We start from the raw sequence: 72,089 nt of genomic DNA, 5'->3' as shown, positions 1-72,089 counted from the left end.
ACTTCTCCAATACCTTAAACATATCACATTTCGTGCCACTTCTAAATGGGTTGGGGGTCTTTCTCGTCTTGAAGGTCATGTTTATGGTCCGCCCGCTCTGATCCGGACGCCCTTTTTATTTAGGCTTCGCGTCGAAGCGTGAAACATTTTACTCATTTGGAAGCCCTTTTGAATGGCGGCTGGCCTTTTATATATATTTTTTTTTTTTGTGTGAAAAAAAGCTGAATCTGAAGCAGAAGAAAGTTGCACAATTACAAAGGCGCATAGCAAAAGGCGCATCGTTTACATATTTCATATGCATGAGCCATCAGCCATGAACCAATCTCTTTTGAAGTCGACAAAAATGATGTGAATGTGGATGCGGATGCGAAAGCGAATGCGGTGTCTCTGCGAATCTGGGAATTGGGCGGCCTCCATTGCAAAAACCAAAAAGAAAAAAGCCAAGTGAGATGGTTATGAGTGCTCGACTAGATGTTGCCCTGTAGCCTATTCTATAGGTAGTTCAATATATATGTTGTTTTCTAGATTCTGATTCATAAGCCCAAATGGATATGATTTGCTTACGGCTTGCCTAGCCTCGAGTTCCATGATGCTGTGCACATGAATGTACGGTCCAGCTTGGCATTTGCATTGCCCGGGCAGTGACAACTGATATACTTTATAGTACTCCACGGCAGGGTATCAAATGAGAGGGGCAAAAAACCAAAAAAAAAAAAAAAGTGTGGAAGAAGCGGCGCTCGAGTGGCGTTGAACAAACAGTTGCCATGATGGCGAACGTTTTTATTTTAATTTGAATTTGAGTTTCTCAAATTGGGAGTTTGGATTTGCATTTCAAAGGGCCCCTTGAAGACCGCCAACAAGAGCAGCAACAATGGCCGCGCCTTTGGGCCCGGCCAAGAAATGCACAAAACTCGCTGACGCCCTTCTTTTTCTTTTTTTTTTGCCGTCAAATCAAACAATAAACTGCACTCGAGCACGGTCTGGTTGGTGGGGCATAACGTAGGGATGGGGGGCGGGCTGCTTAGGTGGCAAGTGCAGCCGGCTGTGAGGGAACGGGAAACGGCGGTCGGGTGCAAAGTTGGCCATATTTAGACGCCATGCTGTGCCTTAATTCGATCAAAAGAAGCTGCAGGCCGTGATGGCTGCATGCGTTGCCCTCCACTCGACCCCTGCCCCCCTCTCGCCCCTTGCACGCCCTTAGCCAGCATGAATGGCGCTTGGCACACGCCCCCCGTGTTGCTGCGACTTTTAACCCTTAACCCCTGAACAAAAAAAAATAAATAAAAGAAGAGCTGGCGCAATGCAAAGCTGAGCCTGGCTGCATGAAGAGTTCCGCGTTGAAATTATAAAAAAAAAAAAAATGAAATAAATAAAAATTGTTGCCTAAATGATTTCTAATGAATAGAAGAAGGGTTGCTCAGCCGAAGTGCTACCAACTCGGCTCGAGTGGCAACGCCCCAGGTGGCATCACTGCAACTGAAGTGCCCGTGACTGCCAGCTCTCATCCACCCATATGCAAATTCAATGCGATTGTAACTATTCGCACAATGCGGCAGAAATCTTTTAAGAATTCGAGTTCTTCCCGAATCTCAGCCAAACTTTTCATATACTCGAAACAGATTCGCTTTGAAGAGTTTCAAAACATAAATAGAGCAAGAGCTAGATTTGATTTCATATTTTTTTTTTTTTTTTTTTTGAGAAAAATAACATTATTCAATTTAAATTATATTTATGCTATGCCCGACTAGATCATACCCAAAAGCCAACTCCAAGCTGCTTTTGCAAACATTCTAGCTTTCTTTTCTACATACACACACACACACACACACACACATACATGCACAAGCGAGTCACACTGTGGGAAATGAGCTCCTGATTAACTTCGGTGCTTACAGTCCGATCGTTTGGAAATGTCTTACGCTCAATATGATATACAGATGTGCGTACATAGCAAAGCACAAAGCTCTAGTTTAAATGTATTTTGTGGGCGATACTCCAAAAAGTGAAATATGCATTTCCTGTGTTTACTGAGCGAGTATCTGTAAGCCAAGTATCTAGCTCTTGTCATTTTCGAGTTATGCCTAAGTAATCCTGAATCATCAATTTAGGATACTCTCATTAGTCATCCATAAGAGTTTTCACTGTTTTTAGCCTTTCCGTCAGAAGCTTTCTTCTGCCTGTTACATAAATTTGCCAGCCATCATTAGATCCTCTCTCAGGTAATAGTTCAATGACATAAATGTCTGTATCGGAACCATATTAGTTAATTTTGGAACTGGCGAAAGCATCAGTTCAATTAGCTCAATAAGAACACATTGATTCATTTGAAAGGCTTGCTGAAATAAATAAACTTGGAATCATTCAAATATCTGCTTATAAGCTCAATTAATATATGAAAAAAGAAATAAATTTCTGTATCGGAACCATATTGGTTCATTTTGGAACTAGCGAAAGCATCAATTCAATTATATCAAAAAGAACACATTGATTTATTTGATAGGCTAAATTCACATAAAAGCATACAAATATCTGCTTATGAGACCAATTAATATGTGAAAACAGAAAATAATCTCTGAACCGGAACCGTATTGAATCATTTTGGAACTACCAAACAAATTGATTCATATGAAAGTCTAAATTCCGATGAAAGCATACAAATAGCAAAGTCTGAATCCAATTAACACATGATAAAAGAAATCAATTTCTGAATCGGAACCATATTGAATCAATTTGGAACTAGCATAAAGTCAGCATTTAAATCAATAAGAGCTGTTGGCAGCCTGATTGCCACTTCCTGTGCTCGAGCGACGCCATTTTGACCTTTCCGCTTTCTATTGACGCCCGCCGCTGACAGTGTGACCAGTTGAGGGGCGCGCGTCTGGCAGCCCAATCAAACAATCGACATCAATCATAATTTTCGCTATTTTCTCGTTACATTGATTACATTTATTCTCCGTTGTCCGTTGTCTGTTTTCTGTTTCTCGGCTGGTTTCTTTATAATATTTGTTTTCTTCTTCCTTCTGTTGGCTTTTTATACATTTTTGTCATTTTCTCGAGCTGTTTTTCATGGAATTTTCTTGCCACCGCCGTTCGTTTCGTCGCTCTGATGTCCTTTAATCCTTGTCAACACGCACACACACACGCATACACGCATACAGCAGCAGCTAACAATGGGCCCCGGGTCCTGCGGCTGCTCCTTTCGCCTTGTCGCCTGTCAGATTTAGCGCTCATTTGTGGTGGGAAAATTGTCATAATCTTTTGACGTGCGCTACCCCCGATACCCCCGCTACCCCCGCTACAATTTCCCGACACCCCTATATTTTCTTTTGTATTTTTACCATCAAGCCCACGTTTTGTTGTTTTTTTTTCTTTTTTTTCTGTTCTTTCTCTTGCATTTTTTTTTCTATCTCAGCGCCCACACAACGCCTGGCGCTATTCTGTTGTTCAGAACTTCAGAGCTCCTTTGATACTTAATAAGAAATCTTGTTGTTCGCCTTTAGTTGGGTTGACAAGGCATTGGGTTCGCCTCTCATTTGCATGCCCCACCTCCGTCCCCAACACGCCCGTCCTCCGACACACCATTGCCGCATCCCGCTGTTTGCCTCACTCAAAAGGCATATCAATTTACCAGTCATTAAAATTTCATGGCTGACTTTTCGCCCAGCAGCAAAGAGCGTGTAGCTCGATTAGCGCAATTAGCGCCCAAGTCGGGCAAAGTTAAGATTAAAGACATTCGACTAGCATTATAATCCATTATATTGATAATGATATTTAGTTTCGGGCTGCACTTTCACAACTCATTCGAACATCATCTTCATGCGAAAGCAATTCCATTTTCTAGTCCATTCTCATATGAACTGCAACTCAGTTCTGCACCCTATCGTCTCCCGTCTCCCGTCGCCCCTCGACGTGCCCATCCCCACGTCCGTTCGCGCAGCTCGGAATTCAATTTGCGCCAAGTGTCTGCCAAGTGTGAAAATTGAGTGCCAAATGGAGTGTACGAGAATAAATGAGCAAATTACGAGCCCGAGCACAAATTGAGCTACAAATTGGGCAGGATGTGCTCGCCGGCAGAGTGCGTAATAGGACAGCATCCAAAGTATCCAAAAAGATGCAGCTGCTGTGCGCCCAGATGGGGCCAAAGACACAAGTAATCGAGTCCACTCGACCCAGCGGACACTGAGAGCGAGAGAGTGAGTTCAATATCTAAAACGTTTTGATTCAAAGAATGTTGCATAATAAATATATATCCCAATGTGCCCATCGATAGATATATATAGATATACCTCACTTCAAAGTTCTGTATACAAACTCCCAATCAAATCGTCTAGTATATTTGAATACCTTTACTCTCAGATACCCGTTATACTATCAACTAACACATAATTGAGAACTATAACCAGGTACCGTCTATGCGTCCGCCTCTCTCAGCCAAATGCTCCCCATTTTGGGTAGAAATTGTCATCCAGGCAACCAAAGGGATACCAGAAAAGTGATATATTCACAATATGTCTATGCTATACGAGGACCTAGATATCAATCCTCGAGCTATGCTTAAAAAACCAACTCTCATAATTGATATTTATTGAAATGATGAAACTGGAGTGTGATATCCGACAAAAATTGATCAACTCGCTTTGCGTATGAAAGTATGTATTTGTATTTTAAATTGCAGGTGCCTAGCCTTTAAAGTTATCGAGATCTACGCGATAAACAGACAGACATGCCTAGCTCGCCTCAAATCGTCAATTTGATCAGGAAAATATACCCAGTTCTCTTGGGTTCATAAAGTTCCATACGTGCTGCTACACTGACCCTCTGAACTCAAGGACTGTGCGCACTAGCCCCAGGAAATTTGGTATACCGGCACTCGTTAACCACATACACTTAATTATTATTTGTGCTAACCCATATTTCGCTGCACTCCAACAAATGCAAGCACAATTTGTGAGATATATCTTGCTGAACTTTCAAGTTGAGCGCCCGCCACTTGAGTAATTTGACATGTAATGCACTACTTTGCATAAATATAGCCTGAATTGATTCGAACTTGTGCATCATTTACTCTCGCACTCGTTGCGTATGGCCGACTGAGCATTGGAATAAATCGGATGAGCTTATGCCTGTTTTTCTATTTTTTATGTCTTCCTTTTTATGCCCTTGCAAAGGGTACATTCATTTTGTATAGAAGATGACGACTGCTCGACTGCTTACAGTATATATATATTCTTCTAGTTTCCATAGAAACAATCGTCTAAGCGTTTAGTTATTGTGCGAGAATGATATCATATATCATACAGTTGCCATATATATATATTCTTATTTATTTTCTATTTCTTAAGAATATTTTGATTTGATTAGTTAGATCAGCGTAGTTGCCATATAAGCGAACGGCTAATAGTTTAACATACAGGAAACCTGTTTGGTTTTTCAAGATATTTTGACATTATAAGCAAAATATTGTCTAAATCGGACTACAAAAACAAAAAGCTCCTTAGCAAAACTCTTTACAGCCTTTTCTCAATGAAACCTTATATGTCATATGTCTGCAAGGGTATTCATATTCGACAACTCGATATAGCCAAGTGCTGATCGTGCGACTATATAGAATCGTTATATTTAATGATTGTATGAGAAAGTTGTTTATATTTTTCAGCACATCTTGACCTTATAAGCCAAGTCGTGTCTAAATGCAACTACTCTATAAACCTCTTTGGCAAAAATCATGCAAAAATCATGTATTTTTATAGAAAACTCTTCTGTTTCTCAAATTATCTTCACCAAGCCATATGCCATATGTCTGCAAGGGTATGCAAGCTTCGGCTTAATATCCTATTTGTATTTATTTGTTTTTTTATTATTTTTTGTTGTTGTTGCACGCTTCGATGCTCAAATCACCTGCGCAAATTAATGCAAATATTCATTGGTGTATTTAACGTTAATAGGCATAAAAATATAATGATTGCATAATGCGCTCACCGACGCGAGTTGGTGGTGCGGCGGGTGCGGGTAGTGCGAACCGATTACGAAGGTTCAAGTGGCGGACGCTGTCAGGTCGCGCTGTGTGTGCTCATCTGTGGCTCAACTCGAGTGGAAAATTCAAATTCGGCTTCGAATTTGAATCCAGGTCCGAGTTTGGCTTTCTTTTGTTGTGCTCTCTGCGATATTGGGGGCGGGCAGCTGCACGGGCATGGCTTGCAGCCAAATTGTTGGAGTCCGTTGCCAAAGACGTTGGCTCCAACAGAAAAATAAAAAGTAAAAACAGCAGTAAATTACGTTGACTACCAAATACGCTTGCAAAGCATATGACAAATATTTGATGCTGACTTCATTTTCGATACCGATTCCTATTCTTACCACAGAGCTATACGATAAAGTCGTCCAATGAGGGACAAGGTTTTTGGTATATGGTAAAACTCCTGAATGCCAAGTTTTCTCAAGATTGCGTGAGACACAAATTAGTTGTTCACACAAGATCAGACGGGCATGGCTATATAGACAAGGTTGTACATCCATAACTGGGGTTTTTATACCCTGAACCCATTAAAAATGGATATAAAATATATTGTATTTGTGCGAAAGCCAAATGTATGTAACAGGTAGAAGGAAGCATCTCCGACCCCGTAAAGTATATATATTCTTGATCAGCATCAATAGCCGAGTCGATCTAGCCATGTCCGTCTGTCTGTCCGTCCGTCCGTATGTATGAACGCAAGGATCTCAGAACCTATAAGAGCGAACGACTTGAAAGATGTAGATGCTCCTAGTTCCTTCGCAGATCGAGTTTGTTTCCGATAATCGATAGCTTACTCCGTTTCCAAGCAATCAATAAAAATCGATATCGATATCCTGTTTTTTGGGCAATTTTGGTAAATAATAAGAGCTAGAGTCACCAAACTTGACATATAGCTTCTAAAATAGAATATATATATGCATTTGATGTTGGAAGAAGAGGGTTCAGGGTATCCCCTAGTCGGGAGCTCCCGACTAGAACCTCTTACTTGTTTAAATATTAATATAACATATGACATATATATGTGCATATATATATGCATGTATATTCCATTTCAAGTCCCTGCATAATCGGGACTTTCGTAGGGAATTAGCCGTAAGAAGCTTGGTTTTCCGAGCAACTCGGGCAAGCGAGGTCCGGCTGCCTTCGTGGACATTTGGTATACGAACAGATCGAGTAAATCGTCGCTTCGTATTGCTAATGATCGTGAATATATATACGCTATAGTCTCGCAGACGTCTGCTGCTAGGCGGCGTTACACAAGTCATACCGAAATTCGTATACCCTCGGCAAGTGTTTAGGAAGGAAAAAAAAAGAAGAAGCACTTAAAGGTTGATTATGCCCAGGCAAATCTAACGAGGCCGCCATTTTGTTGAGCCACCTGGCTGCTGCTGCTGCTGCTCCTGCTGCTGCTGCTGCCGCTTCTTCCTGGCATTCTGCTGAAGCTGGCGGACAGGTTCAGCTTGGGCCTCTGGCTCGGGGGTTGCCCGACTGGCTGGCTGCGCTCTCTAATTGCGCGTTGCACATCAAACGGGCTGTCAAAATACGCGAAATGTCACTTGAAATTGAGATTGGAATAGGGCCACGGCTTCAAGGGCTAAGGGGTTAGGGGTTAGGGGTTAGGGCTTGCAGCTTGGGTTGGGGCGTGGTGGGGGCAACCCTTTGCTGCTGCAATTCAAGATGGCGCATTTGATATCCATTTTGATTATTGTGGCTGGCAGGCAGCGAGTCACTTGACGTAATTAAAACCAACAACAGCAGCAATTGTCCTTTGTCCCTGCTCTGCACGAATGACATTTGCACCAGGAAGCGGCAATTGAATTGGTTTTTAAAAATTGGAATCGGAGCTGCCTTGGAGTTGGAATTGGAGTCGGAGTCGGAGGCTGTTGGCTCCACTCGCTGTGGCACTTCCTTTTGTAATTGATATACCGATTCGCATTCATGACACGGGCAATCCGCAGTCATCCCTTTGACTCGTTCATTGTCGAAAATCCTGCGCCGCGCTTGTCCCTGTTGCTCTTCACGCAATTTAATCAACTTGACGCGTTTCCTTTTTTTTTTTCATTTATACATATATATATGCCTATATATCTTTGTCCTGATTTCTACTGCGACTCGCTGGCGCGTATCAATTACCAAATGTTTTGACAGCAATTGTCTAAATAGGCAGACGCTTATCTAACCTCCGGCCCACGGCCACTTCTACCAACAAAACCCTGAGAAAAAATGTCTTAACTCCGCATTCAAATTAAAAAAACTTTAGAATAATTAATCTTATGTGGAAGATTGGGAAATTTGGATGTGTGTCTACTTGGGATATTTGAGGGTATCATTTACATGAATTTTGATACAAGTGTATAACTATACGATTCCTATTATCCGAAGTCGCATTTACCCAAAGGTTTTCGCTCATATAGTTATCGATAATTATCGATGCAGCTCAGCGCAGTTTGACAATCGGTCAAAAAATGCATGTAGATGCACCGGTAGCAAGGTAAATGATAGTCGAAAAGAATGCTTTCAGGCTTATCGTTAGATATCGATTACATTTGACTCATGTTATCAAGTTTTTGTTACCATTCACATAGTTGCATATGCTCATTTATAAGTATCGATAACATACAAGTGTAGCAATACTTGTATCGATTTCAATGTAATATATATTGATTCGATAAATATCGATGAAAAAAAGGATACGAGTCAAGTATATAAGTTATTCGATTCGTGCGCGATTTATTGATGTATCGATAGTTATCGGTTCAAGGTGACTTTTTAGCTCTTTTTGTTTAACAAATAAGTATTATTAAACAAAAACCGATAGCAAATTTAATGTTTGGACTTTAAATACATGGTTTCGATAACAGTTATCGGAATTGACTTTATTGACATGTTATCGATAACAGCAACCGGACGCACTACTAGATGGCGTGTTAGCTGTGCCCAGCACAAAGGCAACCCAAGACTCCAAGCGTGTGCCAAATGCGCCCACTTAATATCCAGTAAATGTTTCAAATAATCGAGGTAGACAAAATTATCGAAATAATGGCAAAATGTGCCGCAAGATTGAATCATTTTTCCAATCAATCAAATCAGCAAAGCCGCCGCAGGGAAACAACTGTGGATCGGGTCGGGCCAGTGCGGGGCGTTGTTGGGGCGCTGCTGATGAAGCAATCAATAGCGTTGATGTTTTGCCTGGGCAGGAAGTCATCACGACTCGTTGCTGTTGCTGTTGTGGTTGTTGTTGTTGTTGTTGTTGTTGTTGTTGTTGTGATTATTAGTAAGTAAAAATAAAAACAATTTGAGGCTCGTTAAAGCTGACACTTTCATTAAGTTGGTCAAGCGACGGCAAACAAATTGGAATAATTTCTTGTGTCTGCGCGGCTTAAAAGGCGTTAATGAGCGCAACAACACCAGCTGCTGGGGCAGGGGCAGCAGGGGTTGGACGTTTGGTGTTGATGCCGATGAAATTTGATGAGACATGAACAAATTAGTGACAAATTAAAAGTCAAAGCGCCGCGAGGGTTGCGCTCGCTCGCTCTCTCTCCCCCACTCTTTCTCTCTCCCTCTCTCTCTCTCTCTCTCTCTCTCTCTCTCTCGCTCTCTCGCTCTGTGCGTGTTTTGTTTGTGCTCACAAATCGTGTCAAATGTCAAAATAAACAACCCAACTAAACTGAAAAGCAGCCAAGCAAAATGTCACCTACTGTGCCGCTGGCATTCGGCAACATTCCAATTAAATATGGCAACAAATATGAGCGAGCGGGTGGCTGAATGTTTCTGTGTGTGTGCGTGTGCGTGTGTGTGTGTGTGGCAGCACGGCACTGGCATCATGCCACCAATTAAACTAATGATAAGTCAAAACAGCAGCAGCTCGAGAGCAGCGGCTGACCGGGGGTGGAGTGGGGCGGTATGTGTGTGAATTTGCCATTGATTTGTGAGATTGCGATTGTGACTGACAAAATTGTGTGGCATGCCATTTATACACACACACACACACGCACACACACACACACACACACACACACACACACACGGACGCGCACGCTTCCCATCGTTATCTGGCACCACACAAAATGTGATCTTTGGCAACAGTCTGGCAACTCTGGCAAACTAACGGTTATTGCTAGCCGGCACGCTTCCATGCGCCAAAGAGACGTGAGAAATTGCTTGTTAACAAGTTTATTTGGTTGGCACATGCCAAAAAGTATGCTACAAAATCCAGTTACGTGTCTCTGTGCAGCACACACACAGGCGCCCACCCATGCACACACACACACACACATGCAAAACTGTTGCACACACACACGCATACAATGCAGACTAAGTGGCATCATTTTGAAATAAAGTTGATTCAATCAGTTTCTCTGACATTCATTTGCAATGCGGCGCCAAAGGATACACTCATATGTGTGTGTCTGTGTGTGTGTGTGTGTGTGTGTGTGTGTGTGTGTGTGTGTATCAGTTGTAGCTGTCACGCATACATCCAATGATGCCATCAGCAACCATCACTCAACCATCACGAATGATTATTTTTTTTTTTATTTTGTATCATTCAAAATGTGAGATGTGAACACGTTAAGTTGGGCGCACTTTAAATAGGAATAGTTGGCAAGCTTAAGAGTCTGTGGAAACTGAGGTCTAGAGATTATATGCCTTGTAGAATGTATTATAATTTTGTCATGATATGTGTAACGCATAGAAGGAGACAACTCTCCGACCCCATCAGATATATACTTATATGCTAGATCAGCCGAGTTGATATAGCCTGCTCCGTCAGTCCATCCTAGTCTAGTTTCTCAGCTTTAAGACTATCGTCTTGATAGATCGTCTTGCCATAGGTCAGTCTTTCTGTTGCGAGCAGCACATTCGTCGGAACCGGCTGGATCTGATCTTAATATCACCTTTCATAGAAACATTCGGTCAAAAGGTAGCTTCGTGTATGGAAAACGTTTCTGTTTATCAACATATCTTAACTCAAACTCCGCATTCACTTGTCAAACTACTTATGCTGCTTATAAACGTGCCAAGTCTTGATGATGTCGCTTTTAGATATCTAAAAGGGAAATGCTTGTAATCATAAACGGATATGCCCCACTCAATCCTTAACTCTGGTAGCTTTGCGTCTTAAAGTCAGATGCTGGACATATTTTTAAGGGAGTGCATAAATAAATTAGTTTTTTACTTAATTCAAGATATTTTAATACTCTTCACCTTCACCTGTAACGCATACAGGAAAACGTCCTCTATAAAGTATATTATACCCTGAACCCATTAAAAATGAGTATAATGGTATATTGTATTTGTGCAAAACCAAATGTATGTAACATGCAGAAGGAAGCATCTCCGACCCCATAAAGTATATATATTCTTGATCAGCATCAATAGCCGAGTCGGTCTAGCCATGTCCGTCTGTCTGTCCGTCCGTCTGTCCGTATGTATGAACGCAAGGATCTCAGAACCTATAAGAGCTAGAGACTTGAAATTTTAGATGTAGATGCTCCTAGATCCCGCGCAGATCGAGTTTGCTTCCGATAATCGATTACTTACTCCGTTTCCAAGCAAATCGATATCGATATCCTGTTTTGTGGACAATTTTGGTAAATAATAAGAGCTAGAGTCACAAACTTGACATATAGCTTCTAAAATAGAATATATATATATGCATTTGATGTTGGAAGAAGAGGGTTCAGGGTATTCCCTAGTCGGGAGCTCCCGACTAGAACCTCTTACTTGTTTTGATATGTATCATCAGCTGCGTTCCTTTGGCCAAGTTCCTCTGTCCGGCTGCCTGGTTCCATACAGGCTAGTCCCTCAGCTTTAACGAGCGAACCACTTTATCATATTGCTGGCATGGATTAATCGTTTCGAAGAATAAATTCAGTCAACAACACAGTCTACTCACCAAATTTGGTGTCTCAAACTCTTGTAAGCTTCAAAGTGTGTTCAAGAAATAAGAAATCGATAACGATATCTGTCGATTTCATAGAAACACAACAGGTTATCGATGACTTAACTCAAACTTGATATGGACGGCAATTTGAAAGTCTGCAGCTATTAAACTTGATGCTGATCAAGACTATATATACCCCATGAATCGAAAGCAGAACTCCTTCTATATTCAGTCTATTTTCAATGAATATTTAAATAAATATATTGCTGGAAATTAAATTTCTTTGAATATTTCGAGTTAAGCAAATGGATCCTTTATTTTATAACGCTTTTGCCGCAAGCTACAACTCAGCTGTTATGGCAGCTTCTTGAAAGCTCAAAGCTTGGGCAGCTGCAATGTGAGAGAGCTTTCGGCGGAGCTGCTTGCCTCGCTTGCCGTGGCTGCTGTGCGAGCAGCAGGCACAGTGGCGCCATCTGGCGGCGCGCCCGTCACGTGTCTGCCATAAAAAGCGCGTGCCATAAAACAATGGGGCTTGGTCCTTGCCGCAGTATAATGAAATATGCTGCCGGGTTTGCTTGATTTGATGTGTTCTGCGCTTCTGAAACTTTCGGCATTGATTAAATTTGTTGCATTGTTTTTTGTGGCACATGTGAAAAGTTGCGACACTTTGCCAGTTTTTTGATGCCGCTCAGCTGATGTCGCAAATCCCTCGCAGGGGCCAAAACACATGCAAAAAATAATATATATATATGCATGAATCAGAACAAATTATGGGAAAGTCCGTTCAATTGACAGCCTTGCCTTGTGAGTGTGTGTGTGTGTGTGTGCGGGCGCGGGGATGTGTTTGTTTTAATTGAAAAATTCTGAAATGGCATAATTGAGACAGCGCCATCTGGCGGCCAATGCGCGCACCATCAAAAGGACAAGCTGCGCAATTAAGAGTTTCTATACAAAAAATATGAAAAAAAATAAATAAATACATTTTCTTTGACTTTTGCAATTTTTTGTCCTTTTTTAAGAAGTAAAGCAGCCGCCCACACTCTGAACTGCAGCACATTCCTGGCTTGGTCAACAAAAAAAAAAGCCACGTTAGCAGAAAGTGAAAAGACGCAAGCTTTCTCCCTGCGGGTTGAGGGGTGTGCGGGGTGTGCGGGGTGTGCCCCTCACGCAACACCCGACCCCTTGCTAGACGCTTTTGAAGTGCTGCAGCTGCTCATTTAGGCGCAATTGCTGCCTGGCCACAAAGAAGACAACCCCATAATTCTATATGGCCAACATCCACGCCCCCCGCCCCCGCACCCTGCACTCATTGAAAACACCTTAGCGGCCCCCGCCATCACCCTTGAAGCGTCTTTCATGTAGCAATTCATTTGGTTTTCGAGATTAATTTTGAATTAAGCGCGTTTTGAATTCCATTTAAATGTTTTTGCAATGTGCCGGAGATTTCAATGCGAAATAATTGGAAAAATGCGCTTAATGCGACTAATGCTTAATGAGCTCAGGCCATGTTGGCGAGGGGCTGCAGAGGAGGGGGGCGGGGCTAGTATCCAAGATTGTTAAATATGCTTTTAATCTTTATGAATATGAAGGAGTGTGTGCGAGTGTGTGTGTATGTGTGTGTGTGGCACAAAAGCAGGTATCTCTGTGAACTGAGAGCTTGGTTTTAAATGGCCCCGGCTTAAGGCTGCAAATGATATGATGGTCAGATGCGGTCTATGCGGCATTTGGGATGAAAGGGAGCATGACGATTGCCTTGATAATTGTAAAATATTCCAAGCCTAGGCATTTGCCAGTGTTGGGAGCGAATTTCGCAGATCTAGCAACAAATCAGATCCAATTTGCCGTAACGAATGCCTTTTAATTGTTTCACATATGTCATCCACGTGTTGAAGTTTATGTTAGTTGACCCAAAAGTTAAGTTTCATAGCGCTTTGACCAGCTCCAGTCGGGTGTTGAAATATGCCCCAGCATGGCAACGCCTAGAGCTCGTAAGCTCATCTGGCAACGCCACAAAGCTGTGCAGTGCTCTAAAATGCCATGTTTTAGTTTAGTTTTAACTGCAACTGAAACAGGTTCATTAGCTCCACCTTAAGCCAGACCAAAGCTTTTTAAAAATAAAGAAATATTGCTTTACAATTTGTTATATATACCATATAAAAACTTATCATAGCTTGCATTTTTAAAACTTTACAGTGTTGACAAATGAAAATATGTTAATATAATGACAAATACGAGACGAAACGAAGTTTAAACAAACGGCATAAATGCGAGCCTTGATTCGAACCATTGACTATTTATTTCTTGGCATATCATCAAATCAAATTTTGAATGGAATAGAACTAGATTTAAGTTTGTAACGAAAAGAAGAAAAAAGAAAGAATAACTAAGGAAATAATAGAAATAGATTAGAATAGAATGGAATAGAAAAGCAGACATTTCTTAGTTTTCATTTATTCTTATAAGTTTTTCCTTAGCTCTAATAACGAATTAGATAAACACATGTCTTTGGCAGTTGATCCAACGACTTTTAGTTTGCTGGTTCGACGCTCCCACAAATAAGACTCGCAGTCATGGGACGTCACATTTGCAAAGCTCATGTATTTTTTATATAATTGATATTTTCCTCCCACTTTGGGTACAACTTTCGAACCTCTCCGACGTGCTGCTCACCTTTGACCCAAAAGAAAACTTGCCTAAAAAACTGTCAGCTTCTCCGTGTTGTCCAGAGCTCAGTCAGTCAGTCGGTCGGGACAGGCGCTTTTATATTTATAGTTACAGCATCGTAGACTCATATTAAATCGTCATTTGCCTGACTTTATAGGATTTATTGGCGATGGAAGCGTTTCAACCCTTCGATGCAAGAAATGCTACCCTTAAGCAAAGGAATCACACAAATTACAAAATTACAGTATTACAAGCCATTGGGGAGGGGGAGAGAGGGGGGTCGCTGGCGGCAGGGGGTTTGACTGCAGCTGAAAAAAATCCAAGTGGAAGCAAAAGAAGAACTGGAGCTGGAATTGTGGCAGTAGCAGGAGCAGGAGCAGGAGCAACAGCAGAAGTTGACCAATTATATAAACCACTTAAGTTACAACGAAGCGGGGGCAAGTCAAGCACACACACACACACACTCGCACACACACTCGCACACACACTGGCACACACAAAGGGCACAGAATAAATAAAACTGAAAACGAAAACACGTCAATGCGATAATTATTAATAATTATCCACTCGTCCTTCTTCTGGCTGAGTCGCTTGCGGCCGGCTGCTCCTCCTCCTCCTCCTTCTCCTTCTACTCCTACTCCTCCACGTCTCGCACACCCTGTCTAACCAACCACCAACCCCCGCCCCTAGCCCTCCTCGCTCATCTCTTGTCCCGCCTCTGTCGAGGCCACTTGGGTCTCTTGGCTCCGGCTCCGGCTCTGGCTCTGGCTCTGGCTGTGGCTCTGGCTGTGGCTGGTGCTGATTTCTCGCCGAGTGGCATTGCAACAAAAGGCCGCCGTCTGCAACGTATTGTTGTTCTTGTTGTTGTCGCTCCTCTTCTTCTTCTTCTTTTTGTTGCTGTTGTTGTTGTTGTTGTTGCGGCCTGCGCTTGCTAATGGACGGGCAAAACTAAATTATGGCCAAAATGGTGTTGGCTTTCCGGCTGGCTGCCACTTATGTGCCACTCATACTCACACACACACACACACACTCGTGCACACACACACACACTCGCACAACAAGCCCGGCCTGGTGTCGCCCATTTTGGGGCCATGCTTGAAGCGTGTGCATGAAACATGTAATTATGAAATTAACGATTTCCAAGTGGCTCAAAGCAACGTCCCTCGCAAGTGGGTCGAGCGGGGGTGTCTGTTCAGCAGTGGCGCAGCAGGAGGAGGGCAGGGGGATAGCAGTGGTAGGGACACGAACAGCAAAATAAGGGAACACACAGAAACCAAGCAACGCGTTGCGTGGGCAAGTCCAGTTGCAAATGAAGAGTCCTGACCGACTGACTGATTGATTCACTATGTATATGACTGACTGATTGACTTGCTTAGTGATTGACTGTATGACAAATAGATAAGCTGATTGACTGACATGCCAACAGATGGACTGAGTCACTTACTGACTCTCTGACTGATTAAGACACCAACTATGGAACGGACTGATTGACTGAATGGCTGACTAATCGACTAGCTGATTGACTGAATCACCGACTTTGGCACTGACCAAGTGGCCAACCGACTAACTGACTCACTGATCCGCTGAACATTTGACTGACTGCCAGACTGATTCACAATGTAAAGGATTGACTGATTGACGGACATATAGACTGACTGACCCATTGACTGACTGCGTGTGTGAATGATTGACTGACTGACTAGCTAATTGCCTGAGTGACTGCCTGACTAACTCACTATGCAAATGATTGACTGATAACGGCTGGCTAACTGATTGCCTGTGCTAATGATTGACTTACTAATTGCTAACTGTGCGATTGATTGATTAACTAAATGATAGGCTTACTATCTGATTGACTGAGTGACTGACCGACTGTGTAACTAACCAACTGATTGATTAGCTGATTGACTGACCGTATGGCTGCCTATCTGGCTGACTGACTAAATGATTGACTGGCTAACTAACTAATTGATTGATTGACTGGCTGATCAATCAAAATCACTTGCACACATTTTAGCAAATATTTGGGCGATTACCTTTGAATTGCGCAATATTGTTTTTCATTTGATTGACTTTAAGATCTGTGTGAAATATTATTTGAGAAGGGGAAGCGGCAGAAATATCTAAGCTCTTAGCTATGGCTTGGCAAAGTAATAGTAATGTATCTGTAAATTGATTCCATTAAATACCTCTTCGCTGGGCATAGTTGGAAGCTATTTAACAAATCTGAGCTGTAACTTGCACGATGCCTTCTGGCAGCGCTGTTCCATTGCAATGTTCTTTTTTGTGGCAATTAGCCCGTCTCAAGGCCTCCAACACGCCCACTGCCCAGCGGAGTGTCAACCTCAATTGTTAGCTGCGACGCTTGCCATTAGCTGAATGACAGAATGCCGTGGACAAGATTGCGTCCATTAGCCAGGAATAAAAAGCCAAGGGCAAAACAAATACAACAAGAATATATATATATAAAATCCAAATACTAAAACAAAGGCAAATTTGTTGAACGCCTTTTGGCTAAGCAACAACAAAAGCCGGCAGCGCGTTGTGGGCAATAAAAGTAATCGAAATGCGACCAAGTTGAAAAGAAAGCCATGTGTCTGGCTAATATGCGAATGATGCGAGCCAGCGAACCACAAAACCAAACCACCGAGACTCCAATTGTAATTGCAATTGCAATCGCAAATCAGTTGCCGCCGCAGTTGCAGTCCCCGGGGAGCAGCGCCTGATGTGAGCAAAAACAATGTCAAAATGGACCCAAAACTGCCAGATGTCAGCGAATCAACGCTTGACGAGTAATTAGTTCACCAATGTCAGTCCAAATAGGCTTTTAGTCTAATGAGAGACACTGGCAATGCCCAACAATCGATTTCCAACGAGAGCGATGCGGAAAGTGGCGAATGGATTTAAGCGAGTGACAGTAAAAACACCTGACTGAGCATAGTAAGTGGCGAGAGAGTATGTGACGAGTGGGTGTGTGGCGTCGGACAAGAAAACAAGCAGACCTAACAAGGTTTTATCGAGTGCAAACTAGCCGGATAGAGCGCAGCAAATAAACAGCGAGTGATGAGAGAGCGCAAAGACAAAGCAAAGTAAGCAACGTAGTTAACAAAGTAGAAAGTGATAAGATAGTGAGCAGATTTGGCAGATATATGCAAAAGAAATAACAAGCAACGAGTAGCGAGAAATGAAAGAGAAAGTAGACTAACTGATCGGGGCATAGCAAAACACTAAGCAGCGAGTGACAAGTGACGAGCGATTAGCGTAGCGAATCCATAAGCAACGAGTAGCGAGTGGCGAGCGATGTGAGAGAATGTAAACTTAATAAATCGAGCCATAGTGAATTAATAAACAACGAGTAGCGAGAGATGAGAGAGAAAGTAGACTAACTAATCGGGGCATAGAAAATACTAAGCAGCGAGTGACAAGTGACGAGCGATTCGCGTAGCGAATCCATAAGCGACGAGTAGCGAGTGGCGAGTGATGTGAGAGAATGTAAACATATTAGATCGAGCCATAGTGAATTAATAAACAGCGAGTAGCGAGTGGCGACTGGTGAGAGGGTGCTATTCACTATACTAAGCGTAGCGAATCTAAAAGCGACGAGTAGCGAGTGATGTGAGAGAAAGTAGACTTAACAGTTTGATGACTAAGCGGACTAAGCGAAGCGAATCCAAAAGTGACGAGTAGCCACTGGCAAGCGTTAAAGGAGTATGAAAACGTAACAAGAGCTAACGAATAGTTCGAAGATGAAGCGATAGCAAACAGACGAAACAGTCAATTAGCAAAATATGTTGAGAGTAACGAGAGTGTGGGTAACGCATGCGATTGGTTGTGTGCGAGTGCCACGCCCAACGGCAGATCAAAGGATCAATCAAATGAGAAAGCAATGAAAATTCCAATTTGCATTGGCGCAAAATGTCTGAAGCAATGGAAACACCCACGGCCCGCCTCAAGTGTGCCAAATGCGATAAAACTTTTTAAATGCATTTCAAGTGGATGCCGAACATCAAACAAAACAACAGAACAGACCGAACAACAACAACAACAACAACCGCGAGTTAGGGGAACGAGAACGAGTACGAGAAAAAGGCAGCGAGTAGCGAAAAGGACGAGGCAAAAGGCTTTTAGACCACAGTCCTATGAAGTGGGCGCTCTGCTCTCTGAATCTGCACACACACACACACACACATACATGCACATAGGTAGACTGAGGGGAATTTAGTTGAGGGGATTGGGCGGGGGTTGGTCCAAGTGGCATTTGTGATTTATGCGACGTCTCTTTGAGGCTGAAGTGCAGATTACATTATAAATATGAAATAATACGAGTCGGCGCACAGGTCCTTGAGGACATGCGAAACGGAAATTGAAATTCGTGATCAAAAAAAAAACACACACACACACTCATGAGAAAACAAAATGGTAAGAGATTAAAAGAAAGTTGGCAAAAACAAAAAAAAAAAAACTTACAGCCGATTGCCCAAGTTATGTGAGCTTCAGCGAACAGCTTTAAAGAAAATATTCAGAATGGAAAACTTTGAATTACTTTTGATAGTATGTTATCGTATTTTCCGATAACATAAGATATCGATAGCAAAGTAAGCGACCCTCGAGATCTGGCGTACAAAGAGACAGAACGGAGTTACATTTGAATTGTTGGGAAAGTATAAAAAAAGAAATATAAATTTAAAAGAATTATAATTGAGCAGAAAGAAATATGAAAATGCGAAAATGTCTAAAGAAAATAAATAGCATGAAGACTAACTCAGATTTGAAAGCTGTGTTGGTAAACGTTTTTCCTATAGAGACCAGTGTCGGAAAAGAACAATTGCATTATTAAGCCAGGGCTGCATAAAGTAGTCATAAATTAATCAAATCTCATATTTTCTCCTTCAATCGGACTTTGTCCCAACATATTTAAGGCAGATATTTACTGAAAATATGGCAAGCCGTGAATATTTGCATATGGAAATTACGGGCTACATTTGAGCTCTTCCCAAAATTGGCAACTATCAATATATATGCAAATTTATAGATATATAGATATTATTAATAAAAATTGAGTGTTCAATTAAGAAACTAAATGACAGCAATAAAAACGATTATCACAGAAATAAATGTGATTTATTAATTCAACCGCAAAGTGAGAAAAAAAAAAACATAACGAACAAAATGAATAAAGCAAAAAATGCATTAGGACAACGCGGCGTATGATTAATGCAATTAATGCAATTGCAAAGGCAAGCGTTAAAGAGAGAGAAAGCGAGAGAGAGAGAGAGAGAGAGAGAGAGAGAGGGAGAGAGAGAGAGAGAGAGAGAGAGGGAGAGAGAGGCGTGACAGAGTGTGCTAATTAAACGCTGCTTTGGGCCAGCAAAAACGCCAATTGCGACGGCGGTCGTCAGCTGCCTGGGAGGGGGAGGGGGAGGGGGGGTGGAAGAGTGGGTGGGGGGGAGTTGAAGCCCAATTGCAAGCCAAGCAGTTCAATGAAATGGCATATTGATTATGCAATTGTTATGCAATGCGACTAATTAATCACAACTGCAGCAACTGGGGCACACACGCAGCGCGAGAAGCAGGAGCAGGAGCAGGAGGAGGAAGGGGGGCAGGGGGGTAGAGGGCTAATCGATATTGCGAGGGGAAGCTTCTTAATTAACACGGCCAACTTTCGACAACAATGCGTGCAATTTGGAGCCCAGGCGCCAGTCTGTCGACGTGGCTAGGGGCAAAGGGGGAGCAGCGGGCTAGAGTGCGGATGGATGGGGGGGGGGGGGGGGGGGGGGGGGGGGGGGGGGGGTAACTGGAAAGGCAATTTAGGAGCCAGTGACAAGCGAAGGCAGCTTTTGGAAATGGAAGGGAAATGAATATACAGAGCGAAAGCGGAGCCAAGAAATGAAAACCAAATGCAAATTAGCAGAAAGTGGAGCAAGGCGAAACTGTACACGAAATGTGCCATAGATATGACAGATATGTGGCACATATATGGCAGATGTAGCACAGAATCTTGACAGATATATGCCGGATATAGCTTTCTAATGTGTGATGGGAAGAAATACAAAGTTCAAACAAATATATTCCAATAATAATAATAATAATCGTAAATGTTATAAAAATGAAAATAATAATAATATGAATAATAATAATATTGCTAATAATTATAATAATATAAATACTAATAATAAAAATGAAAGCAAAAAAAAACAGTAATAATGATAATAATATTAATTTCATCGAGAAAGTTGAATAATAATAATTATCATTGTAATTCCCAACTGGATGAGACAAATTATATTTATATTAATAAAAATAATATTGATAATAATTATAATAATATTAATACTAATAATAAAAATGAAAGCAATAACAGTAATAACAATAATAATATTAGTACTAATTATTTTATTTTCCGACTATTTTCGTCGGGAAAGTTGAATAATAACAATTATCATTGTAATTCCCAACTGGATGAGACAAATTATATTTGAAAGCCAGCATATTTATGAAGAGTTTTTCATATTTTTTGAAAGTTCTTTTGACATTGCTTGAAAACTTAAAGAAAATGCATTAAAAGCTTTTACACGAGCGTTATATCTTCAAATAAGTTAGCTCATTATTTTCATTAGTTTTCCTCGCACGCTTTTCGAGCTGGCCCAGAAACCTGCTTGGAGATCGTGTGATCAATTGATCAGTCGATCAGTCGATCAATTGATCAATTGTTCGGGCGAGCTTGGCATATTTCGCTGGTAAACAGAATGCGCGCAATTCGATAGGCGGCAGTTATCGAATTGCGTAAACAATCGAATTTGCGAATAGTTTAAACAATTTGCGCACAGTGGCTGCAAACAATTGGCGCACAAGTGACCGTATTGCATGTCGGCCAATATTATAAACAAAAACAAAAATGCGAAAAAAAAATAGATGTGAAATAGTCATAAAATCACGTAAATCAAAGTCGCACACACACACACACACGCACACACACACCCATGCATAGAGACGCACGCATACAGGTCGCTGCAGTGTGGCCCGCCAAATTGGCGGCGCAAAACAAACTGAAATTGCGGCCGCTGCGCGCCCAGCAAAGGCCACAATTAACACACACGTGCACGCACACAGGCGCACACTGCGACTCACACGTATAGTGTGCACAGTGTACGTGTGCCGCCTTCCAGGCGAGAGTGCAACAGCATGCGGCGCGCTGCATGAGTGCGTGCGGGATAGCAAGCACTTGTATAGCACGCATTACCCCTGCAATTGGAAAGACAGCATAGCGCTGCGCAGGCGAGAGCGAGATGGCTAGCGCAGTGGCTATGCTGCCATCTCGCTGCCACGCAAAGATGGCGTAGCGAACGACAGCAGCAGCAGCGGCAGCAGCGACAGTGGCAGCCAGCAGCCAGCAGCCAGCGGCAGATCTCAGTCGACATTCGGCAAGCGGCGAAACAGTTGAAGCGCTTCCCCGGCGACGGCAAAATCAAGTACGCAAGGCGTGTGTGTGTGCGCGCATTATACAGAGGCAACGTGCGTTGGCGTTGGCGTTAGCGTCGCAGCTGGCGCTGGCAGCGACAGCGACGTTGACGTTGACGTTACGCTTTTGCTCGCGTGCAGCGCGCGCTTTGGTTTCAGTTCGTTTTCGTACGTTGTCCACGCCGAACGCAAACGGTCAGCGCCCACACAAGCAGAACAAGACACAGTTAGACGACGTCCAGTTGAGCACACGCACGCACACACACACACACGTGTACTGATACTGGCATTAGCATTGCCTGAGCAAAGCTCTCTGCTGGCGTAACGCATTCTTGTTTGTTGTGTTGTGTTGTCGTGTCTTGTGCTTCAAAAAAAACAGTTAAACAATTAAACACTCACACACACGATTTTCGAACTCGAATTCGAATCGAATTGGATTAGCAGAGGTGAAACATTTTGGACTTGATCGAATATTGTTTAAAATTGTGTGTTAGCATTTTTTTTGTGTTGTTGTGTGCCGCACATGTGCGACAGTGTGTGTGTGTGCATGTGCGCGCGTATGTGTGTGCTGATTTTTTTTTGTGTTCCTCTTTTCGTGTGAGCTATGCTAACCGTTAGCTGAACAAGTGCAATAAACCGTTATAATAGGCGAACTTTGCACGCTTCGAACGCTTCCTCTTACCGACGGCAAAATGCAAGCAACCAAAATGCGAACACCCTTTGCCATACAGGAGATCCTTGGCCTTGGCGTCGGCGTCGGCGTCGGTGCCTATCAACAGCAACAGCAGCAACAGCAACAGCAGCAGCAACAACAATCGTCGCAGGCAGCTGCCGCTGCCACGCCCAGCGCCAACGAGGCGCCACTTTCACCGGCCGCCACGCCCCCGCCGCGAAACGCCAACACACCGCAACAGTCGGCGGTTAGCAGCAGCGCCCAAAACGCTGCCCAAACGCTGGAGCAGCAGCAGCAGCAGCAGCAGACGAACTCACGCGATTCCCGCTCCATTTCGCCGGACGTGACACGCTTGTCGGCGGCCGCTGCCGCCGCCGCCGCAGCCGCTGCCGCCCACTGCCAGCTGCCCGTGTTCAATCCGGCGAATTTCTATGCTGCCGCCGGCTATGCCGCTGCCGCCGATCCGGCCAACGCAGCGGCCGCCCATCATCATCATATGACGACGCTGGCGGCGGCCGCCTATCTGCGGGGCTTTCTGCCGCCCGGCTTCAGCACGCCCCACGAGTTTCGCGGCCACTTTCAGCAGCATTTCGGCGCCCAGTTTGCAGGTGAGTAACAAGATGGTTGCATTTGCCGTTATAATGCGTTGAAGTAACGGCTAATTAAATGACGCGCGGCGACAAGGACAAAAGCTGCACAAAAAGCTTTGTCTTAGTGAGTCGATTGGCAAGGGGGCAAGGGGCGCGAGACTGAACGACAACGAAAACACAACGAAAGCAACCAACTGGCAAACTGAACGAAGCCGCGAACGAGCGGTCGGGCGAGCGGGCGGGCCACTCTTTAGGCGCAGCTCTAATAAGCTCAAGTTGAGGGCCGCAGCTCGCTCCGAAAAGGGGTTGCCAGATGCGGCGCAGGCCGCGTTTCTTCGCCTCGCTGGGCAGGCAACAATTAAAACAATAAAACAGCAAATTAAACACAAGTCGCTAATGCGGCGTGGAGGGGGGGCTGATGGGGAGGGGCTAGAAGGTAGTTATGATTAGGACAAAGGGTGCACATAGAAGCTTATTAATAACACACCAACACACCGACACACACACACACACACAGGCAGCGACTGAAGTGTGTGTGAGATTTCGCACTTCTCGCGGCGAGCCACTCAGTGCATCTGTATGCGTGCGTGTGTGTGTGGCGCTAATTAAGCGCATAATTATCGAAGCTCATGCAATGCGGCACTCCAATATGTATCCAATTCGAGTCCAATTCGAGTCCAATTCGAATTCAGCCTGAACAAAGAAAACGCAAGAGTTGTCGAAGGTTTATCATGGAAATATGTTATAAAAAATCGTTTAACTAACTCGCATGGGAACTAGCTCGTCTAGATAAGATCGTGAACGACTTAATTTAAAAACTTGGCAAATATTTAACAAATACTTTTGACAACAATATGAGAATTTGGTATTATGATCATATTAAAAAAAAGTATTTTAAGGATTAAAGTAAATTCTTGAAAAAGAAAATTTATGAAAAAAGCAATTTTCTAAATATCAAAAAAATGACTTAGACAGTTATCTGCGAAGGAATTAATATCTGCAGCAATATTATATATATATATATGTATATATATATAGTCCCATACGATTTTTGCCATATTCTATTGAAGCAAGGGCTTACTGAGATGAATCCCTTAGCAACTTCCGGCAACTGTAAACTATAGCTATAATATTTTTTATAATATTTTTTCATTTCGATTTTGTCAAAACGACTTGAACAATTGTGAAAGATTTCGAAAGATTTGCTTTATTCGATTTAATCAACTTTAACAGATGTGAATTAAATCATTTTTTCCCATTTACAACTTTTTTTTCTGATTTTCCATTTTTCCATTTATTTCTTGACAAAATCGGAAAAGAAACAAAAGCCAAGAAGGCAAAAGAAAAGTTGCTTGCCTTGAATATATATATATATATATATATATAATATTTACAATATATATACATTTATATAATATTAACAGTTTGGAAAGTTCGTCAGCATTATATAATATATAGATATATTCTAAACTGAAGAATTATTGGATAAGGTTTTTTCCCCTCGTTTCCGTTTATATCTTGACCTAGTCATATTTTTGGACAGCTGCCCTCTTTAGAGGGGCTTCACTGTACTCATGTCCTTGCAGCAAATATTTCAATTCGAACTCGAACAGAAAATCATCTTATCAGTTTTTTCAATATGAAAAACAAATCGAATATAAAAAGCGAATATATATATTCAATTAGCTTAAAAGGCATTCGTTGATTTATTTATTTACTAAAATTACAATTAAAATTCACAATTCTCTTTCGCTTTCCAGTCTCAAAATAAAATATGTATACAAATGCCAGAAAGAGCGTCTATCTTAAGGGCTTACAACTTCTTCTATGGCTTATGTTTTTGCGGCTTAGTTAGAAGAATTAGTAGGAAATCTAATTTTGCGAAACTAAGCAAATGCAAGCTCGACAACTATTCCAACAGCTAGATGTGTGTGATGGCATTATCTAGATGATAATTAGGTTGAAAATCAGAAATTACAACCATTTAAAACGTGCTCATCTTTCGACCGATTTTGCCCACAGAGATATAAGTTAAAGCAGGCCGATATTGATATGATATTGTCTATATAATTTGTAAAGAAAAACAAGGAATTAGTTTATATCATTTTCCATATGATATAGTAGTTCGATTCGTCCGAGTTATCATGAGTTATTAGTCAAGTTGTCTTAAACTATATGATTATCTAACTATATACTCTGCATTTGTCTAAACTATTTGATATATTAACATATTTATTAAGACTTTTTTTTGGATCTTATTATCCATGATAATGCTATATTATAGTATATGAAATATGATAAGAATACCCTTACTTACATAGATTAAGCACATCGTCAAGGTTTTCCATTTTATTATAAGGTAATTCTCTAATCCCCGCCCCTATCTCTCTCTCTCTCTCTCTCTCTCTCTCTCTGGCTCCCTCCCTTCAACTTTAATTTGCTCTTTGCTTCTTCTTCTTTTTTTTGGCTTATTTACTATTCAATTTTATAAAGTTCACCTTTTGGGCCATGTCGTCTTTGTGGCCCATATCGTTTGTTAGTTTATTTGCCTTAGTGGTCACGCCCACACACACACACACACACACACACACACACACACACACACACACATAGAGGGAGAGCTGCACACACATTTATTTGAATTGCTTTGACCACAGCTACACACACACACACACGCACCCACACACGCACACATACCCCTCTTTTCACGCTTTCGTGCTCTCTCCCTCTCCCTCTCTCTCTCTCTCTCTCTCGCGTGCTCTTTCTTTCGCTTGCATCCTTAAATGCTTGTGCTGCTGCCCACACACACGGGGCACACACGCACTTAATTTCTTCAATTTTCACACTTTTGCTGCTGCTTCTTCTTTGCCCTTGCCTTTATTGTTGTTGTTGTTGTTGTTGTTGCTTTCACTGTTGACCTTTCCGCAGTCTGCTGCAGCGTCTTCTTCTACTGCTGCTGCTGCTATTTGCTGTAGGGCCACATTTTGTCTGTTTGCATAACAAAGTTTTCTTCCAGTGTAGTTGTTGTTGTTGTTGTTGTTGTGGCAAACGCTTCGAGCCAAGTTGAGCCGTAAAAAAGGCAGCGTCTTGTCCTTTTCTATGGCCCGCACAATGGCCCCAGCAGCAGCAGCAGCAGCAGTGGCAATGGCATTGGCCATGGCGCTAGTTGTGTACAAAATAAATCGACTCGAGTGGTTAACCGCAGCGCAGGATCTAAAGAAGCTAGAGCAGTGGCAGCGGCGGGAGCCATGAGCAGGAGCAGGAGCTGGGGTGCATTGGGTGCAGTAGCATATCCTTTTACTGCGAAATTGCTACTTTGCTGCTGCTGCTGCTGGTGCTGGTGGCTCGTCACGTTGTTATCCTTAATTTGAGTGGCCATTGAGCAGCCGGGCAGGACAAACGTCCATGGCCAGCGGCGCAATATGGAGCATACTTTGCAGCTGCTGCTGCTGCTTCTTCAGCTTCTTCTGCTGCTGCTTCTGCTTCAGCTTTGGTCCCTTTTGCTTTTCTTATTTACTTGAAAGTCATGCCACGACCTGCGATATTCCGACGAGTCCTGCGAGTGTCCTGCGCGACCTGTGTGTGTGTGTCCTCTGCGTCTGCTGCGTCAATGTTGTTTTTTTTTTTCTTCTTTTTGTTGTTGTTGTTGCTCAAAGTCACATCGAGAGGCCTCTCGCTGGTGTTTGGGTTCGTTTTTTCGGCCTCTTCACCTGAGGATCGCTGTCAGCAGCTGGCGGCACTTGTCCCACGCCCATTGTGCCTGCTCTTCTTCTTCGTCTTCTTCTTCTTGTTGTTGTTTGTTTAATGGCCGCAACTATTTTTCACACATTTGCGTTGCCCAAGCAGATGACAAACAGCCAGCAAAAGGGCAATAAGCCTGGCTAACTGGCCAAGAGACTCGACTTGTTGTTGTTGTTGTTGTTGCTCATTGTTTGGCCTGAGTCATTGGGCATTTTGTTTTTTTTTTCTCAGTTAAAGCGTAAGTGGATTTGTCTTAATGGCAAATAATTGTGCCCCAATTGGTTTTGTAATTGGGCTTTCATCATAAATATAGTATATATATATATATGTATATATATATATATATATATGGTTGAGTGGCTTTTTCCAAGTGCGGGCCAGATTTGAGACTAAGCCACCATTGGCGAGACTCACAGTCATTCATTCATTCGCACATTTCTTTCTGTTCCTTAACTTATCTTTGTTGACAGTTGCGCAATCATAACAAGTAAGAGGTGCTAGTCGGGAGCTCTCGACTAGGGGATACCCTGAACCCTCTTCTTCCAACATCAAATGCATACATATATTCTATTTTAGAAGCTATATGTCATGTTTGGTGACTCTAGCTCTTATTATTTACCATAATTGCCCAAAAAACAGGATATCGATATCGATTTTTATCGATTGCTTGAAAACGGTGTAATTTATCGATTATCGGAAACAAACTCGATCTACGCGGGAGCTAGGATCACCTACATCAAGTCTCTAGCTCTTATAGTGCCTGAGATCCTTGCTTTAATACATACAGACAGACGGACGGACAGACATACGGACATGGCTAGATCGACTCGGCTATTGATGCTGATCAAGAATATATATACTTTATGGGGTCGGAGATGCTTCCTTCTGCCTGTTACATACTTTGGGCTTTCGCACAAATACAATATACCCTTATACCTCTTTTTAATGGGTTCAGGGTATAAAAAGCCTGCTCTGCAAAATATCTTAAAACTATACCGAAAGATATGCAAAATATATATCAAAATCTCTTTCTATATCCATATCTATCTGTATAATAGAATTGTATCAGGCAAACTCTGATCATATCTCATCTGTTCAAGCATTTCTCCACACTTCAGCAATTAACCTTTATAGATACATATATACTGGTTAATTGCTAGCATTAGGTTTTGCACATAATTGAGCCTATAACCGCATTGTGACAATCCCTTTTGTATTACTAATTGACCCATTTGGTGCCTATTAAATATCAATATTTTCTGCCTGCTTCTGAACCTTTGCTCTATCGCATTTGTGAAATCAAGTCCCTTGCTGTCATTATGCACTCGCATCTGCCACGCGTGTTGCCGGCAAAAAAAAAGAGCCGCATTAAAATCAATCGCACCAATTTTGACAACAACAACAAAAAATAGCCAAAAAACCCAAAAACTAAACTCAAATTCTTAAAGAATAAAACGCGATAAGAATCAGGCTGAAAGAAGCAGCAGGCGGAGAAGGGCGTGCTCTACAGATATTTGTGATATTATCGCCCAGCCGCACTTCCGAAATGTCCCATAAAGAAAGAGAGAGGCAGACAAAGAGAGAGAGAGAGAGAGAGGGAAAGAGTGTGCATTTCCTGCCAGCTCGAACAAAGGTAATTCGATAGTTTTTCGCACATTTTTGGGAAACTAATGTGGAAATTGTTGTAGAAAATTGCTATATCAAGTGTTAATTATGTGACAATGAGTCGGCCAAAAAGCAAGAGGGTAAGACGGCCCGCGAGAGTGGAGAGTGGTGAGTGGAGAGAGGAGAGGGGGTTATATTTATGTTTTGATAATAATTTTTGTAATTGGAAAACTACAAGTTCAGTTTTCACGAAAAACCGGACCAAAGCAAACAACCGAAACGTAAACAAATGAAACGCAAAATAAAATTTCAAAAAAATTAAAAGAAAAGAAAAGAAAAGAGAATTTCCCCGAAAAGGCAGAGAGCCAGCCGCAAGTGGCACGAACTCAACTGCTGCATAAACACAGCGCAGTTGCAATTGGATTTGGATGTGGATGTGTGGAATTGAAATTGTGAATCGGAGGAGCGCATTTGTGGCAAGTGAAAGAGTCGAAACAAATTGATGACAACAAGTGGCAAGTGGCAAGTGGCAAGCAGCGCGTCCTCGAGCCCGGCTGCGTTTATGACTTTTACTTAAAACTCTGGCGCTGGCTGACCCCCGCGCCACAGCACCTGCCTCTGCCCCTTCCCCGGCCATGACTGATCATGCAGCCAAAGGCTGGGCACTTCAGACAGGGGCAGCCAACTGGCAGATTCGTCATCGTCATTTTCTAGGAAGCACTCGAGTGCGCTGCAGCGTGTAAACAACTCGCCGAGATTTTCCCATTTCGCTCTCGCGCTCCCGCCAAACATCTTGGCCCCAGGCCCAGCTTAAGCAATAGCTCTAACTATAGCCACAAGGCTAGTCAGCGCCGCACTTTAAGTGGCTTTGTTCCCAAGCTAAGCCACAGCGACTCGATGAAAGCCTCAAGATGATTTCTGCATGATTTGCATTTAAAAGCCTTCTGGCAAACACACAGAGCCCACGGCCAGATCCACAGCCACAACCACAGTCAGAGTCGGAGTCGGAGTCGGAGCCACAATTGCCTGTTTTGAGAAAGTGCCCAAACATATGGACACACGGCCCAAAACTTGACTGCAAGCTGCGCTTTAACATTGCCACCAAAATGGGCGCCACTTGATAATCCAGGAATCTAACTGCAGACAAAAATAGACTAAAGAGTTTCAGAAAAACAGAATGAAGTAAGCTGAAATATAATCTTTGAATAACTTTGAATACGCAGGCAATTAATGCTTGCGAATAAAGTGAATGCAGCAAAATGAATGCAATAAATAAGTACAGGAATGAAGCTGAAAAATGAACAGGAAAACATAACTTGATTAACTTGAAAAATATACGAAATATGCATGCCATATATGAGAGCAAACGAATCAAAAGCACATCCAAATGTTTCGAATGTATTCACAGTGAATTTGAACGGAAAATTGCAGAAGAATGTCTTCTGCAAAGACAGCAAAGCAAAAAACGGATAATTAATGTGCATAACACATAAAAGAACAAGCGAATTAAATGAGAGCATGAAACACTTTCAAATGTTTCGAATGCATTCACAGTGCCTATGATAAGTAATCAACAAACAAGTAATCGCAAATGCAGAAGAATATCCTAAATACCATGAAAAGAATAACAAATATGCTTGCCATATATAACAGCAAGCGTCTTAAGTCCAATTATGTAACACTTTCAAATGTTTCGAATGCATTCACAGTGTCTTTGATAAGTTATCATCCATGTAGCCACTCGGAAAAGCAGAAGAAAGTCTTGTATGCCATGAAAAGGGTATTAAATATGCATGCCATATATAAACTAAATGCAAGTAGTAAACATTTACAAATGTTTCGAATGCATTCACAGTGCTTTCGGCAGGTTATCAGCCACGTAGCCTCTCAAGAGACCTAAAGAATATCTTGAATACCACGAAAGGGATAATAACTAAACATACCATATAGAAGAGCAAGCGAATTAAATTCAAGCATGAAAGTCTTTCAAATGTTTCGAATACATTCACAGTGCCTTTGATAGGTTATCCACCACTCAGATACCGCAAGTTCGTATATTTGCAATTACCCCTACAAATTTGGCACTTAGAATGTCGTTAATCTAATCAAATGGCAGGTCGCAAAGTCGGCAACTGTTCGAGTGGCTGACAACCCCAGGCGATGCGCCAGGAAAAGGAAAAAAGGACTCGCCAGGACTCATGACATTTTTACAGGCGTGTTGCGTGCGCAAATTGAATATTAAACGTGTTAATCTATTTTAGGGCCACACGCACAAAACTTTATTTTATTTGCCAAGCGCAATTTATTTGGCGATCTGAAGCGCAGTTAACCAGTAGCGAGTACCCGAGTACACGAGTTCCCGAGTACCCGATACCGAGTACCGAGTACCAAAGTGCCCTGGTCTGGGTCTGGGTCTGGGTTCGAGGCGTTGCCCGTTGCCTTTAAAAAGCGTTTGACTTTTTATTAATTTCCCTGTTGACAGCAATTTGCAACGCTACACGAATTTGTTACCACCAAAAACACACACACACACTCAGCCGGGGGCTGGGCCTGGGACTGGGCCTGGGCCTGGGCCTTGGGTCTGAATGTTATGTGAAACGAAACGGCCGAAAAACTTCCGCATGTGTTGATGGGTTAATAAATATTTGAACACACACACACACATGCACACAACTGACACATTAAACGGTCTGTGTGTGTGTGTGTGTAAGTGTGTATTTTTATATTTACCGCTATTTCCGTGCCAGCATTTGCAGTGTTGTAAAACGTTGCGCCCCCGAAATGGACAAGACCACAAAAGGGTTGTTGCTTGTTGCAAGTTAGTTGCCCATTTGAATGGCACGTTTGCTGGCTGCCACATTACGAATGTGGCTGCCGGACGGCGGAAGAGGGCGGCAGTTTTATGGCCAAATGAATTTTACACAAGCAAAATACACAATTTGGCCCGGTTTGTGATTCGTTGCGGGCAACGTGTCCACTCTGAATGCTGAAGCTGAGCACACAAACACACACACAAAAAAAAAAAAAACAAAAGCACGTTTTCAGCTGAACATTTATCGATAAGTTTGCAACTAGATTACTCTGCATGAATTTACATTTCAATTCAACGACAATTGAAGTCCGTTTAATGACAGCGATTCCTAGGCTTTCAAGTAAGCGATAAGTGTGCATAGCTAGAAGCTAGTTTTATAGCTGCTCTTAATAGGGCACTGTTATCGATTAGCTCGATAAATTAGCTGAAAGATAAATCGAAAATGCGATTGTAGGCTTTCAAGTAAGCGATAAGGTTGCCAGGCTAGAAGCTAGGATTATCGTTATCGATTAGCTGAAATGTGATTTTCATCGATAGATTAGTTGAGATCGATTATCGATTGCTAAATAGTTAGTTTATGCTGTTTAAGCAATTAATTAGAATTACAATGAAGTGTTAATTTGACATGCACTTTGACCTCGAGTGTCTATGATGACACGAGCTTTGCAGTTCTTTGCGCCAAAGCTTCATTTGAGCTCGATTTCTATTTGAGTTAATCAACACTTATGTTATCGATTAGCCAAACGATAACCCGCATGCTGCTAATATCGATAATTATTGCGCCTCGATTGCTGCCAAGTTGAGCTTGGGCAGTCTTCAGCCACGCCCACGCCCATAACAACAACAACAACAAAGGCTACGCAAAATAACGTCTAATTAAACAAAAATAAAAACAAAGATTTAAAGCGAAATTGGAAAATGAGAAAATTGTTTTTGGCGCTGCCAGAGCACCTGTCGTGCCCCTTCCCCGTTACGCCCTTTCACTCCCCATCTCTCTCTCTCTCACTCTCCCTCTTACTCTCTCAAGTACATGGGCAAATAAATAATTGAATAGCTAAAGAATGCAAAAGTGAAGAAAAATTTGAAGCAATTTGGCGTTTGGCGGCGACAACAAAAACAACAACAACAACTAAAGGCAGCAGCCGCCGCAATGGAAGCTGCGCGGGGGGGTTGGGGTTGGGGGTGTGGTTTGACTAGAGGAAAGAAGAAAAAAAAGCTCACTAACTACCCAATTATTTCATTTAAGCTTCACTGCTTCAGCGTCGACGTCGGCGTCGCAGTCGCGGTCGGCGCTCGAAATGAGCGGCGCGAAGCAAAACGCAAAATGGTTGAAGAAATGCGAGCAAAACGAAGGCGCATAAAAACTCGAATACAAAACAACAACAGCAAAAACTACAACCACAATGCGCCAAGCTTGGTCAAGTGGTTTTGGGTGAGGGGTGGCTGGGGGGGAGGAGTGGGAAGGTGGGGGCGGGGCTGTTTGTTAGCTGTAAGCAAATTTAAGCACAGCAGAAAATCAATGGCAAGCAAAAATCTTTGTGCGGGCAACAACAACAACAGTAACAACAGCAACAACAGCAACAACGACAACGACAATGGCAATGGCAAAAAGTGAAATTGGAAAATAAGCGTAACACAAAACCCCAGGAAAAGTGTAGCTCGCGGCCCCATAACGTCGCCCCAGCAGCAGCAGCAGCAGCCGCAAACAGTTGTCTGATTGTTGCCATTTATGTTGTTGTTGTTTTTGTTGTTGTTGCTGCAGTTAGCTGAGTGGCAGCAACAATGGGAATTGGCAAATGCCATCAAGATGATATTTTTGTACAGCGATTCCGCGTTGCCTTGTTCAAATCGCTTGTACAGTGATCAAATTGCAGTCTGGCAACGCTAGACAGCTCTTTAAACTTTAAAAAAATGTACGAGTAACCAAAACATGGAAACAAGTTATGTGAAAAGAGTTGTAGCTTGCATAGCAAGCACTTCTACTGGCAATCTGGCAACTCTGGACATCTCTTAAATCCTTAAGCAAATTTACTAGTAAAACTTTAGTTATCAAAACATGGTTAGAAATTGTGTGAAACAAGTTGTCATGTGCAGTAGTTTGCATAGGAAGCACTTGTGCTGACTGTCTGGCAACGCTAGACCCTCAAAAGTCCCGATTAACAGCACTCTAATCTATAAATAACATTTTCTGTCAAAACTTTAGCTTAAAACATGGCCAGAAATTGTCAGGAATACGTTGTCTGGCACAGTTATTAGTATATAGGGTAAGCCACTGGCAGTCTGGCAACTCTAGGCGTTCTAAAGTGCGAGATTCCAGCTCTGCAAAATGTTGTCTAATCCGATTTCAGTCTTATACCTAGTCGGAAATGATAAGAAAGAAATTGTACTTTAGTTTGTATAGAGAGGCGTGATATAACGAAAGTATGGCAACTCTGAATGCAACAAGCTGACATTAGCTGGGAATAGGCGTAACAATCAATTTAAGGCTCTTTGTAAAGCGTGTTTGGTTCCTGCCTGAAAAGTAGCTTATAATATAAAATAAAACGCATTCTAGGCACAGCACTTTCTCGATTTTGATCTAGAAAAATGGCAACTCTTAAACAATCAAAGCACAAATTTCAAGCAAGCTGGAAATAATCGTCTATCTAAACTTTGGGCAAATAGCGTTCCTTTGCCTGAAGTTTGCTTTTTGAAAAGTACGGCAACACTGGGCACCGTATAAAGCTGTCTTTAGATTGAAATTGTAATTTACGTCAAATATGGCAACCCTCATCACAAAACAAGCCCCATTTGTAACGCCATTGTGTTGCCTAGAAGACAATCTAATGTAAAGGCGACAAATTCTGAGCAATTCTGAATACGCAACAGCTGCAAAATGAGTTCGTTGCGAATTTCGACTGTTTGCTTGTACGTGAACTTGCAGAAGTCTGGCAACCCTGAATAGCTGACAAACAAAAGCCTGCAACTATTCAGAATTAATCCCCCCATTTAAATGTGGCCCTCGACCAAATAAAGTTGCCTAAAAAGGCAAATTTCATTTTAAGCAGCCGAACTGCTCGCCCACGCGTTCGTTCGCCCTCTCGCTCGCACTCGCATGTCGTCTTGCAGCGTTTGCCCGCCATCTTGGAAAAAACAACGGGATTGCCGACACCCACCGCCTTCCGCCTGCCGCTTTTTCGTATTTATTACAAGAAGAAAACAAAAAAAAAAAAAATAAAAAAAAGAAAAGTACGAAGAAAACAACACGCAGCGCAAATCGAGTTAACGAGCTAACAGCAGGCGGCTGGGTGGGGCTGGGCTCTGTGGGCGGAGCGGGTGGGGAGGGGCCGCATGTCTAAGCCCAAAAATTGTCTCCCGCAGCAGCAGCGGCCACCCCCAAAGCAGCAAGCAGCAACCACCATGCCGCAAGCCACCCCCAAAAAAGACAGCTTTCGGGCTTGTGTAACAACTTGGAACTAAACCACCCGCCAGACGCAATGCTCCCAACCCCACCAAACGCCCACCCCCTGCTGCTGCTGCTGCTGGCAAGCACCACCGAAAAACATTTGCCTTTACCCACTTTGTCGTTTTTGCCACTTTGCTTCTTCAACTTATTTACGTCTCCATTACAAATAATTGCGCGTCATATTGGCTCAGCGATGCTTGGCTACCAGTTGCCACCAGCCGCCGCCGCGCCCCACCAACGTGCCCCAACCCCCCCCAGGCTAGCATCGAGCATCTCGTTTGCCTTGGCGCAAATAAAAATACGCAGAACTGGCAGCAGCTACAAATGTGGCCCCATTTTGCCTAGACAGCAAAAGCAGCCGGTAGCTTGGCAACGCCCACACCCTCCTTAACCACCCTCGCCCCTCAGCAGTCGCCCCTACGCCACGCTTCTCTCTACGTAAGTAGTAAATACGCTCGAGTATTATTAACGTAAATGCAAAATTGCCAATTTCGAGTGTATTTCCTGTCAACAGAAATTTCCTTCATGGCGTCTCGCTACCACTTTAACCACCACCACCCCCCCCTGCGCCCCACTCTTTCTCGCGCCCCTTGCATGCCCCTGAAGGTGTTCAGTGAAATAAAATTAAAAGCAAAAATATCGCCGCAGAGAATTCGCTAAGAGAAACTCTGACGCAAGGCATCGCGTTTTATATTATTTGATTTTATTTCATTTTATTTTTTTGTTTAGCTCGTTTCCCCTCCTGCACTCCTTTGGTCTAGTTTGGGTTTTTTGGTGGCACCCGTGCGACTCATTCGGCAAATTGTCGTTGTCTACGCAATGCCAAAACCGACGAGGGCATCTACATACTTGGCAGCTCAGCCCGGCTTGCGCCTCCAACACGCGGCCTTCCGGGTGGCGGCTTTTATTAATATGTCTGGCAATTTCAATTTGACTTTATTGGTAATTTTACATTGCGTCTCTCTATAAACGACTCGCTCGCAACTAGGCGCAGCTTTGTGGCACGTTTGCTGCAGAATTGCCTTGGTAGGAAGGGGGCGATTGTGGGGCGAATGGGGTCTAGTTGCCTTGGCTGCCATTTATCTCTGCGCTTTAGACTGACAAATGCGAGTAGCAAGGCCAATATCAAACGGAATTGTGGGTAGCTACTCGTAAATGTAATTGAGAAGAGAGCGACAGATTGTGTGCAATGAGTATTGAATGTTACAATAGTTATCGATAAATATCGAAAGAAAGCCGAATATATTAAATGGGTATCTGCGATAGTTATCGATAGAATGCGAAAGTGAGGTGGAACGTTAGGGAGCTGGGCGACAAATTGTATACCAGCTGTGCGTACATGTCGTAGTTATCGATAGTTATCGAAAGAAAGCTGAAAGACAGAATATAAGAAATGGGTGCAGTAATATGTCGCTGCGATAGTTATCGATAGTACAGGGCGTGTTGTCAGTTATATAACGATATACACAAAACGTGTGCCAAAAATCGTACATATATCGATTGCTTGCGATAGTCATGATATGTTTATCGAGTATGCGAAAGTTATCGATATTACTTTAATCCATTTATTCCATTCACCTGCTTCAATTTGAATCAAATCCGTATTTAAGCTTACATTCAAAATCTGATTAACAATAAACGAATGCTCCTGCAACTGAATAAATGTTCAAATAGTCAGCTAACAGCTCCTCCTCCAGCTCAAACAACTAGATCCCATCCAGACTTCTCGCTGCTCGACACTTATCAAAGCAATTATCGATAGTTGTTTTTATAGGTAAATGGACGGTTACTTGAGACTTGCCTCGCCTCGCCTCGTCCACCGACTGTCGTTTAACAAATTGGCAAATTATCCCATTAAAAGAGTGCCGCACCCCGCCCCTGCCCCTGCCCCACCCATTGACAGTCAGTTAATGTGAAATTCATTAAATAGCAAAAAGATATCGATAACCGAAGAGAATCGAGAACAAAGCCAGTCTTAGCTGGAAAATTGCTTAATTGAACATTTAATAAACGCACAAAGGAGCCACTGAAGTGGCCAGGACTGGACAGGAGCAGGAGAAGGGGGAGGGGTAGGAGGAGAGGGTGAGGGAGGTCAGCCGGGTATAGATTACAGTCGTAGAGCGGAAAAGATGCGAACTTCAATATCAAATTAATTTAGGCGGAAAATGAACCTGGAAAATGGGCAGAGCGGGCAGTGCAAGGAAGCCAAAGGGCGAAACAAAGCAAAGGAATAAAGGGAGAGTGGGCACGGGGGGGGGGGGGAGATGTGTGTGTGTGTGCAGGGACAGGGGCCATCAGGCAAACCGCAAAATATCGCATGACAGAAAATCAAGCAACTCATGGCGCCGATTCATTGACCAGACCCAGGCAAAACCAAAGCGACCCGTTTCAGCACGGTCCGAGCAGCAAATTCAATTAGTCGCCAACAAGCGAGAGAGACAGAGAGAGGTAGAGCGAGAGACAGAGAGCGAGTAAGGGAGGGAGAGGGAGAGGGAGAGAGAGCAACAGCCGCCGACATCGATAGCTGACCAAAGTGGCTAACCGGGCGAGCGGACCCTCGACTCATCTGGCAGCCCGCCGCAGCCAACAAGTGGGCGGCGAAGGCCTTGTTGTTGCTGCTATTTATAAGTGTGTGTGCGAGTGTGTGTGAGTGTGTGTAAATGTGTGGACTGGACATTGGGCAGCTGTCGTTAGCTAATTGTTAATTGATGTGTGTCTAATTATGCCTGCCAAAGTAGCCAGGCAATAAAAACAATCACAGCCACATGACAACCAGCAGCAACAACAACAACAACAACAAAGACAACAACAACAACAACTGAGCAAAGCTCTAGCGTCGTGACAGGCAACGAGACAGAAGTTGAAGGTGCTCGTTCAAGGCATATATATAGATATAGACATACATATAGATATATATACATGTGTATGAATATTTTCCTTGCTTTATATATGATGCATATATATATATATATATATATATATATATATATATATATATATATATATCTGGATATAGCTAGATTTATCCTTTAAACAGATTTATTTACAAGCGATCATACCTTTGCCTTTGCTCCGATTTATTATCGATCCATCCATGAAAGAGTTTAATTTTCGACCGTTTCAACATATGTTAGCCATACGATATAGTCGTTCGATCTGCCATATATGCTGCCAGCAAAGTTGCCAGACTGTTGCTGGAAAACTAGTTTCCACTCGAGTTTCGAGCTTGATTGAGATATGTACTCATATACTTTATGGGCTAGCGGAGCAGAGAGCAGTTCGTGATTTGCACAGTTTGATCAAGATTATACTGAACAAGCATATATATACATGTATTTATACTATATATGGGCAGACATCAGGAATGAGTTTGAAATGGAGCTGAAAGCATTCGAAATAAATAAAATAATATTCTAATAAAAAGCAGACAATTTCTATATCAAGTATTATTCGCTTCACTATGCGTACAATGTTAGCGTTCCGCCCACTTTCTCTCTGTCCCCCTCGCACCGATTAGAGCTTAGAGCCTAGAGCTATTTATGGGCAGCATATAATACGCTATATAATGCTTTGAGCATATATTAAATGTATAAAAGTAGACACTTAAGAAGGACAACAACAAGAGGCATTTATTGTACCCGTTCTCGCAGTCAGTTCGGAAGTTGATTGAGCGAGTGGCCCGGAAACTAATTTCGCTTATGGTGAAAAGTGAGACCATCATTGTGAATGCACACACACACACACACACACACAGAGAGAGAGAGAGAGACACACACATCTAATCACAATAGAACGCCCCGTGCGACACGCCTAAGCCGATTCCCGTTTAATTTGAGACCTGAGTCGAGCCAGAAAAAGAAAAAGCAAAAGAAAAAAAAAAAAAGGGCTAAACCACTTAACACCCTAACACCCTAATTGTCAAAACAAAGCGCACACGAAACATAACACACACACACACACACACACACACTCGCACACACACACTCGAAACCATCTTGCTGATTTCGTCGTCCCGGTTCCAGTTCCCCTCCGCCGTTGGCCCAGGTCTTTGTGGTAGTAGGCAGCATGAAAAGCCAAACAAAACTGGCTAAAGAAAATATTTTGTGGCAATTTTTCTGAGAAGCTGAAGAAGGAGAAAAACATGCACGAAATATGGAACTGAAACTAGAACGAGACTGAGACCCAGACTGAGGAGTCGAGTTGAGTCGAATTGCTGCGAGGACGTGCGCTTAACCCTTCGCTGACATTTGAATAAATCCTGGCAACTTGTCAAAATCTGCGCGCTGTTGAATGAAAGGCAGGCGAGCATGGAACAATTTTCAGCTGTCGCATATCGTGTGCGAAAAATCTAGGACCCAGGGGCCAGGGACAGGGCCAGGTTTTCTATAAGCAAGAGCTGAGGTTTTTTTTTCTATTGCTTTTTTCCTTTGAAGGATGAGCTCTCGCATGTCTGACAGCGTCTATTGTCTGGCATTTAAAGGAAATGCGATTGAGTAGTGCAGTTGGTTTAGCGATTGCGATTGCGATCTGGTTGGGACATGGTACATGTGCATGTTAAGCAAGCGCCAGGAATGTCTGCGGCAAACATCATCTCATCTGTTTCCCTTGTTGTCTTTTCTCTCTCCTGCAGAACAAGCGGCCGCACGTGGCCAGGACTATGCCAGCAGCCTGGCCAATGCCAGCGGCGATGAGCAGTCGCCCAGCAAATCTGGCGCCGCGGCTTCGGACACTGGCGGCCTGCTCGGCTCACCCACGGCCCTCAGCAATGGCCAAGCGGGCGGCGCAGCCAATGGCGCCAGCAGCAATGGCCACAGCGCGGGCTCCGGCTCTGGCTCTGGCTCTGGTTCAACGGCCAGCCGCTGCTCGCCCTCGGCCGCCTCGTCCTCCTCCAATGCTGCCGCCGTCGCCTTGGCCCATGTGCAGCAGCAGCATCAGCAGCAGCAGCAACAACAGCAGCAGCAGCAGCAGCAGCATCAGCAGGGCGGCCAGCCGACGACGACGGTAGCCCATCATCATGCCGCTCTGGCGGCACATCAGCATGCTGCGGCAGCGGCAGCGGCGGCACATCATCATGCCGCTGCCGCGGCGGCCGCCCATCATGCACACCACGCCCATGCGGCGCATCATGCGCATGGCCATGTCCACGGACATGTGCATCATGCGCATGAGGCGGCATTTTTGGGCGCCGGCGGCGCTGGCGGCGCAGCCAATCCGAACGGCCTGCTGGCCGGCCATGGCGGCGATGTGCTCGTCGGCCCCGGTGGCGCTGGTCCCGGCGGCAAGAAGAAGAACAAGCGCCGACACGGACGCACCATATTCACCAGCAGCCAGCTGGAGGAGCTGGAGAAGGCCTTCAAGGAGGCCCACTATCCGGATGTCAGCGCCCGGGAGCTGCTCTCCATGAAGACGGGCCTCGCCGAGGATCGCATACAGGTGAGTTATCGATTTACGTTTTAATGTGTCACGTTGCACGGCAGTGGCACGTGCCACATGCCACGGCAGCAAGAAATCCAGCTTGCGTCCAGTTTTTATGGTCGCTCGTAAAGTAAAGTTTTGGCGATGCGAGCATCTCTTGGTTTATGGCCGTCGAGGGGCCAGAAATCCAAATCAAAGGCGGCTGCTGCTTCGATTTGTTGTTGCGGCACTTGGCAAGTGTTGCCACACACACACGCACACACACAGTGCCACATAATGAGGCACACTGATTACATAATTACGAGTGCACACACTCTTGCAACACGGCCGACAACTGCACAAATGAAGTAAGAAAACGTGGCAGGCGACACTCGCCGACACTCCAAAAATCGCAAATTGCAAACAAATTGCAAATGCGACAATGATCGACACCTCGAATCATCCCAAGGGGCAAGCCCAGCCCAGCCCAGCCCAGCACAGCCCAGCCCAGCCCAGACACCTTCACCTTGCAACACTTTCAATGGGCTTGCAACAGCAACAGCAGCTGCTGCAGCTGGGCCCAATGCAGGCCCTTCAAAAGGGTTGCCCCTTTTCATAATTCAGCTTGGAAACTCATAGAGAGATTCCCCCCATATCATATAATACTCTCATATAATATTCTGATAAAAAAGAATATAAAGAGCTTTACTTTAATCATTTGTATAGCTCTTTATTATATAATTGTGCGTTCGCTTCAAGTTTCCCAATATATTATCTTTAAATCATTTCATATCAGATAAGAAAACGAAGCTAGATAGTTTCCTATTTGAAGATAGTTTCTTAAGATTCTTGAGATATGCAGGTGTACAGATATATCTAGACCGGGAAAACAGTTACAAGCTATAAATATTAACTTTTTATATACTTAAGATTGATCCGAAAGAACAAAAGAAATGGTGCCAAAAGCAATGTGACTTATTAGAAAAAGAAGTGAAGAAGAAGAGACATATTGATTGGAATTTAAGGCATGAAAAGAAAGTAGAGAAATCGGGATATGATAGATTTATCAGGATCCAAAGTTGCTTGAAAATACAAATTTGCCAAGATATCAGATTATTCCGTGAAATTGAATAGCCTCAAGTTAAGAAGTTCCTTAAAGATTCCAAATCCTAGCGCAACATCTCCTAGTAGAATCCCCCCTCCCCCCCCTCTACCACGCCCACGTTTCTACAAACTTAATTTGACCACTTGATAAGCTGCAAGATAAGCAAGATGGCGCCGAGCGAGACGAAGGTGTGTTAAAGAGGGCAAATGATAAAAGCAGCGACAGCGGCTGTGCAGGGGGGGAGGGGGTTGCAATGGGGGGCTGGGGGGCACTCGGCAGCAACAAATGAAAGCACAAGAAGTCGCTGGCCAAATGGCTGACGTTCACTTTGAAGCCTGTCCACTCGAAGAGCAGGGGGTGTGGGTAGCAGGGGGGGTGTCTGTAGATGAGTGAGTGTAAATGTGGCTATGTGTGCGTGAGTGTGTGTGTGTGTGTGTGTGTGTGTGTGCAAATCAAATTAACAAGCACAATTGGCTTGAAAAAAAATATGTAATATGCACAAGTAAAACGAAGCACACACAAACACACACACACACACACACACACACACACACACACGCACGCACTTCAATTAAGTGCAAATATGGCGCAGTCTGCGCACAGCTTGAAAAATGCCGTTCGGGAATGGCAGCGGGACTTTCTGTTGTTGTTGTTGTTGTTGTTGTTGTCGAATGACTGGTCGGGGTGAGGGTAAGGGGGCAGGGGGCTCTCACTTGGCACTCGGCGACGGAGGCAATCATTAGCAACAGCGCGACACGACGACAAGAGCCAAGGATACGAATGCGAAATGCGACTGACGATGAGTGCAATTTTCAAGGGGCTGTCGTGAAGGGGACGCGGTGCGGAAACGACGACAATGGCAGCCATGCAAATACATGCAGACAACTGCAGCAGCAGCAGCAACAACAACAGCAGCAACAACAACAAGAACAACAGCAACAACAAATCGAAGCCACCATTAAAAGTTCGCAACGCTCTCGCTGCGTTCGCTCTCGTTGATTGTTTTTGTTTTTTTGCCTGCCGTTTTTAATTGCATTCCATTTTGTATGTGTTCCGCTGCTGCTCTCACTGTACATGTGTGCGTGTGACTGTGTGTGTGTGCGTGTGCATATTCGCCCCTGTGCATGTTGTTGTTTTTGCTGCTGCTGCTCCTGTATTTTGTTTTTGTGTTTTTCTTCATTCTTTTATTGCTTTTCTGCGACGCTGTCAGCTTATTTTTGCACGTAGCTGTAACGTAGCAAGAAGCATGGCCGGGCGAAACGTGTTTTTGGCTCGCTCGCACATGCCTGCAGCATGTCAATGGGCTGGCGCTCTCTCCCTTTCGCACGCACGCCTCGCAATGGCCGGCGAGAGTAACAGCAAAAGCTTGACAATCAACCGAATTTGCCGCTGTCAAAAGTCAACGAAGCTGACAGGCGACAAAAGTGGCGACAACGTTTTTAGCTAACTGACGTTCGATTAGCCACATGCTCGCTCACAGTGCCTATTGAGCTGATTTCAAAGTGCAAGCTCTGCTTGGCTGCGCCTCGCTTGTCGCCTGTGCGTCTGCGTGCCTGTGCCTGTGCCTGTGCCTGGGTGCGACAAGGATGGCAGATGCATGACAACAGGCATTGTGTTTGGCTCACACTGCAATTGGCTCTCGGGACTTTGACTCAGTTCCGCTGCGCTGCTCCATTTGTGTGTTGGCTCATTGTTTCTTTGCTAATTTCAACACGCTCTTGTCCACATTTTTAAGTACACTACACACAAAAAACCAAAATGAACAAGATTATACGAAAAAAAAAAACACGTTAAAAACAATGCAAACAATTTGCAAATGCATTTAAAATGCATTCGCCATGCACTCCACCGCCTGTTGCAATTGCCCAGCTGAGGCACAATGGCAAACTCTCAAGGGAAATCGCTCAAGCACCAATCATTTCGCTTTACTTAAACACATTTTCGAGAGCTTAGCAACAACTGAAGCACCTGCCAAATTGCAACATTATTGATTTAAATTGAGAGAGAAAAAAAACACAACGCCAGCTATAAATTCGCACTCAGCCCTCGAGTAAAAGCTCTTCAAATAGCCGTATCTGTTTTCAGTTTGAGAGCTTTAAGAAAATGCTCGATAGCATTTCGAAAGTTATCGATATGTTGTTATCGATATCAGGCAAAGTGAAAAGAGTCGCTCGCTTTCTCAACTTTCGTCACGTGCTGTGCGGCTGCCTCTACTTCCTGCCGCGTGTGCATGTGTGTGCGTGTGTGCGTGTGTGCGTGTGTGCGTGTGTGTGTGTGTGTGCGTGTGTGTGTGTGCTCAGGCCCTGGTCCCAGCCAACCCCTGCTCAAATCATCAGCAAAAGTGTAACAAATGTTTTGCATTTTTCTTCTTCTTCTACTCCTTCTTCTTTTTTCTGCATAATTTTAACTGCTTTGCCGCGTTTACACATTAATTATACACTTTACACAGCACGCCCCTGCCCCTGCCCCTGCCCCTGTCCCTGCCCCTGCCCCTGCCCCGCCCCTACATTTTAACATTTTTTTTCTTTTTCTTCTACTTTTTTGCTTTTCCCGCTGATGTTGCTGCGTTTTTAATGAGCTGTTAACACACACACACACACACACACACGCACACACACGCACACACACACATACGCGAAATACTGTTTAAAATGATTATGCATAATTATGTAATTAACATTTAAACAAAAGAGGTTATGGCTATGAAACAAAAGCATTACACAAATTGCAATTTGCATTTTTTTTTGTTGTCTCTGTTTTTTGCATCATTAAAAAATGCAACCAAAAAAAAAGTAGTTAGATAATAGCCAAGAGTGCGAGCAGTATCTAACGATACTGCACGACTAGCAGATACCGTGTAAATTGTATACCAATTGCTGAACTTGGTTTCCATTGACATTGCGAGGGACTTTAACGAAATATTCACAATTTGCACTTGAGCTAAGTTGAATTTCGTTGCTTACCAAATTTCAGAGTTCTAGATAAAATAGATCCCGAGATTGTGAAGTTGGCATCAAATGAAATATGTCTAATGATAGTTTTTTAAGATCTGGCATATTTTCTTAGCTTTTTGTCAGAGGGCTCGAGATACTTTTGGACTCCCTTAAAACAATTAAAAGGGCAGCACAAGCACATTTGCAGCGTTACAGGGTATTAACAGTTGGAAAATGAAATTACTTGGAACATACCCTGTAGCACTGTCGCAGGCCTCAATTGAGGAGCTATCCTCCTAGAGTGTAATCGCCTTAAGAAACACACTATTTAGCATTACAAATAGAATAAACATGGCCTGTAGTATACCCTGTAGCCCCGTCAGGGACCTTAACGAGCTACCCTCTTGCATGTTCTCATTTTATACGGTAATCGGCCATAAAATCAACTAACAGATGACATATAAAATGCTTGCCGCGTGCCGCACTTGTTAGCATTTGTCAAATCCAGTTACCCGCCCCCCCCCTCCCCCCCCTTTGCTGCACTGTTGACCAGTGCTGCAGCAGGCAAACAGCGGCAAGTGTTGCCCAACACTGAGAACCAGGCACATTTTAAAAAGTCATTTATCAACGCATTAGCAACACTGATTGAGCTCAGTGCGCCCCCCCCCCTTTCCACTTCCCCTTCCCCTTTCGCTTCCCCGTCTGCTACTACTACAACTACACTGCACTTGCTTGTGGGCCAGGGGTGGCGTGGCAGGGGAGGGTTGGGTGTTAAGTGTTGTCAACTCAAGCAGATTTAATTTGCCATGTTTTTTCGCCGCGTGTTCCTCCTGTTGCCATCTCAAGTGCAGTGGCAAACAGAACTAAACAACTGTAAATGCAAATGTTGACATCACACCAACAACAACAGCAACAACAACGCCCACCCCACTTACCCCTCCCCCCCCCTTCTCTAAGCATGGACAGCGAGCCGCGTGGCAAGCAAATTTAATGCGACCGCCGTCGACTTCTATTTTTATGGTCCGCAGAGAATTGCGGCACATGCAGCCATAGCGAGTGTGTGAGAGAGAGAGAGAGCGAGAGAGAGAGAGAGAGGGGGGTAGAGAGTGCAACCCTGGGAAAGCCTGAACTTTTCACAACAGAAGATTAAGTTGTCCCTCGGGAGACAAACACAATCCACGGCAGCAGCAACAGCAAGACTTTCCCCCCCCCCCTTCCCCCGCCCCCCTCAACCTGATACCCCTTGAGACGCGCCCACTTTACAAGTTGTCTGCGAAATTGAAAATTGACCGTTTAATGCACGAAAATGGAAAAACTGCTGGCAACATTTCGTGTTCGACTAATAAGTACTACAAAATCAGCGCGTGCCGCTGAAAGACTTCACAAAGGGGCGTGGCGGGCAGTCAATAGACGAGGGGGCCAAGTGGTAGACGGGAATGGGGGGGGGGGGGGGGGGGGGTCTGTCTGCGTGACAAGTGGCGTTTCGACGTTTCGACTAATTCGGCTCAGACGTCGCTCGAGCCAGTCCAAAGTAGATGCTGCCACGCCCACACGCCCCACTCGCTGCTTCTGTTGTTGTTGTTGTTGCATTTAATTTAATTAGTTTTTGGCCGCTTTGCTGCACTCCACACACACACACACACACTCACACACACACACGCACATATAGATAAGTCTCGAGATAAAGATCTGGCCATCCTTCTCACTCGGTTCATGTCCCTGCTATTCTTCATTTGCTCCGCTTCTGGCCCTGTTTCTTCTACTTTTCGTCCTGTTTATGCGTAATTATCGCATTTACACTAATGACATTTTCGCCGTTTGTTTATATGAGAGAATCCCCAAGGGGGAGGCAAGCATTGGCCTAGCTGAAAGGTTGTCTTCGTCCAGTTTTATTCAATTTTTCGTTGCGTAGCGCTTAAAATTCTCAACTAATTAAAGCAATGCGATGAGCAAAAGCTGCCCTCCAAATCTGTCCCGCACTCACATCCTATTCTCTATTTTGTTTTCCTCAACTATTTTTCCGCCTGAATTCGGGACCAAAAATGTTAGCGTAATCTGAGAAAATGCCACGGCGAATGTAGAAGAAGCAGCGCAACACTCGCATATCATTTTTAATGAGGCAGCTGCAGGGGATGCGTTTCACTGTACGTCTGTGTGTGCGTATATACCCATTGGGCACATTGCGTACAGGGTATATTGACTCAGAACCTTGCCCGATTAGGCTTTCGTTGGCATTGTTTCGTTATCTTCGTTATGCTCTCTTTACACCCTGGCTTTATATGCCGCAAAACCAATATACCCATTTGCGCGCATTGCAGGGTATCATAATGGGAATATGCAACAGAGAGAGAGAGAGAGAGAGAGAGAGGAGAAAACTTAAATAATTTGATAAATCTTTCGAACGCTGCATTGTACAAAAACAATATACCCGTTTCACTCACTTTGTACAGGGTATATCAAAACTGAAGAAGTTTCTCTCTTTGGAATCATCCAATGTCTTTTTGGATAAGCTCAATTCAAGCCAGATGGTACAGTTATACCCTAGCTTTTGCACGAAGCCAATATACCCGCTACACATTTTGTGTGCAGGGTATACAAATATATTTGTGCAGCAGAAGACAGTCGAATGAGTATTTTGATATCTCTCTCGAATATTTTATGCATTACCATAAGCCTATGTATATACCCATTATGCACTCTGTGTGCAGGGTATATCAACTCTTTTAGAACGTTCTCTATTTGGGGGTTTCTTTGAGCTCATTTTTCGACATTTGTTGTGGCTTACTCAAGTCCAATTCCCTGCTCTTGTTAAGCTATTGTCCACAGCCAATATACCCGCTACGCATGCTCTGTGAAGGGTATATAGACACTGAAGAACATGCTTTCTTGGGGATCGTTCCAGTTCTCTGATCCTGTTATACCCTTGTCTTAGCACACAGCCAATATACCCTTTTCGCACACTGTGCACAGGGTATATTAATGTGAATAGAATCAGGCACACCCTGTGTTCGGTTATACCCAAGCTCTGCAGTGATAATGTGCGCCTATTAACTCCTCCTCTCCCTCTTCTTCTTTTTCTTGTTCTTGTTGTAGGTCTGGTACCAGAATCGACGCGCCAAGTGGCGCAAAACGGAAAAGTGCTGGGGCCACAGCACCAAGATGGCCGAGTACGGTCTGTACGGTGCGATGGTGAGGCACTCGCTGCCGCTGCCGGAGACAATCATCAAGTCGGCCAAGGAGGACGAGTCCGTGGCGCCCTGGCTGCTGGGCATGCACAAGAAGTCGCTGGAGGCCGCCGAGCTGCTGAAGAGCGACGAGAGCGACCGGGAGACGCCCACCTCGGACGACACGAACACTTCCTACTCGGCGGGCAGCACGCACAACTCGCCCATATCCAGCTTCTCGATATCGCGTCTGCTGTTCGACGCGCCGCCGCCACCGCCCGGCTCGGCCGGCGGCAAGCAGAGCAAGCATGCGGCCCACGCCCATGCGGCGCACGCCCACGCGGCCCACGCCCATGCCCACATTGCCGCTGCCAATGCGGCCGCGGCAGCCGCCGCTGCGGCGCATCATCATCATGGCGACGCTGCCGCCGCAGCCGCTGCCGCGGCGGCCATGCACGCGGGCATGCATCATCATCATCATCATCATCATCATGGCGCGCATACGACGGGGCAGCCGCAGCAGCAGCAGCAGCAGCAGCAGCAGCAGCAATCGGGACAGCAGCATCATCCGTACAACCAGCAGCAGCATCTGCACCACCTGCAGCAGCTCCAGCAGCAGCAGCAGCAGCAGCAACAGCAGCAGCAACTGGCCGAGCAGCATGCAGCGGCAGCGGCAGCGGCAGCGGCAGAGCGACGCCAGCAACAGCAGCAACAGCAGCAGCAACAGCAGCAGCTGCAGCAGCAGCAGCAGCAGGCGGCAGCGGTGCAGCATGCGATGCACATGCACCACCATGGCACCGCCGGCTATGCCGAGGCAGCTGTTGCTGCTGCCGCTGCCGCCGCGGCGGTTGCAGCGCGCAATGCCGCTGCTGCGGTTGCCGCCGCGGCCGCCGTTTCCGTTTCCGTTTCCGTTGCCGAGTCCGAGCCGGAGGAGGAGCCCGATGAGGATGAGGACATGGACAAGGATTGCGATGCCGATGCCGATGTCGATGCCGATCCCGATGCGGATATCGATGCGGATGTCGATGCGGATGTGGATGGCGATGCCGATGGCGACATTGACATCTGCGACGACGAGGACGAAGCGCTGTCGCATCAGCAGCTCCTGCTCAAGGTCAAGCAGGAGCATGTCGCCGGCGGAGGCAGCGCCAGCGGCGGGGGCGGGGGCGGGGCCGGGCCCGAAGGCGGCAGCAGATGAAACATGTACATCGATGTGTTGTTCTAGGCTGGACACACAAGTACTTATTGAAGGGGGAGCAAAAGGAGAAGCAGAAGGAGAAGGGGAAGGAGAAGACGAACCAGAAGGGGGAGGAGACGGGGGCGGCGCTGCAACTCGGCAATGTTAATTTTCTAAGCATAAATCTAATAAATTAATTAAATATTTAAATCGATAACAATTTTTTTTCATATACCTAAGGCACACACACACACACACGCATGCAGCTAATACATATAAAATAGCATTAATTAATTAATTAATTCAACAGTTTTTTTTTTCGCCTCATGTAAATATTAAATTATTCAACAAATGAAAAAGAAAAGGCAAATTTTAACTTTAAGCTACAAAAAACAAAAAAAAAGTAAAGCAAAAATGGAAAAACAGAAGAAAAAAAAGCGTTAAACAAAAAAGATAAAAAAAAAAAAAAAACAAAATATGCTAAATGTGATTTAATTTAGTTTTCAAATCGATTGCAAACAAAACAAGTGAAAGTTGAACAAAAAACGCAAAACACAACAAAAGGCTTTTTATTGTTTAAGAAAAGTGTTTTTTTTTTTTTTGCCCTAAAATTAATATCGTTTTTTTTTTTGGCCCACGTTTTTTTTTCTTAACTCTAGTACACTTAATTAAAAATTAGTATATATATCAATTGACAAGTTGTGTTTATTGTCATCGAATCGTGTTTCACGTAAATCCGTGAATCCGTGAATCCGTGAATCCATGTACATAGCGCACGCTTTCGATTCGAGTAGCGCAGCATTCGGCCACGCCGAACTGCAAATACCCTTGCAGAGTTTTGGACCCCAAGCATAAATGTGGCCTAGAAATCCATGTGTATATACCAAAGCGCGGGGCTCTGACTAAACAATTGGCGGTGGAATTAGCCGTGGAATTAGAGGTGAAATTGAAAAGTGAAATTGAATAAAGTGAAATATATATGAAATATTCTGTCTGTGTTGCCACAGCTCAACTACTAACATTTTCACGCGTTCAGCGGAATTCACTTGCGTTCAATTTCACGATTGCATCTGCACAGATCGCCAGATTAATTAATAGCATAGTTTAACGGAAAGTATTAATCGAATATATTTATTGTAAAATTTGTTTAGTTTTTCGAAAAGTTTTTAACTTTAATTTTCAATTTACTTAAAGCTGAACTCTTTTAAAGGCATTACACATTTCATGATAAGTCCCTCTCTCTCTCTCTCTCTCTCTCTCTCTCTCTCTGCAGGGGTATAACACACACACACACACACGCACACACACACTCACGTAATTAATGCAATACAAATTAAAGACAGCAGCTGCATCTGCATCTGAGTCAGAGACACAAATCAATTGCAGACATTCTCTTTATGATGCAGCTAACACTTGATCAAATTAGTTAATAGTATCACACGCACACGCACACACACACACACACACACACACACACGCACAAGTGTTTCTCTCTCGCTCTCTCATTTTCTAAAAGCTTACGCAAAATTGTCACACGAATTGCGCATTAAAATAATTAACAACAACAACAACAACAACAACACAATAAAAAAAAAAAATATGCAAATATACAAAATACACAAATAACATATAAATATATATATGAAAGTTAGATGGATTAAAACGAAAAACATACGATATAAATACAACTTAATTACAACAAAAATGTGACTTTTCTTATTGGAAGGTGTGCAAACATTAACTGGCATTGCGCGGCTCAACATTTTGGCAAACTTTCATCAATCGGCTGCTTAAAAGTATGAAATTTCAGCTTTTTTTTCAAATATAAATTTAAATGTTGCCTTTGAAATTAACGGCTCGTTCGTGTATAACAGTTTACAAGCGCCATCGTTGTGTCATTGTCGCTTGTACAGTCTGGCAGCACAGGCACAAATGCCTGTGCTATCACACATAGGTGGCGCTAAACATGCATGCACATATATTGAGGCATAGCTGGCGCCAGTTGCACTTATTTATTACACAATCTTGCATTTACAATCAGCTTATGCTATTAATTATTATTGTTCAAACTTATAACTATTTCACGACAAAAAAAAAAAAAAAAAAAAAAGCAATGGCAACCAAATTTATGATTTGAAAATAAAATAATGGTTTGTATGCGCCGGGATTCGAACTGCACTATCAAATGATCTGTTTAATGTGGTGCAGTAGCAGAGCTAAGTAGAATTGAAGGTGGGTTAGTGTAAGGCGTTGAGATGCACGTTGTTCTTGAAAATATTCCAAGCCAACAGCCGTGGGTTCAAAGCCAGCTGTGGGAGGACGATAATTTAATTAATAATAATAATAATATTACGTTTCTCTTCTTTCACTACTCCCCACCGGTTTGTGGAATTTACTACCATTTTTCTCCCACCCTTTGGCCACTGTCTCAATCGATCCTCTCTTCTCAAACGTCGTCATCTCTGTTGTTGTTGTTTCTCTCTTCCTTCTAACTTCTACTACACACTCAAACACCGCCCCGCCCGCCACCCACAACCACCCGTACGACGTTTACGAAAAATTTGATATATACATACATAAATGAACCCCCTAACCGCCACGCGCCGTTTGTCCATAATATTACAAATGAGCGTACCAGTGTATACACATACATTGAATTTAGGGGGATATTATATAAATTTCTCCGCAGGAAGCCGGGAGTAGTCGTTAATACCTAGACCTCCCGGTGCCAATCGCAAGAGAGAAACAAACTAACTAATATATATATATTTTTTTTTCATTTATTTTGTTTTTATTTTATTTAGTTTAGCTAATTTTACGATGTGTGTTTTTGTTTGTCATGATTTTTAATGTTTAAAAGCAGCCTTGAAAATACGAGCGCGAGATAAATAAGTAAACTAAAAATTAAAAACTGTAAATTAAAAAACGTCGAGTGTCATTTTCATTTGTTGACTTTGGCAAAATAGCGCATAAATCAAAAAAGATGCGACGCGGCGACGTAGCCCCCTCTCCGCAAGACCCAAGGGACGTAGATACTTCCGCGCTGCTGACGCACTATATACAGATATAGATAGATATATGTTTATATATATATATATGTAGCTAGATATACGAGCACATGCCTTGGCTCTCCTGTGACACAGATGCGTGCGTGCGCCAAGAGTCAAGTGCGTGGGCCTGGGACCTCGCTGGCCAGCTGCCAGTGTGTACATTCTGTGGATGGATATGTGTGGTAGAGGAGGGTGCGGGGAGGCTGTGTCGTCTGCGGCCGTGTGTCGCTAATCTGTGTAGCATTATAAATTGAACCGATCTGGTTGCGTGCCATCATTTATTTGCCAGACTGAAGGGCAAGGGCGACACATGTGAAACATAATACGCAAAAGCCCAGACAGACACAACATTTCATTTCAGTTCGTAATCGCCACAAAACAATTGAAACAAGTAAGTGGTTCTATTCGGGAGCTCCCGACTAGGGGATACCTTTAACCCTATTAAACCAACACGAAATTTAGTAGTAACAAAAATAAGTTTGAAATAACCTCACAACAAACAACCACCACCAATCATCACATCACACACCACCACCTGCCGCCGTCTCTCTCTACTCAACAACCACAGAAAAAACAACTTCCTCGACAGGGATCGGAACTCGCGACGAACTACTCCACTTGCCACCGCCTCTACTCAACAGCCACACTAGTAACTGAGTATTAATGAGAAAAATACCAATTAAAATAGTAGCTATACTCAACGGCCCCAGAAAAAGCACCTTCCTGGACGACAGGGATCGAACTCGCGACAAACTACTCCACTTGCCACCGCCTCTACTCAATAGCCACACCAGTAACTGAGTATCATAGAGAAAAATACCAATTAAAATAGTAGCACAAAAAAAAATATTAATAAATAAGTTTCCTTGGCGATGTTCGAACTCACAATTAACTAACCACCGGACTACTTGCCGCCGTCTATACTCAACGGCCACAGAAAAAACACCTTCCTGGACAGGGATCGAACTCGCGACAGACTACTCCACTTGCCACCGCCTCTACTCAACAGCCACACTAGTAACTGAGTATTAATGAGAAAAATACCAATTAAAATAGTAGCTATACTCAACGGCCCCAGAAAAAGCACCTTCCTGGACGACAGGGATCGAACTCGCGACAAACTACTCCACTTGCCACCGCCTCTACTCAATAGCCACACCAGTAACTGAGTATCATAGAGAAAAATACCAATTAAAATAGTAGCACAAAAAAAAATATTAATAAATAAGTTTCCTTGGCGATGTTCGAACTCACAATTAACTAACCACCGGACTACTTGCCGCCGTCTATACTCAACGGCCACAGAAAAAACACCTTCCTGGACAGGGATCGAACTCGCGATAGACTACTCCACTTGCCACCGCCTCTACTCAACAGCCACACTAGTAACTGAGTATTAAAGAGAAAAATACCAATTAAAATAGTAGCTATACTCAACGGCCCCAGAAAAAGCACCTTCCTGGACGACAGGGATCGAACTCGCAACAAACTACTCCACTTGCCACCGCCTCTACTCAATAGCCACACCAGTAACTGAGTATCATAGAGAAAAATACCAATTAAAATAGTAGCACAAAAAAAAATATTAATAAATAAGTTTCCTTGGCGATGTTCGAACTCACAATTAACTAACCACCGGACTACTTGCCGCCGTCTATACTCAACGGCCACAGAAAAAACACCTTCCTGGACAGGGATCGAACTCGCGACAGACTACTCCACTTGCCACCGCCTCTACTCAACAGCCACACCAGAGAAAAATACCAATTAAAATAGTAGCACAAAAAAAAAAAAATAAATAAATTCCCTTGGCGATGTTCGAACTCACACAATTCGAACTCACACAATTAATGTGTTTCTTAACCGATCTTTATGAAATTTTGTACAGTATATCTCATTGTATATAGAATATTTGTGTATTCTCAAAAAGTAAATTGCATTAAAACTGTAGCTTAAATTGGTGGGCAATACAAGTTGGGTTATTAACTCGATTTATAGCTTCGTGGTGGTAGAGGGGAAGTGGCGATAGGCATAAAATGTAAGATACTTTATATGAATATACTATTCTAGAGTAAACATGTCACTTTTGGTGGCTCTAGCTCTTATTTACCCAATTGTCTAAGAAAACAGGCTTTCGATATCGATTTGTATCGGTTACTTGGAAACGGAGTAAGTTATCAATTATCGGAAACAAACTCGATCTGCGCATGGACTAGGAGGGCCTACAGCTAAAATTTCTCTAGCGCTTATAGTTCCTAAATTTCTTGCGTTCAAACATACGGATGGACGGACAGACAGACAGACGGACGGATAGACAGACGAACATGGCTATATCGACTCGGCTATTTTTGCTGATCAAGAATATATATACTATATGGGGTCGGAGGTACTTTCTTCTGCCTGTTATATACAATATGCCCGCTTAGCCAAGCTTAGCCAAGTTTCAAACCGGTGCGTCCAAAACTTCAGCCTGGCTTGCCGGCAGCTTAAAGCTCGCAAAAGCTCACTTGTGCACTGGGTGGAGGACGGCTGGATGGAATGCGTCCCTTTACGATTGCAATTAGTTTCATGTTCCCTATTTAACATACATATGAAATCAGTTAACATTTATGTGATATTTTAAAAGCACACTTTAAATAGATGTATAAACAAAGAATTCTTTTATTTATATTTTATGGTAATAAGTCTTCCTGGCTTTGGATTCGGTTAATGAACCCGGTTTTACACATCCTTAAAACCGGGTTGGGTTCATGTCTTGGCTTGTCACATATTTTCCATTCTTCATATTTTATAATTGCCTATTCTGCTGGCAATATTTAAAGTTGAACATTTCTATAATTTATTTAAATAAATTGCTTTCAAATTGCTTTAAAATGGTTAAAATGGTTAAAATGTTTAAAATATGTTTTAAATGTTGTTCGAAAAGTTATTAATGTGGCCCGAAATTGATTAAAGGTGCATTTAAACGGTTCAAATGGTTTAAGAACAATTCGAGACGTGTTGAAAGATTTTCAAAATGCTAAACAAATGCTTTTCAACGGTTATGTAGCTGGAAACGGTTAAAAGCTTACTCAAAATGCTCTCCAAGTGCTTGCAAACGGTTAAAGCCTTCTTAGTACGTTTTAAATGTTGTTCGAAAGTGTTTGAATGTGGTTGAAATGTTTTAAAGGGTTTTCAATACGTTTTAAACGGTTTGAATGTCGTTGAAAAGTGATTGGGAATGCTTTTAGTGTGCTTCCAAACGGTTAAAACGGTTAATGTATGTTTTGAAACGGTTTGAAAGTGATTCGATATCGTAAGAACTACAGTTTTATGGACACATTAGCGAAACTCTTGCTAATTAGTTTGTCTTTGTGCACTCGAGCGAAAAAGTATTCAAATCCGGCCACGAAATTAGCTATTTGAACAACTGAGCAATATCCAATTCGGTACATCGAATGGGTTCGGGGTGTGAAAAGATGTGCGAGCGTCGAACATATGTTGAACAGAATTGCGCTATTCGAATTGGCTAAAAATAAAATGCGATTTGAGCCATCAACGCTCGACACTTGCAGCGTCTGTGCGGCTCGTGCCCCCGCCTGTGGATGCGGCTGTAGCTGCGGCTGCGGTTGTGGCTGCGGCTGCTGCAGGCTGACTAATGCGTCGAAATGTGAGAAAAATCGGTTTGCGTAAAATAAAATAAAAAACAAAACTTAAATGAAATGAAAAATGCGCGGCACATGCCACCAATTCACAACACAACACTCATAAAATAAAAGCCAAAAATTAAAAATCGAAAAAATCAAAAACAAAAATAAAAACAAAAACCAAACCGACCAAAATCGACAAAATGCCCCGCAAAGTGTCAAAAATGCGTCAAGATCAAAGCGAGCTACAAATTTCACCGCCAGTTGGCAAATGCAACGATAAATTGGCCACACACACACGCACACACACATACACGCACTTATGTATCTATATATACCTGTAAACATGCTCGCATTTGTATGCTCTTCAATAGGGTATTTTCTTTTTAAGGGATGTACCTGTCCCACAGACTATATATAACCGGATCGGGTAACTGTCATGGGAACAATCGGTTGAATCGGTTATATGAACTAATTTGTTCGTTTTTGAGGTCAAAGATATATCAGTCCTGATTAAAGTAGACAAATATATTGATTATGATTGTTATTCTTAAAAATCTTATGGAGACTAGATCAGAATATCATATACTATACACATATACTGAGGCATCAAGGCTGCATAACCGTTTGGTAGCGAACCGGTTTGAAGCGGGAAAATGAAAAAAAAACATGAACCGAATCCCAAGTCGAATTAATTACTCAAAAAGAAGCAGCCGAATACGATATATAGATATAGATATAGCTCTTGAAATGGATCGAGAAACCTAGTAGAGAAGTGTCCGCTTAATAGAGAGGCCTTGAGACAAAGGGTTTTCACTGTACATATAATTATAGTTTCAGTTTTTGCTGAAGTTAGATTTTGCATAATTATTACGACCACATTTATGCATTTGGCAAGGGTATTCAAATATTCGGCATTTCACTTTCGATTTCCTTTTCTTGGGAAAATTCGGTTTTGTTTTCTTACAAATTGCAATTTGTGTTTGTACAAGAAATTTTGCTGCCTGCTGTTGCCATATGTCCAATGCAAAATCACATATACCACAATGCCCCCCCCTCCCCTCTCACCCTCCTCGCATCGCCTGCTCATGCAAATTCTCCAGTTCTGCGGCTGAGTCAAAAGTGAAATGCTCTCCTCCCTCCCCCACACAACCCCAGAGACCGCGTCGCGGTTTGCTCTTGTCTTTGTTTTTGCCTTGGCACTTGCCACTCCAGTGCACACACACACGCACACACACACGCACACACACACGCACACACATATGCACACACGCACTCATACACGGTTTAGGGCGGGACTGGGCTGGGCTGGGCAGGGCAGCTGGGCCATTCATGCCACAAAGGAGTCGTTTAATGCATTTAAATGGGCTCGATTATCGAGTTGGCAGCACCGCCAAGAAATGCCATATGGCGCATTTGTCAGCTGTCAATTCGCATCGAGTGGCAACGCTGCGCCCAATGAACCTGTCCGTCAGATCCCCTGATGCAGCTGTACGCAATTCCATCTCCCAAGTTCAACTTGAGAACTCTCTCTCTTTCTCTCTCAGATCTCTCCACACGTAAGAACTTATTTTTCTAGGGTATCTTTGGCAGACTCTCAAGGCGTAGTTAATCTCTCCACTCATGACACTCCTTCTCTAGGGTATAAATTGATATACCTTTTGCTAGGGTTTATTTAACAGCCTTGAGTAAACTTTATTTTTAGAACTCTCTCTCCCACTCACGACACCCTTTTTCTAGGGTATCTTTAACCGTCTCTCTTACAGATCTCTCCTTTGCAGATAGTTCTCTTCTAGGTTACATTTATGAGCACAATTTTAGTCATGATACTCTTTTTCTAGGGTATCTGTGGCGTAGGTATTCTCTAAATTCAGATATCTCCACCCAAGGTACTTTTTTTCTAGGGTATATTTAACAGCCTTGATTATACTTAAAATTATGATCTCCCTCTCTCGCTCTCTCCTAGAACTCTCCACGCGTGGCACTCTTTTTCTATAGTATATTTAAAAGCTTTGGGCACGCTTTTATTTGAGAAGTTTACGTCAGATCTCTCCACTCATTTCCGATATTTTTCTAGGGCAGCCTTTAAGTCTCCAATCGTGACACTCATTCTCTATGGTATAAATTGAAAACTCTACCGCAGATCTCTCCACTTCTAGGACATATTTAACAGCCTTGAACCTTTGTTTGAAATTCAGATCTCTCCACTCGTGACACTTTTTATTCTAGGGTATATTAAGATCATTATCTCTCCCTCTCCCTCTCTCTCTCTCTCTAAGATCTTTCCTCTCGAGGCTCTCCAAATGGATTCAGTATTGCCCACAGCCTGTTTTCATATTATTCCTGATTTTTATGCGCATTTTATGTAAATTTCGCTAAAATTAGAAGTCTTAATTTATTAATGTGCCTGCTCTCTCGCTCCTATTAAAGATCTAGCTCTCTCCCTCTCTATCTCTCCGACTCTCTGCCTTTGGCAATCGTTCGCATTATGGCAAAAAAAAAAAAAAAAATAGTAATAATAACAAAGCAATAATCAAAACATTTTAAGCGCCTCTCAAGGCTGACAAGTCGAGCCCCGGGGCCAAAGGGGGCCAGCGTATTAGTTGGGCGTATGCCTGAGGCGTCTCAAGAGGGGGGCGGATAGCGGGTGGCGGGTGGGTGGCTGCGACTCGGCTTCGTGCACACATAAATGCGCTACAATGTCTGCGGCCATAAGTGGAGCCAGAACTATTCGCACAGACACAACAACAACAACAACAATAACAATAACAATAGCAACAGCAACAAGCGCAACAAATTAAACAATAATAAAAAGCTGCCTGGGTCAGGGCATGGTCGAGGGGGGCTTGGCAGGGGTAGCGGGATGGCGAGGGGGGATACACACACACAAAATAAACAAATGACAGACAACAAATTGTAGAGCGTCGTCATTTGTTTTGTGTTGTCTGTTGTTCTCGTTATACCCTGTAGCCCCAAAAGAAAAACCTGAAATGGGGTATGCACAAAGTGTCGCTAAATATGCGACAGATGTGTCAGCATATATACTTATATAGATATAAGTAAGGCGGAAATAAGTCCCTTTAACTCACTTTCTGCAAGTACAGGGTATCTTTAGGTAATTATTCTTAGATTATATTTGCCAAACTGAAATCTACAATGTTCGTAAGCACGCAGCTGGCTTGGATATGGGTTAGTTATGCAATAAGTTAAGCATGCCTTAAAACTGAGTACAGGGTATCTAATAAACGATCATTGCTGACTAGAGCGTGTAGCAAAACTGTGCCTTGTTTTCATGTATTAAAAATTAAGCTCATTAATGTGTTTGAACTAATGGAGGCCGAATACTGCTCACAGGGTATCTGCCAGTCGGTCCCTTGTCGTTAAGGAAGGAAGCCTATTCGCAATGAGAAAGTAAACAAACTGTTGATCAGCGCCAAAGGACTTTACAAGATAGCCCCAAGACTCTATATAAATATATATATGTGTATATGTATGTGTATATATATATTTTCAAACTGAACAATCTCGGGAACTATAGCAGTTCGTGCAATCAAAGTTGGTATGTGAATTGCCATATACCAGACGCTAGTTGAACTAGCTTTCAGTGTTAAATAACGCCGTGCACTTATTGGTTATATGAGAGCACATAAATCTAGGCAGTGTCAAAAATTAAATGTTCCTGCATAGTCTATATTCATATCGATATATAGATAATTCTACTAACTAACTGTTAATGCTAACTAATTTTTCGACCGATCTCGAGAGCTTTTGGGGAATGGCAGACCAATATTGCATGTTTTACATATAAATGGATTTATGGATTTAGATAAATCATAGATTAAATTGGATCTCAAAATATTCATATACCCTAATATGCCTAGATATATGCAATGTCTGAGACCCGAGTTATATATGCCTTGCAACTGAATCTTTTTGATAAGTTTTTGAATTTCGAATCAAACCATGTTTGGCACAAGAAATAGTTCGATTCGGGGCTCAAATTGGTGTATTAAATATAATTAATTAGAGAGAGATTAGTTCTTATATATAATACTACACTAAAAATTGCAGTAAATGAAGTAAATGCATTTAAATATTTGTAGGACGCAAGTTTAATTGTAATTAATTAGAAAACATTTAAAGAATCTAAAAGATGAAGAATTTTGTACACATTGTACAGGGTAGCGGCGAGTCGAGCATGCTCAAAGTAGAACGCTTCAATATGCTTTTATTGTTGTTGCCTGCGATGCTAGAAATCATTGTTGTTGTTGTTGTTGTTGTTGTTGTTGTTGCTGTTGTTGTTGCTCTCGCTATAGTTTTGATTAATTAATTTCCTGACTAATTCCTGCACAATGCGCGACTCGCTGGAGCCGCAAATGTGCCAAAAAAAAAAGTGACAGAGTAGATAGAGAGCGAGCGAGCGAGAGCGAAAGGGAGAGCGAGAGCGAGAGGGAGAGAGAAGAAGCGGGATAGAGCTTTGCAAATAAATTGCAAAATGTTTTCTATGGCGTTTCGCATTTTTGACTTTTTGGCATTTTGCGTTTCACGAAATTCGCAGCGAATTTTTTGTTTCCTATTTTCTTCAGCCCCTCCACCCCTCCCCACCTCCCCTCTCCACACCAAATACTAAGTAACTTCATTAGTGGCTCGACGGAGATCTCGCATGGACGCAGCTGCTGCGGGGGTACGTTTTTTGGGCATTCACGATCACCTGCCCCTTATCAAGTGCGGTCAGGGCGGGGGCGGGTGTGGAGGGGGCGGGGCACAAACAAAAGTGAGAGCACTCGATGGGGCTTTGTGTCCGGACACGGATAAATGGCTGTTTTTGCTGGCCTGCTAATAACTAAATTACATATTGTTAGTGCTCAAACAAATCCGATCTTTGTATAAATAGAAAGAGAGAGAGAGGGAGAGAGAGAGAGTGAGGGCGAGAGAGAGAGAGAGAGAGAAGAGCTAAAATCCTATAAACAAAAATGACAATCTTTAAATAATCAAGTCTGAAACAGCTTCAGGGTAAATAAAAACTTGAATTCATGAAACTTACCAAGAACCAGATCTTAAGCCCGAATAGAACCGTGTTTCTTACAAAAAATGGTTCAGTTAACAAAAAAAAAGAAATTCTTTAAAATATTACAATTTTGTTTTGGATTTAATAAAAAGTATAAATCAATTTGTATAAGCAAATAAAGGCAAGTTAATACAATTAATTAATTTCATACAAATAAAAATGATTTGATTAATTTAGTTTGGATTAATTAGATTATATATTGAATCTGGGAATTATGGGAAATCAGACATGTGGCCAGACATGGGTTTGAACCATCAGAAATGTTTGTTTGGCTTCCAGCTCTAATATCTATATTGCTATATGTACCTGCTATATGTATTATATTATATTTATGCATATATATTGCTTAGATGTGAAAGGTATTTCGATAAATTGTTATTGCTTGGCTAAGCTACTTGTCAGTTGGCCGGTTAAATCAAGTCTGATGGTCACAGCTGGGCTGAATCTCCTGGATAGAGCGTGTGTCTTTCTCATCGATAACTTTTCGATAAGCATCCGATAAACGATAAGTGTCGATTTGTAGGTATCTCACATGCCACAAAGTTTAAGCTCGCGTAGAGCACAGATTAAATATAGTTTAACATAAAGATGCCCTCTCTCTTCTCTCTTCTTCAAAAATTCCATTCCCTTCTTCACGTCAAAATGGACAGCTTTTGAAATCAATTTGATTGATGGTTAATGAATGAATCGATAGTTAATACGGGAATTATTTAACACTCTTTTAAGTGTTTCGCATGTTGCAGCATGTGTCCGTTTGGAGAGTTTAACTTCTTTGTGGAGGGCTTGTCAGCACACAATGAAGCTTGCAAATATCCAAATATTCGCTTTCTTCAAGCATTAAACACAAGACGTTGGGTGCGAATTGGGCATGAGTCATGAGTTTCAGGTTAGATTTGTGAATTATTCACTTTTGGTTCTCGCTCTCTTATACTTGGCTGGTGTCAGGTGGGATCAGTCAGCGAGAAGCTTCTCACTCATTCACTCATTTTTTCTTTCTCTCCACCGGAAGAAGCAGCCCGCCGACCAAGCTCCTTTCAGACTGTGACTCATAGGATAGTCGAAGCTTACTTTCGGGTAAGCTATGTTATGCTAGGTGGCAACGCCAAATATGCGTTACTTCCTTCCTTTTCGACAGACCTAGTAGGACCTAGTCGACGCTCTCGATAAGGCATATTCCCAGCTGCACTTTGGTCTATTGCAAGCCCCAGAAGAATATTCGGCGGTTCGCTTTTCGGTTCGAACCAGCTTGCTGCCTTCAGGTCAGGTTGTTAAAGCCAGCCTTACACATGCTTGACAATATGCTCTGATTAAAACCTTGGTTTATCATAAATGTAAAACATGTTTCTGTAACAAATCTATTTAAACCAAATTAACTTGTCAAAAGTTGGGCTCGGTTCGGCTTTCGATTCGTTCGTTTTTTATGGCTTATATCAAAAAATATAAAATAAAATTCCGAGCTCAAATCTGTTTGGTACAAAACCGGTTTGCAGCCATGCTTGTAAGAGCTGAATTGTAGGTTAAAAGTTTGGTTAAAGAACTCTCCTGCTATAATATTCCACTATGTTCGAGAGTCAAGGAAAGTACAGTTGCCGCTTAGTTTTTTTTTTTCAATTCTTCTTTGTGTCGCATACGTAAGCGTTTTACTGGCAAGACTGCTGTAAAAAAAGAGCCCTACTCATTTGATAATTAGAAGCAGGTTCGATTCGTTCGGTTCCTAATTTGTTTAAGAATAGATGTCAATACTGTAGCAAAATCCAACAGCCCACATAGTTAGACACTTGCTGCGCTAACCTACCACTGTGTAGGCAGAGATTCTTGGCATATTGTGAGTCAGAGCAGCAGCAGCATTAGCATTAGCATTAGCATCAGGCATTGTGTGGCTCGGGCCAAGCGGTCGACGCGGCTGCTGTCGTCGCAGACTGATTGGCTGGAGATTCAGCTGCTATTAATAGCTGCCAGCCAAGCTGTTGGAGGGTGGTGACTGCGGGGGGGGGGTGGCAATTGTCGGACCCCATGAGGAGGAGTGTTGCGCATAGTGTTGGATAGTTGCAGGCGAGTTTATTTATTGAATTTGTATTTTTCTGTCTGCCTCTTTTTTCTTTTTGAATTGTTATTGAATTGGCAATTGGCTGTCGCACTAACTGAAAGATCAAACAAGTGTGTGTGCACACACTCACACACACACACACACACACACACACACACACACATACACGGCGAATGCTTCTATAAATATTTGTCCAACTAACCGGCTGTCATGGATATTATTGACGACGCTGCGTTGACTCATGCGCAAATAACTTGGCTTATTAGAAATTCAAAGCTGCTCGCCTCTAAATGCGACAACCCCCCTCCCCCCTCCTTCCCTTACACCACACTCCAGGGTACGCCATGACTCTCCACCTACCCCTCCAGCTCGCTGCCGCACCTCGACACAGCCCCTCCCCAGACACCAACTCCTCGGCCCCTGCTGCTGCCAAGAAACATGAAACCAGCGTCAGTTTTGGGACTGGGCTAGGACGGTCAAGAGGGGGCAAGCGGAGGTGCATGGTTGGGAAAGGGGGTGGGGAGGGTAGGGGACTGCCTCCGAGCAGGGACCATTCACATGCAAATGAGCTTAATCAAAAACAGAGCTGCCAACTGTTGAGCGGCTTTTGGCCAAGACCAACGGCCAACTGCCAACTGGCAACCGCTGGGCCCAGCGACAAGCGACGGTCGACGGCCAGCAGCTAGCGGGGCGGGGCGGTTGGGCGGTGCGGGGCGCTGCGTTCGGGGCGTGGCGGGGTGCTAATGAAAAAAGCAAAACAGTTTAATCACAAAATATTTGAATTTGCATATAAATTATCATTTGTTGCTGTTGTTTGCTTCTTCTTCTTCTTGTTCTTCTTTTTGTATTTCAACAACCTCTATGCGTATGAACAAAACAAAAAACAAATAATCAGCTTACATTTGTTTTTTTTTTTTCTTATTTTTGTAAAAGTTTTTGAACACTTCTAGAAATTGATTTTCGCCTCAGATTTGTTCTCTGATATTTGTTTTTGCGTTTTGAAATTTGCGCAAATTGTAAAAATCATAAAAACCAAACTCGACTCGCTCATTTGCATTGCCTTTAAGACAGGCTTCCGAGGCGTGGGCGTTGCAGAAGCTCGAAATATCCATATGGAAACTATATATATATGAATATATGTAAATGGACACTTGAATTTCGCTTGGCCAAACATGTTTTCTGGGCCAGGCACATAAAACGCATTAGTTGCCGTGAAAGTTTCTAGACTCTGCCTCAATTCAGCCAAAGTCGCTGCCATCGCAAAACTAATCTGAGCCCATTCGCGGCATTCAAATGTGGGCTTAGCCTGTCGCCAGATCAAATCTGAACGTTTTTTCGGGCAATCTCAGTCAAACCGATCTCCCCTTTCGGATTGTCTGTGCCTAAAGTATATATATTCCGGATCAGCATCAACAGCCGAGTTGATTTATATAGCCATCTGTCCATCTACGCATCTGTCCGATATAGTCTGTCCTTCTGTCCGTCTTTTTCTATGCAAACTAGTCTCTCAGTCTTAAAGCTATCCTCTTGAAACTTTGCATTGGTCCGTCTTCCTGTTGCAGGCAGTACATATATCATGTCATATATGTCATATAGCTGCCATAGAAAAGATCTGTCAACAGTAGGTATGGCAAAATATGGGAAACATGCCGCTTCACTATTCGCACGTATCTGCAAAATGGAAAAGTGCATTGAATATTCGGCGTGCCGCAGTAAATCTTACTCTCTTGACCTTCTCTCGACCCTTTTAGCTTGTAAATATTCCAAAATTAAAAAAAAAAAGTAAGGGAAATCTACAATCATTTGAGTAATACGATTGTTGTTTAATAATAACGCGTATACGCAGCGTTTGACCGGGAAGGCATTTCGCTGGCATGACACAGCATGGAAAAAGCCGAAACAAACGGAACCATTATTAAAAAAAATCATGATTTAATGCCAATGCAATCTAATCAACATGGACTTTTGAACGTATACCCCGTACTGCCCCCAGCCAAGGCCGAAGGCGACCCCGCGCCGAGGGGCTAGTCGCAAATATCAGCCTAATTGCGATTGGCCACCGATAAGCGTCGGCTGCGCCAATCTGTGGCACGGCCAATGCCGACAGGCCGAGAGGCCGAGATCCGACTGGTCTAAGGGTCCACCGTGTGGCTCTGTAGGATCTATTGGGCACTTGCTGCCCAGTTTATCGCTTTGTTATAATTAGCAATTACAACTGAATGTCTGCCAACGGCGCCGGCATTGTTTGCAGCTATCTACACGGGGCGCTTATAATTTATTGCCCCAAGTAGTTGTAGCTGTGATCGCGGCGATCGCGAGCAAGTATCTTGAATTTATTAGTTAATTGAATTAAGTAATTATTGCTATTTTGAACAAATGACTTCACATCGTTAGCCGAACGACTGAAGCTCGTCGTTCGTCGCCTGTTCGCTCATCGCTCATCGGTCGGCTGATCGCGTCGCTTGAGCGATCGCTGTCAACCCCATTGGCCGGCCAACTGGCTTTGCGGTGGGTGGAGCCAAACCGAACGTTGAGTCAGTCCATAATCAGTCTCTCCCACAACTATATTGTAATCGGTCCTAACATAAATCTATAGAGACCTGAGTCACAGATTTATTATCAAGCTTCTGACCTATCATGTCTTGATCAGATGTGACTAAGATCCTCTATTGGGATCTTTCGTTCCAAATGCCAGTTTACAAGATCATGCAGATCGACTAATTATCTCCCACAACAATATTGTAATGGATCCTAACACAAATCTACACAGATCTGAGTCACAGATTCATTATCAAGCTGTGATCTATCAGGTCATGATCGGCTTTTATATTCTGACGATCATATGACTAAGTTCCTCCAAGTGAGTTCAGTCAAATGTATTTCTTTCCATGATCATGATACATCAAGATCATCCCATTATCTTCCACAACTAGATTGAAATCGATCCTACAGAGACCTAAGTCACAGATTCATTATCAAGTGTGTGACGCCTCAGGTCATGATCAGCTGTAATATTCACTCCATGTGTGCTTAATTCAAATGTCTTTCTTACCAAAAATATATTACGCTACATATCAATTAAGAAGGAATTCATCCGAGAGCCTTGATCATGAAGATCATCTCATTATCTTCCACAACTATATTGTAATCGATCCTACGGAGATCTGAGTCACAGGTTCAATATAAAGGTGTGACCTATCAGTTCGTAATCAGTTTTTATATTCTCTATTTGAGTCACAGATTCAACATGTGGGTGGGGCTTAGATAGATAACCGGTTCAGGTCGTGTTCAATTTTAATATTATGATCACTTTTCCTAGAAGGGTAGATTCTCCCATTGTGATCAGTCAAATATTTGCTGATCTTTAGCCGAATTGATTTTCCAACTAATGAATCAAATCGCAGTCATGAAGATCGGCTTCTCATCTCCCACAACTATATTGAATTCGATCTTTACACAAATCTTCAGAGTTCTGAGTCACAGATTCATCATGTGGGATCAGGCCGTCTTCGGCTTTAAAATGATAATTGTTCTCTGAAAATAAGATTTGAGGATTCAAGGATTTAAACCAAGATACATGATCATATCCATCATTACTTACTTATCTTACCTTACCCGATCGCCTTTCCTTTCCACTAATTCCATGTTATACCATTAGCTAATTGCCATACAGATCTGACTCACAGGTCTATGATCAAGCGGCATACATATTAATTTCAAATTCCCGTGTTTATCTTGTGCAATTTGTGTTGGTTCTGCCTGGACCGTATTTGCTGCAACCAATCTCTGACTTTCGTTTCCAGCAACCTGTCAGCCTTGTAAGCTTTTATTCAGTCAACCGTAATTAACATATGGCTTAGTCAACAGTCTGGAAATAGGCTGCTTCAAGAGCTGAGCTAAGCTGACACAATTTAGTCGAATCCAGAAGTGGGTGGAGCCATCGCAGCTCAAGCTAGGTCCTAACGGACTAATCTTTTCCATAATAGCCTGGTTGCTGACTCTAGAGGCACTTCTAGATACACTAGAAATCTACAGATATAAATATATCTTTCCAGCATTTTCAGCAGATATTTTACAGATATCCATCAGATAATTAAACAAGTATTTATAGGACAGCGAAACATATGACAAATTATTTTCAGATACACAAGTTACTTTCAAGTATCTTTAAGGTCCACAAGTATCTTATAAGTATCTTATAGATACCTAAGCATCTTGGCAATACATTCCGGACACTCACATATCTGACAAGTATTGTTTGGATACACAAGTATGTTTTATGTATCTAACAAGTATCTCTCTGTCATCTGAGTAACTTTCTGTTATCCAACGTTTCAGATACTTGAGTTACATACAATCATCTATAAGTTGCCAGAGTATCTGACAAGTATCTGGGTAGATCAAGTATTCTATGTACTTAAATATCTTAGCAGATGCCTTAGTATAATTCATTGAACAAGTATCTTTCACTTTCACAGATATTCAAGTATCTTACAGTTACCCAAGTTTCTTTCACTCTCTACGAGTATCTTTTAGATACCCAGTTAACTCAGAAGTTCCAAGTTATTTAGCAAGTATCTTAAAGATGCAAAAATATTTTAAAAAAATATCTGAAAAATAAGCAAGTATCTACAATGATCGTGAAGATAAAGTCATATTTCAGATGCTGAAATGCAAATAAGTATCTGTCAGATACACATGGCTCCTGTAGATACTTAAGCTTTTTTAAGATGTTCAGGTATCTATCAGATGCGCTACTATTATTTAGATGTCAAAGATTCTTTTGGATGAACAAGTATCTTTCAGATACCGAAACATCTTGTAGCAAACTTAGTATCTTTCAGATACCAAGTATCTTTTAGTGAATCCGGCATTATCCAGCTAGCTTTTCATATTCTCTATACCTTCCTTAACCTTCGCTTGTTTAATAAACTTTCTATTTTCCACAAATACGCTGAAAATACGCTCAACAAGTCATAATATTCTCCATAAATCCTTTTTTCTCTGCCAATTTACAGCCCTATTGTTGCTACCTAATTGACTCAGCTGTTTTTTTGAACTAACTCACTCTCTCTCTCTCTCTCTCTCTCTCGCTCTCTCAATGTCTTCCTCTTAAAGTGGAAGTGCAATCCAGTCATCAATGTTGTTGTTGTTGTCGTGCACATAGCTCGCAAAATGTAATCTTTATTTAATTTAAAGTTCACTTATAGGTTGAGGATATAAAATGAATCATTTTAATTGAGAACATTCCGGAGCATTTCCAGAACTGTAACAGCAACAACCAAGCGCAGGGGCGTCGTCAACTGCAAAAAGGGGGGTCTTATCATTTGAATACAATTGAAATAAACGATAGCATGTAAATACTAGAGCCTGCTGTCGGTAGAGCGGCCCGTGGCCAACTGTGACCACTGCAACCCCCCCTGAGCACGCCACTGGACTGCGAAGCATTTCAACCTTATCAGCTGCTACGCAAGTACAATTCCCAGCCACACATACCGAATGTTGAGAGCTGCTCGCTATGTGCGAATATACATAAATACACACACACAAACACACACATATATATATGTATATGTATATATATATATATAATGTATATAGATGTGTTTGTGTGTCTTGTGCGTTGTCTGTGCCGCGGCGAATATCAAACGGGTCGATCTGCTTGGACTTGAGACCACATTTCGCAGTGGCGTTGTGTCAATTAGACGGGGGACGGGGGTTGAGGTGCGGGGTGCGTGCGTTAAACTAGGACTGCTTGGCTTTTAAGTGGCATCCCACGCATTTGTTGACGCCATTAGCCACATGCCGAGGGCCAAATCACATACGCAAATATGCGGAAACCTTGCCACCGCCCCCCCCCCCCTCTCTCCACTGTACCGCGCATATCGACAAACAATAAAACGAAAAGGAAAAGTTTTTGTTTCGGTCTTGTTGTTACCTTTAATAAAAAGGCGACAGGCGGTGCGCCGCGTGTGGAAATGGGAATCGATGTGGAAATGGAAATGGAAATGTCCTGTGCCGTCCTTCGAGTGTGTGAATTAATTGCGTAGCGCACGCCCGGCTGGCGACCAACTGTACACCGCCTGTGCACAGGCAAAGCACGGGCACCCCCCCCCCCCCCCCATTCCCCCCCTGTGCCCTGCGCTTGGCCATGCCAACTACCTACGCCCCACACAATAAATGAGTTTATGTCCTAGTCCAAGCGCTGGCGTCGCCGGCACATCCGCTGTCGACACTCCGCCTACCGCCCAACGTCCCCCCTGGTGTCCCCCCGGCCGCCTGACCCGCTGTCCTGCTGTCCTGCTGTCCTGCTGTCCGCCCGTCTCGCAGAGTCCTCGCAGCTGGCTCTGTGGAAACGCGTGTTGCTTTTCGAGCACATAAAACTGGCGCCAGCAGTCTGCACACAAAATGGCGGCCCACTTGGCCTGGGGCTACAGCTCCAGCTCCGACTACAGCTACAGCTACAGCTGCCCACCCTCCACCCTCCACCCTGCAGCCCCCTTGGCATTGTCGCCACCGCCTACCGCTTTATTATACAATCGTAATTTCGTATCGTAAAAGCGGGCGTCGAAAAATGTGAAAGAAAGTTTTCGTGTTGCGTGCAGGACCGTCGACTCTGCCTCTGCCTCTGCCACTGCCGCTGCCTCTGCCTCGGCCGCTGCCTCTGCCAGCGGTGACAGCGCGCGCGGGGTCAAGGCAGAGCGGCTCCGTGGCAAACAAATACTTGTCAAACATTTCGTTAGGAACAGATTGAACGATTCGAGGCGTTAATCAACAGCATTTGAATTTAGTTCAAGGCACCGAAAATAGCTTGGAACTTGGACTTGAATAAACGCGCATAGATACATTTTTGGAGGTGCAAATCGAGTGTGGGCTAGACCATTATATGGCTATGGATACCTTTAAGTTGGGTCTGGACCATTATATGGCTATGGATACCTTTAAACTAGGTCTGTTAAGCTCCAAGCGAAATGGCCGCTGGGCTGGACTAAAGGATGGCTATGGATACCCTTAAGTTGGGTCTGCAGGATCTAGTAAATATTTCTATATGAAAATACATACATATACAAAATGCTCGCTGGGCTGGACTAATGGTTGGCTATGGATACCTTTAAGCTAGGTCTGCAGGATCTAGTAAATATTTCTATATGAAAATACATATACAAAATGCTCGCTGGGCTGGACTATTATATGGCTATGGATATCCTTAAGTTGGGTCTGCAGGACCTCAAACAAAATGGTCGCTGATTCGCTTCGACTCGTTGCGTTTCGTAGAGCTGTTTTTTCACATGCCTTAGCCCAGGTTTAGTTTCTCAAATATTCTTAAAAGTAAGTATCTCGTTCTCTTGAAAATATTTGCAAAATCTAATTATTTTCATAAAGTCTATATTTGTTTTCTACCCAAAGTTGTCATCTGCGCTTTATGTTTAGATATAAGCAATGTATGGGACCCGAGTAATATATATAGGTTTTGCCCATGCCCATAAGTACACACGGGGTATATAGACTGACATAGATATAATGGCAAGCCAAGTATCCAATTATAAAGCACAAAAGGTTTGCCTTTTGCCGATAAACCCTCGCAGCAATTAACTATTATATTGAGCAAAGCTCATTAGGAGTGGAAAACAGCTTAAATCTCAGCTAAGTTCATTTCAGTGAGTTGAGAGAGAGGAAGAGTGTGTCAGAGAGAGAGAGAGAGAGAGAGACTGAGAGAAAAGCTGAGAAAGCGCGACTGCCAAAAAGGAAATCGGGTCACCAGTTGCAGTTGTTCGCGCCGTGTTGTCAACTCGTGTTGTTGCTGTTGTTGTCGCTGCTCTAGTTCAGGTTGTTGTTGTTGTTGTTCTTGTTGCTGTTTGTCTGTTGGATTTCGTGGCAATTGAAGTTTATACGGGGCGACGACGCTGGCGACTGTCTGACTGACAGACTGGTCGACTGTTTGACTGTTTGACATGCGCCCTTGGTGGTTCCTCTGGCGTCTGCCTCGATATTGGCGGCGCCTGGGCGCCCTCGTGTTATTGATCCAGTTCAAGCAATGCGATTTACTCGCCATTTTTTCCATGAAAAAGCCAACAACGACACGAAGAAACAAGAGTGCTCCAGTCGGGCGTGTTCGACTAGCAGATAGCCTCATTTTTATGAGGCTACTATACGCATCTATGCGAAATGTGCTCCTGATTAACTTGGATCCTTTAAGGTCGATCTTAATGCCATTTTCTGGCATACTGAAGTGTGCATATGCCAAGCTGCAGGGCTCTTGCTTTGAGTATTAGCTTTTCTTTTCAACTCTTCTTCTCCTAACCAAGAAGCGAAATATTCCACATGTCTGCTTCGACTCAACTCGTCCGCCTGATCAAGAATACATAGTTATACAGGGATGTTGCCTTCCATTTGTTACATGTATTTGCACAAAGCCATTTGCCCATTTTGAATGGGTTCAGGGTATGGGAAATGAACCGAAGTGTAACCCAAGCTGGTGGCTCTCCTTTGGGGCAAGGTGGTGGATGTGTGTGCGGCATGCAGCTGGGCACAAGGCCGGAAGCGTTTTACTTGCGTGTTGCTGCCGCTGCCCACAGACAATAATGTTTGCATTGCTATTCAGAGTAGTTGTTGTTGTTGCAGTTGCAAGTTTTCGCCCTCGCTATTTGATCGGTTGGATTTTCCGCTGAATTGCCGCGTACTCATAAAAGCCACAACAAGCGATAGGGCAACCCGACAGCTTTCGTTATGAATGAGAATGCTCAATGATTTAATTTGGTGCCGCTGATACTTGAACCTACCCCCAACCATCCGACCAGCCGACCACCTTCTGGCTCAAGTGGCTCTTATCGCGGTGGTTACGTGTGGGAACTGTCGCTGCTTTGCGCCGTAAGTAGCTAGAAAACTGAAAGAAACCAACAGCAAGTGGAGATTACTAAGTGGGAAGGTCGCAATTGCTGGGTCCTTGTATGCCCCCTAAATGAGTTTTTAATTGCAAATATTGCAAACATTCATGTTGTCGAGCCACAACTAACGAGTGCATGAATGCAGCGAGTAAATAAACTAACGAGTGCGTAACATAATTACGTGTTGTACTTGAGGCCAGTTCATTTGAAAGCGAGTAGAAAATGCAACAAGTACAAATCTAGCATGAGTAGAAATGATCTATCGACTAACTAAAAACGATAGTTGGGATGAAAATAAGTTAGGCACATAAATAAGAGAAGGTTTCACAACTGCATAAATGACTTCGATTAACGAGTAAAAAGGAGCTAGCGCTGAGGAGAAACAACAAAGTTTAGTGGACATAAATGAACATTGTTACAGTTAAATAAAGCTTAAGCAAAATGTAGCGAGTAGCCTTGATCAGCGAGTATTTATAAAAAATGTAGCGAGCGAATATTTGCAACGAGTAGAGTTGAAAACTTAGGCAAAATGTAAAGAGTAGCGAGTGTTATGTAGCGAGTTAATAAGCGACTAGCCAAACGAAACTAATTTAGTTCTATTTAATACTTGGCGGAGTTGAGAGCGAATATAGCCCATGACTCAGTTAGATTGAGAAATGTGGGGCATGTCGTTTCGGCATTATGAGAGAACTATTTTTACTGTTTCGCAGAATTGACAAGCTCGACGATAAAATACTTGTGCATGGGTCAGA

At 43.1% G+C, this 72,089-nt stretch overlaps 1 protein-coding gene across 1 annotated transcript; it reads left to right on the top strand.

The window, feature by feature from the left end:
- The first annotated feature begins 22,714 nt into the window (after positions 1-22,714).
- LOC115768688 (homeobox protein vnd) lies at positions 22,715-65,412 on the top strand. Its single transcript, XM_030713374.1, has 7 exons — positions 22,715-23,303; positions 39,519-39,763; positions 39,878-40,321; positions 47,414-47,824; positions 48,053-48,145; positions 48,224-48,613; positions 65,386-65,412. Exons 1-7 carry the CDS (start codon positions 22,715-22,717, stop codon positions 65,410-65,412), a joined length of 2,199 nt encoding a protein of 732 aa, XP_030569234.1.
- Positions 65,413-72,089: the final 6,677 nt, after the last annotated feature.

The sequence above is a fragment of the Drosophila novamexicana genome, unplaced genomic scaffold (genome assembly GCF_003285875.2).
Source record: "Drosophila novamexicana strain 15010-1031.04,08,12 unplaced genomic scaffold, DnovRS2.1 tig00001939-arrow-arrow-pilon, whole genome shotgun sequence".
Taxonomy (NCBI): Eukaryota; Metazoa; Arthropoda; class Insecta; order Diptera; family Drosophilidae; genus Drosophila; species Drosophila novamexicana.
The sequence above is the reverse complement of the archived record's forward strand: the minus strand, read 5'-3'. Positions and strand labels throughout refer to the sequence as shown.

Bases quoted from the DNA above. Each gene is read 5' to 3' on its own strand.
- LOC115768688 (XM_030713374.1), top strand. From the start codon at position 22,715: ATGCAAGCAACCAAAATGCGAACACCCTTTGCCATACAGGAGATCCTT. The intron at 39,764-39,877 runs GCCTCGTCCTCC...CAGGGCGGCCAG, and splicing joins GCCGCTGCTCGCCCTCGGCC to CCGACGACGACGGTAGCCCA. The intron at 40,322-47,413 runs GTGAGTTATCGA...TTCTTGTTGTAG, and splicing joins TCGCCGAGGATCGCATACAG to GTCTGGTACCAGAATCGACG.